General features: G+C 33.7%; 5 protein-coding genes, 1 long non-coding RNA gene and 2 pseudogenes across 9 annotated transcripts in view; 6 read left to right on the forward strand and 2 right to left on the reverse strand.

Annotated features, from left to right (window-relative positions):
• Positions 1-18303: 18303 nt before the first annotated feature.
• On the forward strand, positions 18304-33084 carry LOC120196847 (annotated as a pseudogene).
• A 4158-nt stretch (positions 33085-37242) lies between these two features.
• LOC120196752 (scarecrow-like protein 21) lies at positions 37243-40395 on the forward strand. Its single transcript, XM_039198479.1, is given in 5 exon segments — positions 37243-37417; positions 38312-39001; positions 39003-39632; positions 39634-40096; positions 40099-40395. Coding segments are annotated over 4 exon segments (1617 nt in total). The 5' UTR covers positions 37243-37417; positions 38312-38584; the 3' UTR covers positions 40206-40395.
• A 166-nt stretch (positions 40396-40561) lies between these two features.
• On the reverse strand, positions 40562-43859 carry LOC120196753 (WRKY transcription factor 1-like). The gene is made up of 5 exons (XM_039198480.1): positions 43698-43859; positions 42062-42602; positions 41815-41977; positions 41583-41741; positions 40562-41321 (listed from the first exon to the last, which is right to left on the reverse strand). The coding sequence occupies exons 2-5, from the start codon at positions 42600-42602 to the stop codon at positions 40718-40720; spliced, it is 1467 nt and encodes a 488-aa protein (XP_039054411.1). The 5' UTR covers positions 43698-43859; the 3' UTR covers positions 40562-40717.
• A 6022-nt stretch (positions 43860-49881) lies between these two features.
• Positions 49882-51552, forward strand: LOC120196884 (splicing factor ESS-2 homolog). The gene has a single exon (XM_039198575.1). It carries the CDS (start codon positions 49941-49943, stop codon positions 51480-51482), a length of 1542 nt encoding a protein of 513 aa, XP_039054506.1. The 5' UTR covers positions 49882-49940; the 3' UTR covers positions 51483-51552.
• Positions 51553-53335: 1783 nt separating this feature from the next.
• Positions 53336-56799, forward strand: LOC120196885 (probable serine/threonine-protein kinase WNK11). Its single transcript, XM_039198576.1, has 3 exons — positions 53336-53426; positions 54957-55460; positions 56190-56799. The coding sequence occupies exons 2-3, from the start codon at positions 54957-54959 to the stop codon at positions 56577-56579; spliced, it is 894 nt and encodes a 297-aa protein (XP_039054507.1). The 5' UTR covers positions 53336-53426; the 3' UTR covers positions 56580-56799.
• Positions 56800-59394: 2595 nt separating this feature from the next.
• LOC120196883 (protein MAIN-LIKE 2-like) lies at positions 59395-66005 on the reverse strand. 4 transcript variants are annotated; one of them, XM_039198573.1, is made up of 6 exons: positions 62756-62951; positions 61745-62389; positions 61182-61349; positions 60639-61028; positions 59659-60559; positions 59395-59549 (listed from the first exon to the last, which is right to left on the reverse strand). In XM_039198573.1, exons 1-5 carry the CDS (start codon positions 62861-62863, stop codon positions 59690-59692), a joined length of 2181 nt encoding a protein of 726 aa, XP_039054504.1. In that variant the 5' UTR covers positions 62864-62951; the 3' UTR covers positions 59395-59549; positions 59659-59689. The 4 variants fall into 4 exon arrangements, with proteins under 4 accessions (XP_039054504.1, XP_039054505.1, XP_039054503.1 ...); XM_039198574.1 differs by lacking the exon at positions 59395-59549 and adding an exon at positions 65971-66005 and having other exon boundaries at positions 59563-60559; positions 62756-62890; XM_039198572.1 differs by lacking the exon at positions 59395-59549 and adding an exon at positions 63280-63370 and having other exon boundaries at positions 59563-60559; positions 62756-62903.
• A 177-nt stretch (positions 66006-66182) lies between these two features.
• On the forward strand, positions 66183-68951 carry LOC120196947 (annotated as a pseudogene).
• A 2169-nt stretch (positions 68952-71120) lies between these two features.
• Positions 71121-72089, forward strand: part of LOC120196948 — a 1391-nt gene continuing 422 nt past the window's right edge. The window contains exons 1-3 of the long non-coding RNA XR_005523226.1: positions 71121-71198; positions 71265-71873; positions 71914-72089. The exon at positions 71914-72089 is cut by the window's right edge and continues 422 nt beyond it. This is a non-coding gene — a long non-coding RNA (uncharacterized LOC120196948). The remainder of the gene's footprint in view (positions 71199-71264; positions 71874-71913) is intronic.

A 72089-nucleotide genomic window follows, 5' to 3' on the forward strand; every position in this document is an offset into this window, starting at 1 on the left:
ATCAAATTATCCACAAAAATGTTACAATTGAATAAAGTGTAGGCTTTAAACCTTAAACCCAACCCTAAACTTATACATCTAACAAAGAATTTGAAAAAACCCATAAACATATTTCGATGAAATAAAATAATCAAGCAGTTTTTTTTTTTAAAAAATAAACTCACAGTGCCTACCACTCAACCGCGTAATCGATTCGAGATGAAATGCTTCATGTGCTTTTGAAAAAGATTTAATCAAGGACAAATCCTAAAATTAGGGATAAACCCTAAAATTTGGGGAATATCGGGGTAAAAGGGAGTGAGGCTGAGGAAATCGGGGTAAAAGAGTTGAGGAAAAAAACTAGCTTATACCTTCTGCAACACGTGTTTTTTTTTTAAATGAAATTCGGATAAAGAATGCATGTTAAATACCATTTGTTCATAAGTTACTCGAGCAAATAGCCTAGCCTGGTGGCAAAACACAGTAAATGTACTGAGGGACTCAGGTTCGAATCTACAAAGTGTATTTCACCATTTTAACTTTGCACCAATCATAATTTTTAATATAAAAAATATAATCATAATTTTAAAAATTTGACGTGGCAATGTCACATCAGCGATATGACATGGGCGTCCACGTCACCTTTCTCCTCCAGTATGCACGCACGTCAGCATTCAGTTGACCGTCGTTGACTGACGGGTTTCATCCAGCGTGGGTTATATTTGACCCAAAAATAAACGTTTCCAAAAAAAAAATATACGGGTAAAGTTGACACTACTGTCAAACGTTATGGTCATTTTCCCACCCAGACCCACACCTGCACTCACGCCACACGCACGCGTACGCACACCCCCCCACACACACGCATGCACACATATATATCATTAAAAATTAATAATAATAGTTAACGGATCGCCATGAAATTTAATAAATATGAAATCTTTCCTAATAATTGATTTTTAATTATCTCAATATTTCCTATCGAAAAAATATCTCAATATTTATATATTTTTAATTAAAATATATTAAAAATAATAAATGATATCATATTTAATGGTTATATATCAATTTATATAGTGTAAACTTAAAAAATTTATACATTTTCTAAAGTTGGATTAACAAAAATTGATGGTTGCAATTAACAATAAAAAAATAGGAGATTATTAGAAGAAAATGGTTTATTCTTAATTTAAAAGTTTTAATCTTAATCTTTAAACTCAGTTCATCCATCAATAAAAATGTGTAAAACTTTCAAGTTTTACATTGAAGTGGTCTAAATGGTAAAATGGAATTGTTTTCTCTCCTGTGCCTGTATGTGTACGTTGTCAATGTAGAAAAATTCTACACTTATATTATCTTATAATCACTCATCATTATTAAAAAATAGAAAGTTTTATCAAATAATAAAGTGGTATATATTTTTGACATATTATAAATTATTCATTTTTTGATAATGTAATGTTATCACTTTTTGAATAATTTAGGGTAATATAAGGTATTATATGTAAATTTTTTACCCAATTGATAATGCACACAACTTACAAACGCAATTGATCAAATCTAGAACTTCTAAGGATAACATTCCCTTATACCACTAAAACACTTGTAAATTCAATGCCTTATCATTTTAATACTTTTTGGGGTGGATAAAATTTTGTATGGATGAATAATTATTAATTGTTGTGACACCAATTGGAGTGATTATATTACAATGTAACCCTTGGCTCAACATGTAATAGGCATTATTATTAATTATGAAGATAACAAAGACTTGATTGGGCAATGGCCAAGTTAAGTACAAAAAATAAACATAATTAAACAAGCAATTATGGCTATTCATATCAAAGCCCTAGTGCTTAGTGCTCCTTAATCATACTCATTCCCATCTAATACTTTACTTAACAACTAAAGAAATCATCACATTTAATAGATAACTCTCCCTACCCAAATTTGATTAAAACTTCAAATTTAAATTTAAATTAATGAAAGAAACTTAACTTTAGAAAATGAAGTTGTAAATCTGATCATAATTTGCTTATAAGGTGAAAATGGGTAGGCGGAAATAATTAGCTTTTGAACCACGTACTAGAAAATGAATAGTATCGTCTTGTCAGAATGAATTAAAAATGAATGATTTAATTATGACTAATTTATTAAATTGATAATAATTATATATATATATATATAAATTTTCAATTATAACTAATAAGAATTAATTTAAATTTTAAAAAAAAGTAATTTATTTAACATTTAAATTTTAAAAAGTTACATTATTATTGAATAGAATATAGAGGGACAAGATTCCTTCCGCTCATACTTGGTTTTGTCCCTGATTACAACTGAATGATTATAAAGAGAAGTCCTACATCACCACGACTCTTATGACTACAAGCTGAAGATAATTATTTAGAGGAAGTAAAGGTCATGGAATTTACTTGAAAATAAGTACGAGTATTCGATTAAGTTGAGTAGAAAATTTTGAGTTAGCTCATTTGATAAGTTTTATGTTATCATTTAAATTTTACTTAAAAATTCAAGTTGAATTTATGATATTCAAGTTGAATCAATTTTATTCTTTACTCGGATTTAATTACAATTAATTTAATATTATGATACAAATTAATTCTAATTAAAATGATTTCTTTAATTATATTTATTCATTCATTTACATTTTTTTTGAAAAAAATTATCAAATTAAATAAAATATAAAGTAATGAACTAAATAATAAATAAAAGATTGTTTGCCCACAATTATTTTTGTTGCAAATTTATAGGAGGCTTGATGGTGGTATGTTTGTTTGTTCATTAAGAGATTATTTTATGTGCTTTTATTATTTGTTTAGACAAAGTATATAAATAGTCATTAAACTGTTTTAAAATGATACTTTCAGCCCATTTAACTTTTAAAAATTAAAATTATTAAATTTGAATTATTATAAAATGGTCACTACATATTAAAATTAGTGATGAATGTTGATAAGTTTTAAGGATCATTTTGTAAATTTGATAAAATTTAACGATTATTAACCGTCTGTGAAGTTTAATGATCATTTTTAACTACTTACTATGAAAGTTTTGTTATTAATTCTTCTTTCTTTATTTTGTTTGTTTCCCCCTTTAATTTTAAGGTTTTATTTTTATTTTTATATAAATTTAGAAACATAGACAGAGATAAATGAAGGAATTTGAAACCTTCGAAAGGAAGGAATCATCGTTCCTTGTTTATGTTGTGATTTATACTCTCTATTAATCTCTCCTTAGATTCATCTTTGGATTTGTCTTTCAATTTTTTTTAAAAAAATGTCATCGAATTTTATTTTTAATATTAGTTATTGAAAATGTATGGTTTTCATTATTTTATATACTTTTTAATAAATTATTGTTGTTTTTAACTTTAAAGTTTGATTTTATTCATGTACGATTTTACATATTTTTTTATTAAATCAAAATATTTTATAATATCTAATATATTTCACATATTTATAATTTTTTAAATTTCTGTAACAATTTTTAAAATTATAAAAAATATAAATTTTTTTCTAAATCTTTAATCCTTTAGTTTCTTAAAATTAAGGGTAGTTGTTTCACCGAAAACATTTTCCGGAAAATTTTCTGTAAAATGAATACATTTCCGGAAAACGTTTTATGAAAAACGTTTTACTGTGTTTGGAAGATGATGTTTAACTCTTTTTTCGCTAGCTAATGATTTTTAAAAAATTATTTACATATTAAATACAATAAATAATTATTTATCATAAAATTTAATATTATTATTTTAAAATATTAAAATAATTTATTTATTATTAAAATATTATTTTATAATTTTATTAATAAATATTAATATGGTATATTATTGAAATAAAAATATTATAATTATATTAATTATTTATTAAAGTAATAGTGTTATATTATATTTTAAAAATATTAATTAGTATATTTTAAATATATTTATTAAATATTATATTATATTAAATATAATAATATATTCCTTATTAATAATTAATGATATTATTTCTATGAAATTAATAAATAATATAATTTTTATTAATAGTATATTATATATTATTAAAATAAAAATATAATATCTTATTATTATAATATAATTGATATTTTATTATAATATTAAAAATATAATAGTGTATTATTAAAAATATAAAATATATTTTAAATATTTTAATAATATTTTGATTAAATGATATTAAAATATTTTATTAATATTAAATTCATAAAAAAATTATTTTGAGTATTTATTCTTTAAAGTGAAAAGTTCAGAAAATGACTTACGGAAATCAGACCTTAGGGGGTGTTTGGATCAAGGAATGTGGGATTCCCATGGGAATGGAATCCACATTCCCATGTTTGATTGGCTGGGAATCTCATTCCCGGTAATATCTTATTACCAAGTAGATTTTTTTGGATATACCGAGAATGTCATTACTTCTCTTCCTCCGGTATTGTTGGATTACCAACGTTTTGGACTAAAATGCCCTTAATTTTTTTTCAAAATATATTTCTTCTTTAATTGAATAATAAAAATTCTACGAAAGTTAAATTATAAATTTTCCATAAATTATTTTAGATTTACAAAAAAATCTAATTAAAATTTTATATAAAATTTGGGGGTTAAAAAAATTTACCCTTTCATTAAACCTTTTTATATTTTAATTTTGTAAAAAAAATATAAATTTTATGAATTTAAATTTTTAAAAAAATATAAATATTTTCCTACTTGTTAAAAAATAATATATATAAGGACAATTTGGTCAAAATATACATTCCAATAATCTTTTATTCCTTTAACCAACACGTAATCTTACATTCCTGCTAAATCAACCAAACACGAAATACAACATTCCCAGTAATCCTATTCCCTGGTAATCTTACTTCGTGAACTAAAACGCACCTTTAAAGTCATTTCCAGAAAACACAAAGGAAATTATGTTGACCAGAAAAATATTTACGTTGACTAACCAATTTTCTTCCAACCAAACACTAAAAAATAAAAAAACCCTAAATACTTTGACCATTATTTGAGAAAATGTTGGAGAAAGAATACTCAAAGATGGATCCATGTCCAGCTGGATTTTGCAATAATTGATGGTAAAGATGGCCCATTCATTGAGACATTGCACTTCGAAACTTCTCATCACTGTATATAATTTGAAGGATAAAATATTTTGCATAATCTTTAATTGTTACTATTAAAATATTATTATATCAAATATCATAAGAGAAGCTATAATCGCTGGAATTCATATGGTTAACTTTTACGGCTGAAAAATATATATTTATTTAAAAATAAAGATAAATATTTATTGGTTATCTAATATTATTTATATTTTTATAGTTTGAGGTGATTACAATGTAATATATATTCACAACTTTTGTAACCATCGATAATGTATACACATCTTTCAAAGACAGTTGTTCGAACTCATTAAGAAGAAAAATTTTCTTTTACTATATAGCCACTCTAGATTCCAATTATTATTATTATAATTATTAAATATTACAAGTTTCAATACGATCATATACGCTATAAATCTTTTTAACTTGACAAACTCGAAATTATAATTGGTTAATTGTATTAATACCTGTAAATGTGATATACTCCCATTTCATTAATATAAATCAAAACCAATTATAATATTTTTTTATAGAAACGCTATTTCATTAAAAAAACCAAAATCACACATGAAAAGTTATATCCGTAAATGTAAATTAAATACATAATTAAAATATTTTATTAAACAATTGACATAAAAGTTAATCACTTGAAATTATACAACGACTAAATAAGAAAAAAGTTAAAATATATAAAATAAACTTGAATTAAATATAAAGGATCTAACATCATTGCCAAAATGAAGCGTAATATGATAATTATTAATAATATTAACATTTATATGTTAGTTTTTTTAATAATAAAGGCTTTCAAAGTACTTAATTAAAGTTCATGTTCTAGCTTGAATTAGTTTCAAGGTTGAACTTCAATCGAGCTAAGTCTATTAATTTGTTGAGTTTAAGTTTTTTCGAGCTCAGATCGAGCTTTAATTTTTATTTCAATTCGAGCATACAAATTTAAACTTGTGAATTTTTGAGTTAAACTTTAATTTTTGATTTCAAATTCGGTGGAGCTTAATCATTTAAGCTTACGACCTTCAAGTCGAATCAAACTCAATCGAAATCGACTCAATTCCCTTGCAACTCTAATGGGTTGTTGGGGAAAAGTTTTTCCAGAATTTAATATCCATGTTAGATCGGAAATATTCCAATAGGGAGTAATAACCTATTCCCAGTTACATTTGAGGTGTTTTACGTGAATGTAAATCTCACGTATTGCTTAGTATTTTTCTATTCCTATCAGTTTAGACTAAAATACCCTTAAAAATATTATTATTTCAAAATACTTCCCTTAAAATTTTAATATATTTTTTAGATAGATAATATAAAAATTAATATTAATTAAAATAAAAATAAATATTATATATTTACTCTTTTATTCTACCAATTTCTTTTAAATTTTGTAATATATATGTAAATTTTTATTAAAAATATATTTTTATGAATTTTATATAAATATTTTATTTGATATTCAAAATTCAACTTGTTAAAAACATAGCACAAGGATGATTTCGTAAAATATATGTTCCACTATCTCTTATTCATTTAATCAAACATTGTAATCTTATATTCTACCAAACAAACCAAACACGTAATAACATTTTCATAATGTATAAAATAATGTTATATTTAATAATTTTATTATCAAGTGATACTACATTTTTATGAACCAAATATCCCCTAAAAATAACCTACAAAACGTTAGTTGTCACTGTCGTCATGGTTGTCACGCTCTTACAATCTCAACATAGAGATGAATTATGATAGGAGTTTTGGCATATTGAGTACCAAAACTAAAAAGTACATCAATCCACCTTCCTCTTCGATTGGATTTCAAAATTTGTTTTGCCAAATATTCCAACACATGTTCGTATTATAATCCATTTTGTTGGTTTCTTCTTCCGCTCAATTTTACATTTTCTTTACGTGTATGTAAGGCCGGTTACATATTTATTAAAATTTGTTATATTTAAATTAAATATATTTAATGACGTGTATATATATATATATATATGTCATAATATGCTTTTAGTTTATGTATTCTTCGTACGTTTTAAAACTTAACTTTTTTTAAAAAGTTTTTTATTATTTTATAATTTAGAAATTTAAGTTCAATTGCTAGCACCATTAAAATTCGTAAATCAGATTTAGATTAAGCTTAATGTAAAATGAGTGTTTAAATTATATCCAAAGTTAATTTAGGTGTCTAAAGCATTTTTCTTTAAAAATAGGTGTATAATGTTTCCAACGTTACACATTTAAATGTTTGTCGTTAAATTTGATCGTTAAGTGACACATATAGACTTATAAAATTTTATTTTAAATAAAAATATATAATTTATTTATAAAAAAACTCAAATTATCTTAAATCTAAAAACCCAAAACTCTAAAACCCTAATTCAAACCACTTTGCTCACGTGGATCGTCGTTGATGTTGCTTTGGTTGTCAACCACTTTATCTATCCAGATTCCACACACAATGGGAGCAATCGTCCCTTGAATCACTGTAGTAATCACCCTTGGTTGGAATCAATAAGTCGCCACAATCACCCATTTTTTACTACAATTGTCGTTTGAATCATGAGAGTTCCACCATTTGGTGTTTGAGCGGTCTGACATTGTCGAGATTTCGGCCGATTGGCATTGTGGCAGTCGATGGTTGCGAGGAGATTAAAATTAGGGTTTTTGAGATTTTGAGGGTTTTTTTATAATTTCAAATTTTTTGGTTTTTTAAAATAATATTTTTTAAGTTTTTTTAAATAACAAAATTTGAAAATTATGTTTGGCATGTGTTAGATAACGACTAAATTACGACGGTTATGGTGCATGGTACTAAAAGTGTAACGTTGGAAACTTAGACATCTATTTTTAACAAAAAAACACATAAAATTAACTTTGAATATAGTCTGAGCATTTATTTTTACATTAAGAGTTTAATTTATTACAACATAATCTTTTGTTAAATGACTTTCAAGTTACTCATTTTATTTTTAAAATTTTCCAATAATAAATTTCATAAAATACTTTTAATAGATTAATAATTGGATTTAGATTTTTAAATATGAAAAGTGTAATGACTAAATTCCTGAAAATAAATGTGGGATGGTTAAATTTTAAATTTCAAAAATATTTTAGAAACTTGGAGCATATTTTATCCTAATATAGTATATCCGTATCCACTTACGCTACTATAAAACTAATGTAGTTTTACACATGTTTAAGGTTTTATAAAATTGTTATTTAATCATTAATCGTTAGATTTATTAATATAAATGAACTCGTCGTGCAGATAAAAGTTTATATCAATTCACCATCTCTACCGTATTAGCATAAAAAGTATCATCTTATTAATGTATATTTAACAATAAAAACTTTCAATTGTTAAATATTTGTTTATAATCATTTATACTAATTTTTGGTCGAAGACTCAATCAAATTAATTAATTAATAGATAATATTGGTAATTATTAAAGTTTTACATAAATAAATTATTTTTTATTAGTTTGAAGTATTAAAGTATATATGTTCATATTTTTTTAAACCAATTGTTAATACGAATGGTTTATTTTTTTTTATTAAGCTAAAACTAATTACAAAGTAGTCTTCCATACACTCTAAATTATTTGTCAATAATGCTCATATCGCTGGTGTCGAACCCGTGACCTCTAAGAAATAACAATTCTTTAATCACTAAGGTATTCAACCACTAGTTTATTAATCCTGGTTAAAATTGTGCAAAGTTCATATTTTATTAGTCATTAGGTTAAACTAATCATACATTAAAAAGATTTATTTATTTTAATCAGTGCTTCCATTATTTAAGATTCTCAAATTTTATTGTAATTATGCCATTTATTACTTGTTTATTAACGGTGGTGGTGAGGATATAGGCGACCCATATTTTTGGTTGATGCCCACATCATTCTTTAATAATAGGAATCTTCAAATGCCCCTCCTTTGGCGCATGTTAGTCCATACACCAGCAATCCCCCATTATTTTTTATATATGCCGAAGTAGTTTATATAATGTTCCTCGATCTCATTAATTTTTCTATTTTAATTTTAAAAATTATTTTATTTAAAATATTTTATAAAAAAATAATCTAATGCTTATAATTTCCTTATTTATCTAATTTTTTTATTACCATCGAAATAAATTTTCAATCTATCAATTTTTTTAAAAATTTTATCATTTTTCTCATTTTATATAATTTAACATGTGATCAAACTTATTTATTAAAATTGTGTTTTGATCAACATGAGATAAAATTATAGGACGACTAGGAGAGTAATTACTTTAACTCATATCTCTTTAAGTATTTTAATTATAATATTTTAATTATTATTAGATAAAATCGTTACTTAAAAGATCAATATATATTAACGTGATATTTTAACATGTGTTAATATTGACATGATATACACATCATATTAAAGTATATGTATATATATGTAGACACCAATTTTCGTCCATTTTTTTTATATATAATTTGAAATCATTTTGAAAATTATATAATATATGGTTTTTTTAAAATATTTCGAAAATATAATATAATTTTTGAAAACATTTTGAAAATACATTATATTGTTTGAAAACTTTTTTTTAAGTATATATAAATATAGCTTTTAAAAACATTTTGAAAAACGTATATATTTTGAAAATTAGTTCTAAATATATTATATAATTTTGAAAATTAGTTTTTAAAATATATTATATAGTTTTGAAAATTAGTTTTAAAAATATATTATATAGTTTTGAAAATTAGTTTTTAAAAAATATTATATAGTTTTGAAAATATTTTTTTAAAAGTATATATTGTATAGTTTTAAAATGTTTTAATTAATTTATTAATTTATCCATTTATTTATTTATTATTTATTTTCATATTTATTATTTGTTTCAGGTCCAGGATAGGGCCCAAGCAATCAAAAACCGGGTTTGAACTAGCCCAATAGCATATTAGGGTTTCTTGCTTAGGGGAATTGCATAGCAGCGCACATAGAGCAATGGACGGTCACACATGCCGAAACGGCCGGCCGGCATCCCGGGACTGACCCATCCCGGGATGACCGGTCATACTGCACGAAGATCGGAACAGTCCACCACGTCCGTTATTCTCGGGATTACAACGGCCGATGAAGGCTTAAAATGCTTTGCAAAGCCACGGTTACGGGGAGGAGGGAGAACCATTGAAGACAGTACACCAAACATCAACAGTTCCCAATCGAGACCAAACAGGGGCCATCATCACCGAAATAGAGAACAGTACAGAGAGGCATCAATGAAATCGATCAATCACAAAACCACAACAGTCAAAACACGACAAAGAACCAACATCAATTCATGAACCACAATAGAGCACTCAAAACACAACACAACCCACAAAAAAACCCACACAAGCTGAAACTAAACAAAAAAAACAAGATACAAAGCAAACCATTCGCACAAGAGGAAAGGCTCCGGTCGTGGTGCTCGTCGGAAGAGGAGGAGTCACCGGAAATCCGAACGGTTTTAAGGTAAAATTTCTTTTTAGATTTGCACCGAATAAGACGTTTTAGGGGGTTTTGGGTTCGGATTTCACCTTGCGAGGTTGAGAGGAACCGGGGACGCGTGTTTGATTTTTCCGGCCGCGAATGGCGGCCGGCGGGGCTATAGATGGTGGCCGACCTCCCATCGGTGGGAAGGCTAGAGAGATGAGAGAATAAAGGTCTCTCTGTGGTAGAGAGGAACGAAGTGTAAAATGAGAGAGATTTGATTTTTTCATCTCATGTGGAACTTATATAACCCCATGAAACGAGTAGTTTCAATGGGGGGGGTGCCTCGTAATTTTGCTCAGGGTTTATCGCATCATGGGTCCTTCGTCCTTGTAATGTTGCTTTTGGCCATAGATTAAACTTTTGATTTATTTATTTTGAACATAAATTTCCAGTATTTATATTTTAGCCCTGATTTTTTATGTATTGCATATTTTTGTGTTAATCGAATTTGACTCTTATATTCGCATATCTTCGATTCTGGTCACTAATTTGGCTGTATGTTTAGGGTTAACTATTTTTTTAGTCCTTCATGTTCTTACAATTTATTTTACCATATTTTCCTTGCCTTTTTTTTATTTATCTTTTAAACACATTCATTTTTATTATTTTTCTTTATTTTATTATTATATTGTTATTTCTCCTTTTGATTTGTTTTTTTTTCCTTTTATTTCTGATTTATTTAAGTAGTTTTTTTTATTTAACATTTTCGACCTATTTTTAGAAATTCCAGCCAATCAAGGTAAGCAATTCGAATCGAGTTTATTTAAAATTTCAATTTAAATTTTAATTTTCGCAATAAGACAATCAATAAATTAATGGTACCGAAAGGGCGGTTCAAGGGTGCTAATCCTTCCTTGACCGTAATCGACTCCGAGCCCACATGTCTGGTGAAACGCAGATCAGGTAAGATGGTGTTGGCCCACCTAAATTAGTTTAAAGTGGTCGGTGGCGACTCTAACCTAATTCATTCACTCGAAGCCCAATTCCGGGGCCCAACCGAAACGGTTACGACAGCTTGGCGACTCCGCTGGGGACGGTAAGTGAGTCAGGCCAGAATTAATTTTCCGTTGTCTTTTTATGCGAAAGTTGTAAATTTAAATTTTAATTTATCTATTCGATTCCAATTATTTACCTTTGATTATTTTGTTTCAAATAAATAGTTGTACTGATGTTTTTTAATGATTTCAGATTTTTTTCAAAATGTCATCTAAGCTCTAAACCCGAGCTCCGAACCTTTTAAGTGGGGGTGAAAGCGACGCATTCGTGTGAATTTATTCACCGTATGCTAGCAAGTAGCCTTGGGATTCATATACTTATGTCTTCGTGTGAATTTATTCACCGTATGGGCATAAGGAATGTGTCCTCTCGAGTTTAACTTAGTCCACACAAGCTTGTAATGAGCTTAGGACTAAGGGTCTGGCAAGCCCAAGGGGGCACCGGCAAGGAGAACTCGAGTACCTTTTTAGAACCTAAACCGGGAGAGTACAGGGAATTAGAGCCCACCTCAAAACCTCACTTCAAACCCTAGGCTGTTTTATTTCATGCTTTACTTTCTGTTCAAGGCATGCGAACTAGACAAATATGCGGTTAGGATTTGTTTGAAATTAGCATACGGGATAGAGATCATGTCCGGGTAGGAATTAAAGCATGTGGGGTAGATATCATGTGGGGTAGGATTTTTTCATTTTTGTTTTGATTTACCTCACTAACTCTTTTATTTTTGTTTTCTTTTATTTATTTTCATCATTCGCATCATTAAAACGGGGTGTTGATCCACCAAAAATGTGTTTGTTAAACATGAATAATCAATATTAATGGACAAAGGGGTTACAATACAAAGAGATAAAAAGCTCAGAAGTCCAGCCGTGGTCAGAGAATACTCAAAGGTAAAGTTGTAGGGGCAATACGAGGAAAAGGTCACTGACCCGGTCGCTCCTTTCGAAAACTACAAGAACAAGATGGTGAAACACTAGCTGAGCTGGATGCCATTACTGACAAATTCAAGAAGGAAGCTTCGGATAGTTTCCCTCGATGGAGGGCTCCAAGGACACTTTCGTTAGAAACAAGCTCGGCAGATAGTGAGAGCCGGAGATGCAGTCCTTCGAGACCTTTTGGGGGCAAGCATCTCATTATTTGCACATTTTAGCCAAAGGAGCCGAGATGGTTCGGCAGGATATTCAATAGTGGAAAGACGAATCAACTTGTCAGAAGCTGTACAGGATTCGTACCATCAAAAAGAGTTTTTTGTCTCTTCAGACGTAGCACTTTTGTCACCAATAAGGGTTATTCAGAATAACAGGCACATTTTTTGGATCAATGCCTCAGACATTTCATGCATCACATATTTAGACATTTTTCATTTCTTATTTTTTGTGCATTTTGTTTGCATTCACATTAACTAATATATACATGTCTCATCAAAAGGAGTAAATACTGGATACACCACCTCAAGTACTGGACACACCCCATCCACATAACACCCGTTTGAAGAAGAAGAGGATGGAAGCCAGAATTACACAAATCGAGGAGAATATGTTAAACTACAAAAGGAACTAGAAGACAATAAACCAGAACAGTCGAAATACTCTGGAAACAATCACAAAGAACCAAGAGTCCTTGGTTGATCAGATCGTTGCCAAGTTAGTTGGCTTACAACAGACCAGTGCGCCTGGGGCAGGTTCATCGGAAGGGGTAACTATACAACCTACCCCACAGGTGGTTATCTCACCTGAAATCTTACCAGAACTTCGAGGGGACTCATCTGCTGCAAAGCAAAGCCCTCGTCCTCTGTATTCAACCCTAAGAACAATCCGGGTTATTACCATGTACCGGATTTGGACGAAGAGGAAAAAGCGAGGAAGATTGAGGAAAAAATCAAACAATTGGAGGACCAAATGAATATAGTCAAAGGAGACCGTGATACCATGAAATTGATGCAGCAGAACTTAGTCTAGTCCGGACTTGGTTCTTCCCCCGAAATTTAAGTCCCCGGAGTTCGAGAAGTTTGACGGAAACAGTGTCCATCCGCTCACATCACCATGTTCTGCCGAAAGATGACAGGATATGGAGGAAACGACCAACTCCTGATCCACTGCTTTCAGGATAGTCTGTCGGGATCAGCCATTCGGTGGTACAACCAGCTAAGCCGATCAAATATCAAGACCTGGAAGGACCTGGCCAAGTCATTTCTGGAACAATACAAGCATATCAATGACATAAGGCCAGATCGAGTTATGCTACAAAGCATGGAAAAGAAGCATAACGAGAGTTCCAGCAGTACGCACAAAATGGAGGGCTTGGCTGTGCAAGTTCATCCACCGTTAGATGAAAAGGAACCCGGAAACTTTTCGTGCAGACTCTGAAGGCTCCATACTTCGGGATCTGGTGGCGATCACGTCAGGAAGCTTTTCAGACTTGGTTATGGCCGGAGAAATGATTGAGTCGGCATAAAGCAAGGCAAGATAAGGATGGGGAAGCCAGTAAGAAGCCTCCTATGAGGGAGAGGGATGGAGAGGTTAACAACATCAAACTCCAGCAAAGGGTTACAATCTCCAGCCCAAAATCAACTGCGGCTGTACGTTAGGTACTTCTAAACAAGATTCAGGAGGGAAAGGGAACATTTCGACCCTATCCCTGACCTACAAAGAGCTTTACCAGCAACTTCTTGACACCCATGTGGTGTCACCATATCCAGTAGAACCCCTGAAGCCCCCATACCCCAAGTGGTATGACGAGAATGCGTATTGTGAATATCACGGCGGAGTCTCAGGGCACACAATTGAGAACTGTTACGTATTTAAGAGGGTCGTACAAAGATGCGTAACCAGAACTGGATCGACTTCAACAACTTGGGGGCATCCAAGTGAGGAATATCATTTCATCATTTGAGGCATTCTGTTTGACTTTGTTTTTTCTTCCATTTTTTCAAAGTTTTTGTAAGAACATTTTAATCAAATTTATGTTACTTTAAAAGACGTTAAGCAATGGATCATATTTGCAAATTTGTAATTCTTTGCATATCATTGAATTAAGAAACTGTAACGATTCAAAGTTATGAATCTTTGACGAAGTAACATGATTAATAACAAGACTTTGACTTATCCAGAATATACCCTCAAACACCATACCCCGCTCTTGTAATTAACCAATATACCTTTTCCTTTCATAAGGTGCGGACAATGGGCATCATTTGCATATGACAATTACTATGTTTGTATTTAAGTTCAATGCGATGATGATCTTTACAAATGAAAGAGTCGAGTAGGTGAATCCAGTTTAGGTCATTTGCTTGAAAATGAACTCTAAAGATGAGATTCCTTGACTTTCAAAACACCTAGGCTATAACAGGTTCTTCTTGACAATCTTAGGAAATTAAATCCGTAAAAACTGAGCTATTCCGCTAAGGCAATTGGTTATAGAGGAAACTTGAAAGCCCTGGCCTTATGAGTAGATACGTTCAAACCATGACATTGCTCGGACACTTGGCAATTCGGTGTTTGCTCCACTGCTCTTGTCAGGCTGAAGACTCTGTGATGAGAGAACCCTTCAGTTAACTTGATAACTGTGATTATAATATTAAGCTGTCCCTCTAAAGCAATTGGTTAAACACCCGGCTTTATGGATTCAGCTAGTCAGGTAACGCCAAATTAAATCAAATTATCTAGAAATTTTCGGTAAAATGGACTAAGGGAGTTAAGGAACACCTGTTATAGTCAACTACACACGAGCACTCAAGAATTCATTTTAGACGATGTTTTTTGCACTGCCTTTGTTAGAGGAGCCTACAAAGCTTGAACAAATGGGAGATTTCAGAGGACGAGATAAAAGGTCTAGTAATTGATCATGCTAGTTGCGTCATTTTGTCCGCACCCAATTAAAGTGCCAAAGCATGTTGCGATATTTCAAAAAAAAATGACATTAGAAAGGAGGCAACTAAAACCGACTCGTCTCTTTGAACATTTGTCAAAGATTTGTAACTCTGAAAGCATTAAAAGAGCTCTTGATTCCTTTGATATTTTTGAACTCACATTACAATTTGATTCAATTGCGAACAATACTTTCCAACATTTTTATCATTTCTCTCTCCGAAAACAAGAAAAATGAAAAAACGTTTTCAAACAGAACAATCTCAGATATGAAATGTCTGTAAAACCCAAGCTCAAGAAGCAAGGGGCACGATCGATTCCAAGGACCAGATGGCAGACAAAGCACGAGACTCATCCAAGAAATAAATCATAATTCATTCATGATGCATGCATCTTAGAATACCTAGGTGCATCACATCCATCATTTTAGCATGCATAATTTTGCAGCTTTCAGAGTCAAGCTTCGACTTCAGGATGAGGCAACTCGACTTGCAGGAACCTTTAAAGAACAATGGTGTAACTCAGCAGCAAGAAGCTACACCTCAATCGACTTTACATATACAGATCTCAGAACCATTTCAGATGGGTTCGAGAGCCAATTAGATCAAATTCAGTTCAGCTCACTCAACAATGAGCAACATGTTTTCAGTTAACTCTTTCAAGCCAGATTTCAATTCCACGACGGAAGATATCCGGCTGTCAGAATTTATCAGTAGGTTTTCCCAGACCAGCTTAGGGGAGCCACCTGAAGAATCATGATCGTTTTCGACCCGTAAAGGGAAGCCATTTTTAAACAAATCATTTACAGCATAACTCAAGGCTAGAAGGGTTATCTGTCACCAAAGACCTTTGAGTTCGACTACGCTCAAAGGCATATCATTTGCAGAATATTAAGTCGAGAAGGGCTATCTGCCAAAGACCCTCGAGTTCGACTACGTTCAGCTTCGAAGGCACATCATTTGCAGTATAACTTAAGTCAAGAAGGGTTATCTGCAACTAAAGACCCTTAAGTTCGATACACTCAGCTTCAAGGGCATATCATTTACAGCATAACTCAAGGCTAGAAGGGTTATCTGTCACCAAAGACCTTTGAGTTCGACTACGCTCAGCTCCAAGGCACATCATTTGCAGAATAGCTTAAGTCGAGAAGGGCTATCTGCCAAAGACCCTCGAGTTCGACTACGTTCAGCTTCGAAGGCACATCATTTGCAGTATAACTTAAGTCAAGAAGGGTTATCTGCCAACTAAAGACCCTTAAGTTCGATTACACTCAGCTTCAAGGGCATATTATTTACAGCATAGCTCAAGGCCAGAAGGGCTATCTGCCACCAAGACCTTCGAGTTCGACTACACTCAGCTCCAAGGCACATCATTTGCAGTATAGCTTAAGTCGAGAAGAGCTATCTGCCAAAGACCCCCAAGTTCGACTACACTCAGCTCCAAGGCACATCATTTGCAGTATAGCTTAAGTCGAGAAGAGCTATCTGCCAAAGACCCCCAAGTTCGATTACACTCAGCTTCGAGGGCACATCATTTGCAGCATAGCTAAGTCGAGAAGGGCTATCTGCTAAAGACCTTCGAGTTCGATTATATCAACTTAGAGGCAAATCAAGCTTACAGAATAGCCCAAGGCAAGAAGGGCTATTGTCAATAAAACTGTCGAGTTCGATTCCAATCAGCTCGATGACACCTCAATCACACTACTGTCCGGCTGTAATCGAGGTTTTCGAGTCCAGAAGAAGACCTGGGTTAACCGTGCCTGTGATAAAAGAATCGTTTTTCAGCATAGCTTAAGTCGAGAAAAGCTATTTGTCAACGAAGACATTTCTGAGTTCGATTCCGTCAACTCAAGGACCTATCAACCATATGGTAGAGTCAATGAACTACTTTACAGTCGAATTTTTTAACCAAGGTCTTTAAACGAAAGAAGACCGAGGCTGACTACAATTGGGCAACGAGAAGCCACGTTCCAATTCAAATTCCAGACTACGGTTTCAATTCCAAATCATTCACGATGGACTCGACTTCGCGACGGAGGAGCCTCCGCAGCTCAAATTCGGCAGGAGTTATTCCTAATTCAAATCAATTCTCAAATCTATCGAATGAAATTTGTGTCCCTTTGTCTTTGCCTATTTTCGTTCCACGAAAAAGGACAAAGAGGGCAGCTGTAGACACCAATTTTCGTCCATTTTTTATATATAATTTGAAATCATTTTGAAATTATATAATATATGGTTTTTTTAAAATATTTCGAAAATATATAATATATAATTTTTGAAAACATTTTTGAAAATACATATTATATTGTTTGAAAACTTTTTTTAAGTATATATAATATATAGCTTTTAAAAACATTTTGAAAAATGTATATATAATTTGAAAATTAGTTTCTAAATATTATATATAATTTTGAAAATTAGTTTTTAAAATATATATATTATATAGTTTTGAAAATTAGTTTTTAAAAATATTTATAGTTTTGAAAATAGTTTTTAAAAATATATATATAGTTTTGAAAATTATTTTTTTAAAAGTATATATGTATAGTTTTAAAAATGTTTTAATTAATTTATTAATTTATCCATTTATTTATTTATTTATTTATTTTTTCATTTATTTATTTATTATGTTTCAGGTCCAGGATAGGGCCCAAGCAATCAAAGAACGGGTTTGACTAGCCCAATAGCATATTAGGGTTTCTTGCTTAGGGGAATTGCATAGTCAGCGCACATAGAGCAATGGACGGTCACACATGCCGAAACGGCCGGCCGGCATCCCGGGACTGACCCATCCCGGGATGACGGTCATACATGCACGAGATCTCGGAACAGTCCACCACGTCCCGTTATTCGGATTACAACGGCCGATGAAGGCTTATAAATGCTTTGCAAAGCCACGGTTACGGGGAGGAGGGAGAACCATTGAAGACAGTACACCAACATCAACAGTTCCCAATCGAGACCAAACAGGGGCCATCATCACCGAAAATAGAGAACAGTACACAGAGAGGCATCAATGAAATCGATCAATCACAAAACCACAACAGTCAAAACACGACCAAAAAGACCAACATCACATTCATGAACCACAATAGAGCCACTCAAAACACAACACAAACCACACAAAAAAACCCAACAAGCTGAAACTAAACAAAAAACAAGATACAAAGCAAACCATTCGCACAAGAGGAAAGGCTCGGTCGTGGTGCTCGTCGGAAGAGGAGGAAGTCACGGAAATCCGAACGGTTTTAAGGGTAAAAAACCGAAATTTCTTTTTAGATTTGACCGAATAAGACGTTTTTAGGGGGTTTTGGGTTCGGATTTCACCTTGCGAGGTTGAGAGGAACCGGGGACGCGTGTTTGATTTTCCGGCGGCCGCGAATGGCGGCCGGCGGGGGCTATAGATGGTGGCCGACCTCCCATCGGTGGGAAGGCTAGAGAGAGATGAGAGAATAAAGGTCTCTCTGTGGTAGAGAGAGGAACGAAAGTGTAAATGAGAGAGATTGATTTTTTCATCTCATGTGGAACTTATAACCCCATGAAACGACGTAGTTTCGATGGGGGGGGGCCTCGTAATTTTGCTCAGGGGTTTATCGCACATGGGTCCTTCGTCCCTTGTAATGTTGCTTTCTGGCTATAGATTAAACTTTTGATTATTTATTTGAACATTAAATTTCCAGTATTTATATTTTAGCCCTGATTTTTCTATTGCATATTTTGTGTTAATATTCGAATTTGACTCTTATATTCGCATATCTTCGATTTGGTCACTAATTTGGCATGTATGTTAGGGTTAACTATTTTTTTAGTCCTTCAGTTCTTACACATTTTATTTTACCATATTTTCCTTGCCTTTTTTTTATCTTTTTAAACACATTCATTTTTTATTATATTTTTCTTTATTTTTTATTATTATTGTTATTTTCTCCTTTTTGATTTGTTTTTTTCCTTTATTTGATTTATTTAAGTAGTTTTTTTTATTTAACATTTTCGACCTATTTTTTAGAAATTCCAGCCAATCAAAGGTAAGCAATCGAATCGAGTTTTATTTAAAATTTCAATTTAAATTTTAATTTTCGCATATAAAGACAATCAATAAATTAATTGGTACCGAAAGGCGGTCAAGGGTGCTAATCATTCCTTGACCGTAATCGACTCGAGCCCAACATATGTCTGGTGAAACGCAGATCAGGTAAGATGGTGTCTGGCCCACCTAAATTAGTTTAAAGTGGTCGGTGGCGACTCTAACCTAATTTTCACGTCGAAGCCCAATTCCGGGGCCCAACCGAAGACGGTACGACAATATATCATATTAATAATACATATAAAAATACCGTATCAACAATTTGAGCCAATTAGTTAACTAATGTATTTTATTCAATATGAGTTATTTTGATCAAATTAAAATATTATAAATTAATATATTCTAAAAAAGATTAACACTGAAATGATCATTTAAATAAATATAAATATTAATTTTGATATATACAATATTTTTTTTCATGCTCTATTGATAAACGGAGATATTTGTATTATCATTTCAGAATTCCATATAAAACAAATATCGAGTTAAAATCTTAAGAATAAAATTTACAGTCATTGCCATTAAAACAAAAAATGATTTATTTACATAAACAAGACAAGGGTAGTAGACTGTAGAGTTTCAAACTGGAATTTGAAATTAGAAGTGGGAAGCCATGGTTAGCTGACGTGGACTCTATATAACAGGGGATGTGAAATACCAAGTTTAGCCTTTTCACGGATTCCGACTCTCTGACTCGTTTCCTGTCACTGTGTGTCTGATTCAATCGTATATGTGAGCTGCAGCACAGCAGAGGAAACAAATTATCTCCATCTTTAAAATGGTGCAGTCTCTTTCAATGACCAAAAAGCAAAAAAGCAAAAAGCAAAAGAAAAAACCAGAAAATTAAATATGGAAGTGGTGAAAAAAGTTTACAACTCTGATGTGATATTAAGTAATAAAATATTAATAAATACGGAGGACGATGACAACACCCTTGTTCTTTTTTGTTGTTGGTGGTGTTGTTGGAAGGGTGGTTCCTTGTATAGTAGTTTGTTTGCTTTTGGGGTCTAAAACCTTCCCCATCTAGATGATGAGATAATTATGTAACCCCAAAAACCTCAGTTTCAAATGCTCGACTCAGTGAGTGTGTTAAAAAGGATAAAAAGAAGAGTTACTTGCCTCTTTTTTATCCGAAGTTTGATGATTGATTACAGTTGGGTTACCTCAAAACCAGCTGGGGTTAAAGGTAAAAAAAACTTGGGTTTCAAGGTGAGATTTTTATAAAAAGTTGCATTCTTGATACCTTCTTTTGATTTACAGGCTTTGAAGGAAGTTTGAGGGTACTTGAAATAGGAAAAAAGCCAAAAAATTTTGGTTTCATTTTTTGATTCCCTTACATGTTTCCCTAAAAGAACACTGGGTCGGGTTCAGATCGTTGGTTTAGGCATGATTGCAGATCCTGTTTTGGTGTTGTTTCAAAAGGAAAACATTGCTTTTGATGGGATGATATGAATTTTCAAGTGGATGGTATGGAGTTTGGACCACTTTGCTTTCAAGGTAAGGTGGATAATTGCAGCTTGTTTTTGTTGAGAAATGAGCTGGACTACCTGCTGCTGAATTTCGGTCTTCGGGTCAGCTTGGAGGTTTTAGTTTCATGAGTGTTCTTCTGGTACCGGGAATTTTGTGAAGATTTTAAGCTTCTTGGAGAGGAACATAAGTGTGCTTTACTCAAGATGTCTATGAACGACAAGCTATCTGGTTCTAATGGTAGATTCATCAAATTTCAGGCTGAAGAAAGCAAAGAAGACTATGCACGGCCATGGACCAATTCTTTCAGGAAATGGAAGAGAAACTTTCTCTTTCTCTGGTTTATAGGCTTTGTTTCCTATGGAATTATTTGGTTCTTCTGAGTTTAAACAGTTTAGCTTTGGAGAGAAATCAGAGGACTCTGATTTATGTGAGGAGAAGGCAAGAATCTTGCTCCAACAATTCAATGTTAGCAGGAACCAATTTCATGCTCTAGCTTCTTTCTTATATGAATCAGATCAGGCAAGCTTTAAACTTCACCTATTTTGGTTTAGTTTGTATATGCAATTTGCTATATACTGACAAAACTATGCTTTTAAGGTCCTTTTCTGGTTATGAGGACTGAATTGGCCAATAGAATATGATAAGACAAATGTGTAGCTTTGTTACTTCTATCTGATTTTTCCTTCGTGGAATTTATGTTAGAATGAAGATATTTCTTTCTGGTTTTTCCAGTGTTTCAATTGTATTTGTGCTAGAATCGTACAAGATAAGAATCTGGAAATGGGGTTCTGATATGATTTGGTTATCTGTTTTCATATCTTGTTATCGTGTTCTTCGGTCCTTTATAGTTGAATAAATGATTGCTAAGAAATTGCAGTCCTCATGATGTTGATATATAGTGAATCGATCCATCACCCATTCTCATAAGTTGAACACTTTGAAAGAGTAGAATCATATGAACATGTCATATCATGTATTAGCGGTTAAGGACAGGGGAAAACATCAGATATTTTTCTTAATAGGAATGATTTATGACAACATTGAACGGTGAATAGCATTTAAGGTCTAGAATTCTTGATAGGTTGTAATGTCAAATTTTTGAAAATTATGAACTTATGATGCTTAGTTCCTGCATGGGATGAGTTTTCAACACCTCGTTTCAAATGATGTATGTGTAGAAGAATTGTTTGTTGAGAGGTTGCATGATCACCGTCTTTGCCACTACAATATAGTTTGCCAAAATGTATTCCTAGATTTTCTATATGAAATTTATATCATTCTCTCATTACTTTGCATATTGCAGATAGCATTCTTGATGTGTTAAACATCAGGACCTAAAAGCCATCGAGTGATGATGTTGCTTGTGCCCTGAAGGTAATGGTTCAGAAAGCAAGGCTTAAAAGTGCAGCAGATGGGTTGTAAAAACTATGGAACTAAGGATCAATGCCCGGTCCAAGTTGATAACATACCAGAGAGCATGACTGTCGTTGCTGGATCACCATGCTTCTGTCTCGCAAAGTTCTGTTTCATTAGTATCACGGGAGCATCACAATGGCGAGAAGGTAACATCTTGATTTTAGAAACATCTGATAGAAGTGAATATTCAACCATTTAACTTCGAAAAGCTTTTAATGCTTTACAATGAATTTTTCCTACTGAAGGGTTAAAAATGAAAAAAAAAGACTACATGATGGTATATATGTAACTTATGGTCTCAATGTGAAACAGTAACCGTCAGGATTAAACATATGCACCATACAGTGAAGAATGTGCATGTGAATTAACCATGATGTAAAGTGGAGTTAATCCAAAAAAAGCAAAAAATGACCCTTTCCTTAGATACTTTGAGCGTCATATATGTATATATATATATCTTACTAAACTTGCTTGCCTAATAACAGTCTTTATGTTGTTTTGGCATGAAAGAACATCTTGCGAGGAAGTGAACTAGGAACCCAACCAAAAGACAATTTGAAACCTCATCTTTCTGTATGGGGAAAGAATGTTGGTTGCTTCTTTTTGGAGTCATACTTTGCTGTAAGATTTCAGGAGTTTGTTTGAAGCTCGGTGGAAGAGAAAGAATGAACAACTCCGTTGCAGCCTGTACCTCAGCAACTACAGCTGCTACTGCTACAGAAGCAGCAGCAGCTAGACCAGAGCCCTCCAAAAGGTGCGGGAAGTGGAGAAAGAAACTTCTAATAGTTTTCGTACTAGGGGATCCTTACATCCATTGGCTGTTTGGAATTTAAACCAAAAGATCATTTTGAGGAGGGAACAAACTCTTGCTAACATGTGCGATGAGAGAGCTCGGATGTTGCAAGATCAGTTCAATGTTAGCTGAATCATGTTCATGCCTTGGCAATCCTTGTATCCACTTTTCACCATGGGAAACATCCATCCGCCATTGATCAGGTCATATCCTATGTGATTTATATCTGAAAATCAAAATGTGTTCCTAATTTGACTTACATAGACTAGTTATGCCAACGACTGCTGATGGCAAGTCTTCTGTCTCAATTATGCCTATAGCTTGCATCACTCGACTTGATGGTCAACCACTATGGAACCGTAGTTCTTGGCTTGAAATTGTATATGGAATTCAAGTGCTTGCAGTGTAAACAATCTCGCTCTCCTTAAATATCATCTGAATTGTTATTTCATGCTTTGCAGAAAACATTTGGTGAATATACTGAGAGAACAGCTTTTGAGAGGCCACTTACCAGTGGTGTTGCTTATGCATTGAAAGTTCTTCACTCGGAAAGGGAGCGTTGAGAAAAGCACGGATGGACAATAAAGAAAATGGAAACTGAGGACCAGACTTTAGTCCAAGATTGCTTTGACGGAAATTTGGACCCTGCGCCAATTAAAGATGAATATGCACCTGTAATATTTCACAAGAAACGTGGCTATATTGTCTCTATTGACATGATGTCTGGAAAGGTATGTTTTACTTATCTTAGGCCAACCCATCAACCCCACCATAAAGAACAACATAAAAAGAGGTCAAATTCTATCTTTTCTTTTTCCTTGTGTTCGAGCACGTTTGTGTCTGGATGCTGGTCACATGGATGCACAATCATTTCCTATTCCTAAAATTGCTCTCCTGGTTTTTGGAAAACAGTCCTATAAATAAACCCAGTAGAAGTCTCGCAAATTATCCCATTTCAGGAGGAAGAATTAAATTCTCAGTTAAATACCAGCACAAGAACTATAAACTAGAGCAGGAACTGTTTATGTAACTCGGTATATATGCTACCTATTGAAAGCAGATCTAACATTTAAAGAGTAGGAAAGTCGTGCAGATTTGCTCAAAGTTCAAACTTTTTAATGATGAGCAATGGTTTCATTGGTTATAGCATGCAATTTCTTCAACTGATTCAGCAAACATTGAGGATGAGTTTGTACTGTTAGAATTGCTTAAAATTGGATTGCTTAGCAACAAGTCTATAATCCGCATTCTTAGAAATTCTGTTTATTCTTAAACGCTAAAACACACCTTAGAAGCGTGTCTGCTTGTATCTTCTTACTTTCTCGTCTTCATTTAGCCAATAACGCTATGTTAGCAATCCCAAAGTTTTTTTTTTCAAAAAATAAAGAAAGAAAAAAGTCTTTTTTTCCGTACTCACTTGCTTTTTTACTGTTCACAGCAAGACCTTGAGAACATCCTCCGAGCAAGGGTAACCGAAAGGGAGTATTGACATCACCTTTTAAGCTGTTAAAATCCAATCACCTCGGTGTTGTGCTCACGTTTGCAGTTTATAACAAGGATTTGCCTCCAGATGCTACACCAGAGCAACGTACTGAAGCAACCGTGGGGTAATTATCTCTTAAAATGTTGTTTGGTTTTCTATATAGTAATCTGACAAGTGCTACTGTTATTGTTGTTGTCAATTAGTTTAATTTTACGTTTGTAACAAAACATTTGAATACTCTTTCAATTACAGGTATCTGGGTGCATCTTATGATGTCCCCTCCTTGGTGGAGAAGCTCTTGCACCAACTTGCCAGCAAGCAACAATTGTTGTCAACGTTTACAAACCAATGCATCTAATCCGATCAGCATGTTGGTACTGATAATCGATACTGGCCTGCTGCATGTCAGCAACCTTGATTTTGGGACCCGTTACGAAGCATGAGATGCACTGCAGTTAGTAGTCTGCTTCTTTTCTTTTCAAGAAAATAAAAAGAAATTAATATGGCTAAAAGAAATGGGATGGTGTTTCCTCAAAACTGCAATGCTTTTGCAGGTTCAAGCAAAACCTCCGTTGCCTTGGACAGCAATAAATGCATCCATTGGAGTCCTAGTTATCACCTTGCTTGTTGGTCATATCTTCCATGCAGCTATATGTCGAATTGCAAAAGTTGAGAATGACTGCCGTAAGATGATGGAGCTCAAAGCTCGTGCTGAAGCTGCAGATGTAGCCAAATCTCAGGTTTTTTTGTTGCTACTAGAAAACAAGTTTGCTGTCCTTTATAAAAAAAGCTGGGCTCAATGCTATAGTGTTTATAACTTAATGGTTCTCTTTTGTAGTTTCTAGCTACTGTTTCCCATGAGATCCGAACTCCAATGAATGGTGTTTTAGGTGATTAGAAAGCCCTTCAACTCTTTTCCAGCTTGAGTAATTAAACAATGGTACTTATATTCCGTTCCTATAATATTCACAGGTATGCTTAAAATGCTGATGGACACCGACCTTGATGCGATCCAAAGGGACTATGCCGAGACTGCTCATGCCAGTGGGAAAGATCTTATCTCACTGATAAATGAAGTCCTCGATCAGGCTAAGATAGAATCAGGCAGGCTTGAACTTGAGGATGTGCCCTTTGATACACTCTCTTCTCGATAATGTTCTCTCACTCTCCTCTGACAAATCTAATGATAAGGGATTGAGGTAAAACCAAGTTGCTTCTTTGGTTACTCATCTAATTTACTTCTGTTTTTCTTCACGTTATTACCTAATCTTGTTTGTTTTTGTTCTCTGAACGTGAGAAGTTGGCGGTTTTTGTATCCAGTCGGGTTCCTGAAATTGTTGTTGGTGACCCTGGGCGGTTTCGACAAATAATTACTAATCTTGTTGGAAATTCAATTAAGGTTAGCTATGTTTGAAATTTATATGTTCCTTTCCGTTGCATTATACAACTAAAATTTAATATAGAAAATCAGATGAATATTTAAGTTACATCTGTTAACACTCGAATCTGCAGTTCACGCAGGATAAGGGACATATATTTGTCTCAGTGCATCTGGTAGATGAAGTGAAAGATGCATCCGATGCTGGAGACAAGGTGCTACAACAAGGCATGAACTTGGTTCAGGACATGTCAAGCAAAACTTATAATACTTTAAGTGGTTTTCGGGTGGTAGACAGATGGAGAAGCTGGGAGAAATTTGAAATAATAAAAGGAAAAGATACGATGAATGATCCCGAAAAGATAAGATTACTAGTTACTGTTGAGGATACAGGTGTCGGGATTCGTTTTGATGCGCAAGGTGAGATTTTCACTCCTTTTGTACAAGCGGATAGTTCCACTTCACGACATTATGGTGGGACTGGAATAGGATTGAGCATCAGCAAACATCTGGTGGGACTCATGCATGGGGAGATTGGGTTCGTGAGTGAGCCTGGTGTTGGTAGTACTTTCTCATTTACTGGAGTTTTTGGAAAGGGCGAAGTGAGTTCTCTTGATTCAAAGTGGAAGCAATATGATCCAGTGGTTTCAGAGTTCCGAGGATTGGGAGCTCTCATTATTGATAATAGAAACATCCGCGCGGAGGTCACAAGATACCATCTACGGAGATTAGGAATATCTGTCACTATAACTTCCAGTTTGGAGTCAGCATGCACCTATGTGTCGAGTGTTTTTGGGACAAGGTAGCTATAGATACATACACACACACACATTCTTTTCCAAACCTGCATCAATATTTATAAGTTATATTGCTGACTTATGAAAAATAAGAATTTGAAGATGACTCGTTTTTTACTACACCGTTCAACTCACATTGGTTTTACTGGTGCATTGTTATTCATTAATTCTGCAGTACATTTGCACATTTGGCCATGATTCTTATTGACAAAGACGTTTGGAATCAAGAAGCAGTTATTCAGTTACGGTCTATGCATGAAGAACATAGGCGAAACTGCAAGCTAAATGTTTCTACAAAACTTCCGAAGATTTTTCTCTTGGGTACCTCCATGAGCCCCATTGAACGCTCCAAGCTTAAGACTGCAGGGTTTGTAGATAACGTGCTGATGAAACCTCTTCGGTTGAGTGTCTTAATTGCCTGTTTCCAAGAAGCCCTTGGAAATGGTAGGAAGGGCCAAGTACATAGGAAGAAAATATCTACACTCGGGAGCTTTCTTAGAGAAAAGAGGATTTTAGTTGTCGATGACAATAAGGTTAACCGAAGAGTGGCAGAAGGTGCTTTAAAGAAATACGGAGCAATTGTTTCCTGTGTCGAAAGAGGCCATGATGCACTCAAAAAGCTTAAGCCGCCCCATAATTTCGATGCCTGCTTCATGGATCTCCAGATGCCTGAAATGGATGGGTAATCAATCCGTAACCTCTTTGTTTAGCATTTACTCAGTTAATGCATCAATAATATAAGGCAATACTACTACTATGTCAATCCAGAACCAGGTTTGATATTATGTAGTAAAATGAATGCTGATTAGTTTGATAGATCTTGGTCTGGTCATCTTCAAAGATATATAATTATGCAGATTTGAAGCAACTAGGCAAATCCGCAGCACCGAGAAAGAGGTGAATGAAAAACTTGCTTCTGGAGAAGCATTAATCGAGATGTATGGAAATGTGTCTCACTGGCACATTCCAATATTAGCAATGACAGCTGATGTGATCCAGGCTACATATGAGATGCCTGAAATGTGGGATGGACGACTACGTATCGAAGCCTTTCGAGGAAGAGCAACTGTATACAGCCGTTGCACGGTTTTTGATCCCGGCTCATAGGGGAAGGTAGTTTCAACAGTCTTTCAGTTCTCTTAACAAGCGACAAGCCTTAACCTCCATGAGTCTGCACCAACCTGCATCACGCCTCGTAACGACGGACGTCTAAATTATGGTAATCTTGGCATCACTATTTATATATCATGAATACAAACCATTTGATGAAACACCGAAGCGAAAATATGATTGTCGGATGTTCACGGTGTCGGTTCTTTTGATCGGCAGGAAATTCCAAGCTTGCATGCGTAAAAGTACGTTGAAGTTGTGATGAATGTTGAAGGGACAAAGCGGTGGCGTTTCGTGTACATAGCAAATTTGATTTAATTTGTAATTAAGGTGCTTTCAATTCTTTTTGGCTTCTCACATCATATGTTTTCATCCAAACAATAAAAAGCTATGTAGAGTTGTGCATGTTTGAAGATCTTTGTAAGAAAAGTTCATAATCCTAAGACCTTGTCCGGAATGGACAGAAGAGGATGGCTGAGACAATCATTTCTAAAAATTTCAAGTTATCGTACATTTTATATTTTTTTAATTTTTATTTTTAATCTATTTTAACCATTGAATGAAAAGAACAAGATTCATTTAATCACTAGGTTATTCGATAAGTTACTGATGAGGTCTTATTTTAAAGATAAGGTTTGTAAAATTTTAAGATTTAGATTCAAGTATTATTACATGTTATTTTCATTTTATAAATTAAAAAAGTAATATAATTCACTCATTTATAAAATAATATTTTATAAGAAATAGTTAAAAAATATTTTAAAAAAATAAATAATACAAACAAATATTATTATTAATTGTGAACGATAAATATCTTTAATAATAACATAATAATATAATAATTCGTTGATAATTAATTTTATTACAATTTATATTTATCAATAAGAAATTAGTTCAAAGATTAATATAATATGTATCAATAAGAAATTCATAAAATTAATTCAAAGATTCAAAATAATAATTCAAAGATTACAATTATGTATCAATACGAAATTTATACAATTAATTTTATTACAATTATGTATCAATACGAAATTTATACAATTAATTTTATTACAATTATGTATCAATAAGAAACTAATTCAAAGATTCAAATAAGAATAATATTAAGATAATAAAATGGTTGGAACAAACATGCAAACACGAATTGCGAAGTTTAGACTTTACATGCAATTGTGGGAAGTTGACAAAAAGAAGTGAAGTTTTCACCTATTTGTCTCTTTTCTTCGTCAAACTTAGCCATTATGTATTCATAACTTAGTCTTTATTATATTGCAAGTGGAAATCTGTTTATCATCTTTCATTAATACGTGTTGCTATTTGTCCTTAAATTTGTTTAAACTTTGTCCAAAGTACAAGAAATTGAAATGGGTGTACGCAAGACCCATATTGAAATGGGTGCGAGTCTTCTGTTTGATATTAAGTTAGCACTATGGTACATTTGGGCCTACGAGTTTGTTCATCCTTGAAATATGCAAATAGCATTACAACTAAAGAAACTTCATTCGATACCTCATACTGATCGAATACAAGGTATATATATACAACTCTACAACCTCCAGCTTTCATTATGGTATAACCAGCTAACCAACTAACTGCCTTAACAAACTCTTCTAGAACCAATACTCTAAGTGCACATCTAATACACAGTTGATTCTTCTAGACTCAACATTCTAAAATACTACAATATTCTCCCTACTCTTTCTTTTCTCAACTTCATCAATCACGAAAACCCCAAGCTTCTACATAAATCGAGCAAAATAATTCTTTTTTTAATGTCTTTGTCAACCCATCTGCTACCTGGTGTTCAGAAGGAACATAATTCACTTAAAGTTTTCCTGCAGCAACACGTTCTCTGACAAAATGAACGTCTAACTCCACGTTCTTGGTTTTGGAGTGATACACAGGGTTGGCACTCATGGCAATGGCCCTAGTGTTATCCCTCCAAACCACTGATGTAGCTTGAACTTGAATCTTCATATCATTTAGCAGCGCTTCAAGCCAAACAACATTAGACGTAGCATCAACTAAACTTCTATATTCAGCCTCTGAGGTGGACCGAGATAATGTCTTCTGCTTCTTTAAGTATTCTAGAATGTTGAGTCTAGAAGAATCAGCTGTGCACTTAGAGTATTGGTTCTAGAAGAGTTTGTTAAGGCAATTAGTTGGTTATACCAGAATGAAAGCTTGTGGTTGTAGAGTTGTATATATACCTTGTATTCGATCAGTATGAGGTAATGAATGAAGTTTCTTTAGTTATAATGCTATATGCATATTTCAACATGGTATCAGAGCTTCATATTTAACAAGAACAATAGCCTTCCACAACGGATTCTTGATGTCTTCATGAACACTTAGAGGTTCAACCTCGTTTATGGATTCACCTTCATTATTACTTTCCTCGTGCATGGATTCATTTCCATATTCATTGTGAGTGGAAAAGTATAATTTGGATTTAAATATTACATTCTTGCTACGTGTCACCATGTGATGACCTATCACTGGTATTGAAGCACTATTATAACCAGCACTTCTTTGACTACTATTGCTTGTCTCTACACCATCTCTAGTAGGTAGAGTAGCAGATGCATCCCTCGAACTTTCAATACTTTGTTGCACAACAATATTTCCACCTTGCTTCACAACATCATCCTCAACACTATTTCCTCACATTATAAGCATAGGCACAACATCATCTGACTCATGAACATTCTCCAGCTAGATCCATATTATTAAATGAGTTTAAAACTAACTCATTCGTACTCGACATCACATTATCATTTCAACGTGATCTATCACCTTCCATGCAAACACGCTAAGCACCATCCACTACAAATATCATCAATGCTACTTCGACGTGAAGCACAATTACACCAAGTTTTGTTTTTCAACACTGTAAACGGAAAAAACTCTTCATCAAAAACTACACGGCGTGAAATATAAACACGTCCATCTGAATCCATGCACTAATAAACACGTCCATCCGAATCTATGCACTAATAACCTTTATGCTAAGTGTTATACCCTAAGAACACACACAGAGAAGACCGATAGCTTAGCTTATGAGCTTGATAAGGTTGTAAATGAGGAAAGCAATGACACCCAAAATTTTAAGGTAACTATAATATGGCTTCTTAGGATACAATGCCTCATAAGGTGATCTACCTTGAAGAACACATATAGGCAGTCGATTGATAAGGTGCACAACAATACATAATGCATAGGACCAAAACTTGAATGGAAGAGATGCTTGAGCCATCAGAACTAGAGCTAGTTCAATAATGTATATGTGTTTGCGTTAAACCACACCATTCTGCTTAGACGTGTGGACAAGCCAAACGATGCACTACACTCAATGACTTTAGCCAGATTGAAACCGATCGATACTTACCTCCCCAATCAGTCTGAACTTCTTTTATCGTAGCATTAAACTGAGTTTGCACTATGTTAAAAAATAACTGAAACGTTGACAGCACTTGATCTTTAGTTTTGAGTAAGTAAACCCAGCTATGCCTTGTACAGGCATAAACAAAAGAGATATAGTACTTGAACCCATTGGAAGCTATATGAGACGGTCCCCATACATCACTGAACACCAGATGAATCGGTGTGGCATACAGAGATGTAGAATTACTAAATGGCATTTTATGACTCTTACCCAATCGACATGCAACACATAATGAACTATCAATTTTATTATTTTGAGAGGGAAACATTACACCAGCTTGTTTACAAGCCTACACAAGAACATAATGAGCAGGATGCCCAAGCCTCTTGTGCCACAAATCATAACTTTTACTAGTATTACTAGGATCTTCTACCACCGTGACATGACAAGCTTTCAAGCAATCTGCATCTGTGGTAAACTGATAGAGTCCAACACTCTTGTCCTTTAGCATCATTTCTATAGTTACTTCATCCTTAACTAAGCAAGACCCCATGAATCAAAGTAAACTTTGTTATTTCTAGAAAACTTTGACATGGAGAGAAGATTTTTTGTTACTGAGGGCGCATGTAACAGATTATTAAGAAACAAAATGCGAGAGTTAATAGCCATAATAGAAGTACTAGCTAGAGCTATATTCAAGCTATGACCATTACCAACAATCACTTTACCTGGTCCAGTATAATCTGAGCTTGTAGCAAGCTTCGAGGCATCATGGGTGATGTGATGAGCCACTCCCGAGTCCACAATCCAACGACCAGAACTTGTAGATGCAATATGTGCTTGGGAATGAACACCATTGTTGCACGACTTACACTCATTTAGCACAGTGTGATGTGCCTTAGTGTCTTTATTTTTATCAGCCAATACTCCTGGAAATGTTTGATCGAAGTGATGCCAGTAACGATCAACCTTATGCCCATTTTCCCACACAACTGACATTGTCGAGGGCGACCACGACCACGACTTCCAGACTTACCACCCCCTATTATAACCACCAGCTCCATTGCCACTATACAACTGAGTTGTAGACCTGCCACTCTCACGATTACTACCACACTAGCTATATTCACACTCATAGGAAGAGACTGCTGAAGTTAAAACCATTCACTGAGACTCAATATCCATCAAGACTATTTTTAATTATCAACTGAAAATATGTGTTTGCTGGTTGTGATCACCGTCACAAATGATTGATATTCAATCGAGAGACTATTGAGAATAGTAACGATTTGTTCAAGATCAGAGATTGCACTCCCATACGTTGCAAGTGCATCACAAACGTATTTACTTGTAAGATAAGATCTTATACTATCATTACCTTTCTTGATGGATCTAAGTTTGCAATGCAAACTCATGACACTCGTGGTTGAGCGGTTAACAAAAATATTTGAACCGTTCGCCAAACATCAGCCGTCGTTTTAACACCTACAAACTGTGGCAAAAGAGGATCGCTAATTGTAGACAGCAGCCAGGACGCAAGAGCAATGTCCTGAGCAACAAAGCTTTCATAGTCGTCATTGACAACAAGTGCACCTGATTAATCAACAATTCACACTGGCAGTGGTAACAACTCTCCATTGAGTAGTTTTTCCCGCCTATGACTGCGAACCATGAGCAGCACTTGTTGTTTCCATAACAAGAAATTCGTCTCATCAAGCAAGATGTTGATCTTTTTATGCGTGAAATACTTGCCATTACGAACAGATTCACCAAGCTCAAAGGCAATGTTACCACAATCACCCATGGAAACTGCAGACTCCAGGATCAAATGGTGAAAGATACCATGTTGAAATATGCAGATAACATTACAACTAAAGAAACTTCATTCATTACCTCATATTGATCGAATACAAGGTATGTATACAACTCTACAACCACCAGCTTTCATTCTGGTATAACCAACTAACTGCCTCAACAAACTCTTCTAGAACCAATACTCTAAGTGCACAGCTGATTCTTCTAGACTCAACATTCTAGAATACTTCAATAATCCTTATATGATAGATTTTGTATCGTTGTTAAGTTCATAACATCTACGTTGATATTATGACTTGCGTAATCTAGATAGACCCCTTTTACAGTTTACTTCTGTCTCATTCTCTTAATAATGTTAATGATAAATTATTAAGCCAAACGTGATAGCTTAATAATTTCATGATACTTATAAAGCCACATTATCATTATGAAGTACGTGCATGCTAGACCTTACAAAGCATTGAAGTTTATAGTGTGCTTTACAATTGCCATGTTCAAAATATACCTATGATTTCTTTATGCCTCACTAATATTTGAAGTTTAGAATGTGTGTATTGTTCTTTCATTGCTTGATATATATAGGTGGTTTGAGTTAATTATGAATGATCAAATTGTTACATCAAAAGAAGGGTCACTGGATTAATTATAAATCGAAATTGTTACACCACGAAGAAGGATTATTGAATTACTCATAAATTGATCAAATTGTTACATCATAAGGATGGTCACCACAAGTATTAATGTAAAGACCATTTTTATTGTTGAGGTTAGTATGTGTGTGTTAGACATGTTCAATAGTCACCCATTTACTTATAAAGACATACGATGGTAATGATCTTATATGATTTTTTTGTGGCTTTTTAAGACATCCAGCAGTTATAATTCGAGACTTTTGTCTTTGGAATGTTTTTTTTGAATAATTGTCTTTGAAATGTCAAATGTATGGAATAGGACAAAAAACCATTGAATTGTCGTTTTTTGAAAAACAAATATTTAATTTGATTTTCAGCTAATTTGTCAAATAATATATATAAATGATGTTGTTTAATGAATGTTCCACATGCACACATATTTTGGATTTTGTAGGCACCCAATTGTCTACGGGGTGCAGTCAATCTAAAGACAAAGGCCATGACTTTATTGTTCATAATATTAATTAATCAAATAAATTATTAATGGTTACTTGTAATATAACATTGGATGAATCCCAAGTCCTCAAACATATATTACTATAATTCCTTAATAGACAAATCTAACCCATAAAAGAAGAGATCAATAGTTTATTAACAAAATTCTTTTATTTCCAAGGTTGTCATTTTATCAATGTATATATCTCATAAAACTTTATATTCATTGATAGATGACAATGACAAATATATTTTTATTTTTTTTTTGGAAAATTTATTATAATGATTAGTGTAAATTATGTGTTTAGTATTTAAAACTATCAGTTTTGGTTCGTTTAGTACCTAAACTTTTAATTTTTTCTTCAAATTATATTTAACTTTTAATTTTTGTTTCACTTTAGTATCAGCTATTAAAAACTTAAGGGACGAGCTCACCGGCCGTGTGTCTATAGTCGTTAGCGTTCGCATCTATCTGTCGGTGAAGTCCAAACTTTCAACCCTCACTTTCTCGACCCACTTAACGCGATTCCGATCTCCCAAATAGACGATGGACTCTTCGATTCCCTATCCTCCGATCTATGGTCTAGCGTCCGATGGGCTTGAAACTGGACTATGTGATCGGCTCGTTATTCTCTCATGGTCCACCGGAGCTATATCATGTCAGTTCGTCCGTTAAGTTTTTAACAATGAGGTACTAAATAAAACAAAAACTAAACATTATGTATGATTTTTTTTTAAAAAATTTTAAATACTAAAATATCAAAACTGATAATTTAAATATTAACACGTAATTTATCTAATCATTATTGTGGTTGATAAGTCAGGATCTGGATACATGATTACCGATGGTGATTATTAAACTAAAAAAATAGAATATTAGGGATAGATTGAGTGGGATGTTGAAAGAGAGTCGCTTTCGAAAATTTTAAATTCTTATATAATTTAATTATTATTTTTATATTAATAATAATTTTACACATTTAAAATTTTATAATTTTGTACCTCTAAATTTTTTATATAATATTTTTAAAGATCCACACTCATTATATAAAATCTACATCAATCTTTGAAAACACCGCTTGTATCAATAATGTAAGCCCAATAGTATCCTCCAAACAATGGATCAAAATCTAATGATTTTTGGAGGTCACTTTAGCTTAGACTTAAAGCCACATTAACTTAGAAGCTCCCTTTCTTTATCTTAAATATACATTAATATTTATTTAAAAACAAAGAGAATTTTCCAAATTTTATATATATGGCATAGGGAAGGGGTGATTATTGGTAGAGATAAGGTGTGTTTGTAGGGACACTAACTTTGGGGAGGGGACAAAGAAGAAACAATATACTTTCTTTCTTAATCTTTCTTTTGTCATTTGCATGAATTGGATTCCTTACAAAACTTATTTTTTTACGGTTGGAATCACTTGCTTCATTACATCAATCAATGTTGTATTTTCTTTTCCTAAAGTAACATTAAGGAATGATTTGGATGGTTAGGATTCACTTACGTCTGGTGTAAAACTTTAATTTTTAGGATCGTTAGATGAGGAGAAATCAAAGACTGAGATTACTCATTGTTTTTTTTATATCTTCTCATTTCTACTGTTAATCTCAACATTAGATCTCCTTATCCAATGATCCTAAAAAGATGTAAAACTTTTAAATTTTATATATAATTGGATCTTAACCATATATATATATATATATATACCCTTTTATTTATTTATTGGATCTTTATTATTTTAGCGTTTGAATTTAATATTTTATACAATTCATTTAAAAAAACATAGAATATTAAAGTTTCGGACAGATGAAGAGAAGATAGAATCAGGAGATCATGGTTTAGACTAAAAATTGATATTTTTATTATAATTAATCATTATTTTCGATCCACCAGCGACATCTCTAGATTTAGCCTTATCTTCTGAAATTTTAATGACTTCCACCATACACCATGCGGCCAAATAGGTCATATTTTATATGATAGTATACACATATTCATCAACTTAAGTTTTAAATACTATTTTAGGATTAGGTAACCACTGATGCAATTGATATCATATGAAATTTAAAAATAAATATTTTATATTTTAAATAATTATAAAATAATATATTTTAGAATCTTCAGTTTGAAAATATTTTTACTAATGAAAAGTGATTTTCCACCCATAAACAAGGTTAAACACTCAAAATTAGATTAAAATCATGATTGTAAAAGTGATTTTCAACCTAAACCATTAGCTCAAATTTTTAACTTTTGTGGTAGAAAACATTTTTGATGAAATTGTATTTTTTATTCTCAAATACTATATTTTCATGTTTAAAATCATATATATATCACTAAAATCACTTAATTAGTCAATATTTCATATTCAAACTAATCCAAATCATATATATATATATATATATATTATATTACAAGGTATTTTTTTGGGTAAACTATGTATTTAATCACTTATATGTTTCTATATTTCATTTAGTCGCTCAACTTTTTCTTTAAAATCATGCTTAATATTATATTTTTTGTTTCATTTTGATCACCACAATTTGATAAAGATAAAAAATTTTTATGTATATATTAAAATTTTAAATTTTTAATAATCAAATTAACACAAAGACTATAATTATCGGTGGGAAAGAAAAGATAGCAATTAGCAGGATGGATGGGTTTGACCAAATGTAATCAAGAAGGGTATTATAGTACTTTGAAAATTCCAATAATAGCATAAGTAACTTGCAAGACAACTCACAATGTTCTTTATTTGATGTTAAGGCCTAAGGGCATTAATAATTCAACACTTTTTTTATTATTTTAATCAATAAAATGATGCAGATGTTGATGTGACTCTTTACACAAAAGAATTAAATCAATTCATTGCTGTCTCATTTCCAATCGTCTTTTTATCTCAAAACTGGAACGTCTGTTTTTCTTTGTTTTTTTTATTTATTTTTAAAGTTGAATTTCCACCAGAGCTGAAGATTCCTTACAACAAGGTGACCCCATTGCTTTGACGTTGCAAGTGAATTTATTCTCGAATTGAATTTAAGGTCTGTTTTCTCTTGGCTGAATTTTCTGGAGCGGGGGGTTCTTGAATTTTGGTCTTTTGCTGGTTTAGCTTTCTTTTGGGTTGGAATTTTACTTGTTTTTTTTAATCCAAGTATGTATTCTTTCTGATGTTCAAAGTTCTGGGGTTTTTTTAATCTTCAAATTGGCTCTCATTTCTCTATCTGCCATGTTTATGGTTGATGTTTTATTCTGTTTGGTAGAAGGAATTATTGCAGACATTTGGTTGCTTACTGGGTTGTTCGTACTTGCAGAAATCCTGTTGGAAATGACAGAATTAGAGAAAAAGACAATGTTTTCATGAAGAAATCAATGAGCTTTTTCTCTCTCTTTCATTTAAAAAAACTTTAATAGTTTTGGATCAGTAAAAAGGAAAACTGATATTTCAATGTTAAAGCTCCTTCAGCTCTGCAAGAACCGGATGCCTGATGAAATGTTCAGTTTCTGGAAATGTGTTGCTAAATATCTCCAACTCTGACCTGAAATTGAAGCTTTTAATTGCAGTAAAAGTCATTTATGTGTAGACTGGAATTGAAGTTTTTAATTGTCATTGTAGATATTTTAAGCTAAATGTTGTTTGAATATCTAATTAATGTACTTATTTAGTCTCCTTCTGCTTCAAAAGATGTGTTCAATAGGTCAATGTGAGAAAAGAGTACAGCGGGTTAGATTATTTGAGGTGTAGTTTTCTGACTCTAAGGGAAATATTAGAGTAAGAAAAACTTCGTTTTGTTAACTTAAAACCTTCCAGATTGTGATTCCTCCATTTTTTAATCCGTATTCACGATATGTTTTGTATAAATTTTAGAGAAGAAGAAACTTCTGTTACAAACTAGGTGCTGCCATTATATCTGCTGAACTTGTTTCACATTTTGCAGATCATATTGAGATAGATGGAAAGAATCTTGATAGGGGTGAAGGATAATGGTAATGTTGATTTGTCTCTCATCTGTTTGCAGCCAGCGTGTAGCATGTAGAGAGAATCCATGGTTTTTAAAGTTATTGCTATTACGATCACGATGAAAATGCTGAATGCTGGAGTCAGACTGGAATTTTCATTTTAGTTCGAAACAATCCCGCCCCGCTCGAATCCATTGATCGCTCCAACCCTCACAAGGGGACAGAAACTGTTCCAAGTAAACTGTCCATCCATGCAAACATTCCAGCAACACAGAAGCTCAGTCATGGCAAGCAGATTGTACCGAAATATAAAGCAAGAAGTCAAACCTGTTCCCTATTGCTTTCCTCAACTCCCACCTATTGATCAATCTTTCTGCTATAGTGACAGCAGCCACGGATCCCACTTTTCTGTTAAGAATTCCCACGAACATTATTGCACTTTGGAGTCATCTTCTGCAATCATCAGTTATCCTGCGTACGACTCTTCATTAATTGTCGGTTTCTCACCAAATGGAAGCCCAATGTCACAGCAAGATTCTCAGTCATACCGATCCGATTTACATTACTCTCCTGATAATACCAATGGCTCTCCTATTAGTTGTTCCTGCATAACTGATGATGTAAGCGACTTGAGGGATAAGCTGAGAGAGCTGGAGACTGCGATGTTGGGGGCCTGATTCTGATGTTATTGACAGCACAACCTCACCAGAGATGGCCAGCTGGAGACTTGTAATGGATGCAATCTCCAGAGGGGACTTAAAGCAAGTCCTTGTCTCTTGTGCAAAAGCAATGTCGGATAATGATCTCTTGGTGGCACAGTGGTTAATGGATGAACTACGTCGAATGGTGTCGGTTTCTGGTGAGCCAATTCAGAGGTTGGGAGCATACATGTTGGAAGGGCTTGTGGCACGACTAACCTCCTCAGGGAGCTCAATCTATAAGGCTTTGCGATGCAAAGAACCAGAGAGTGCTGATCTACTATCTTACATGCACATTCTTTACGAGGTTTGCCCTTACTTAAAGTTCGGCTACATGTCTGCAAATGGAGCCATTGCAGAGGCCATGAAAGATGAAGATAGAGTTCATATTATCGATTTCCAAATAGCTCAGGGGAGTCAATGGATCACTCTCATCCAAGCATTTGCGGCTAGGCCTGGTGGACCACCCCACATCCGTATAACTGGTATTGATGATTCCACATCTGCACATGCACGCGGAGGAGGCCTAAACATCTTGGGGAAGAGGCTGTCCAAGCTTGCGAAGTACTTTAATGTGCCATTTGAATTCCATGCTGCTGCCCATGTCTGGTTGTGAGGTTCAGCGGGAACACCTTCAAGTTCAACCAGGAGAGGCTCTAGCCGTAAATTTTGCTTTCATGCTTCACCACATGCCCGATGAGAGCGTCAGCACTGAGAATCACCGTGACCGACTCTTGAGGCTGGTTAAGAGCCTGTCTCCAAAGGTTGTAACCCTAGTTGAGCAGGAATCAAACACAAATACTGCTCCATTCTTCCCAAGGTTCCTGGAGACATTGAACTATTACACAGCCATGTTTGAATCAATTGATGTAACTCTCGCCCGGGAACACAAAGAGCGGATCAATGTTGAACAGCAATGCCTGGCGAGGGATGTTGTTAACATAATAGCTTGTGAGGGAGGCGAGAGAGTGGAACGGCATGAACTCATGGGAAAATGGAGGTCAAGGTTCAGAATGGCAGGGTTCACTCCTTATCCTTTAAGCTCATTAGTTAATGCCACCATAAAACACTTCTTGAGAACTACTCTTATAGATATAGGCTTGAAGAGAGAGAGGGGGCTCTGTACCTTGGTTGGATGAACAGGGATTTGGTTGCTTCCTGTGCATGGAAGTGATTTACATTTTTGTCTTCTTTGCACTCTTTAATGTTGTCCTCACACACTTGAGAACAAGGGACTTCAATTAGTGTTAATTTTAGGAGCCTGGGACACTTTGGTACGAAGTCCTATAGCTCATAAATGGGGTTTTCTTTTACCATGTACTTCCTTGCAAAATCATAAGTTAGCCACCACCTTTGCAATCATCTATTTCCATTGTTTTCTTCAGTCTGCAAAGCTGTGCATTAGAAGGCCTATGGACAACGGAGATAGAAGATTAGAGCCATAAAACCTGTTCATAACCAATGAGAAAAATAACTGCAAGGATGCCATCGATAAAGATTAGCAATAACACATTCTATATCAAATCTTACTGTCAAATAAAATTGCTGCATTATTTAACAGGTTAATAAATTTTACACACATAGTTTGCTAAGATGGATATGAAGTTCAGCATCAACTTCAACACCCCAAATAGATCAATTTTAATACACTGCAATTTGCGACTATAACTAACCATCTGCCACATCTCAGCTTTGAACGGGCTCTGCATTTGGTTGCCGTTGCTTGTCAAAATCACACTCTGAATGTGGAGTGGTATGCACCATCTTATCAATGCAAACATCATTTTCTGATTTGGTTTCTGAATTGCTAACTGGTTGCTTGTTTAATGTACTTTGAGAACTTGATGTACCATGAACGATGATACAATGGTCAACTGCATCATTTTCCTTATTAGGATCAAGCTTCCCACTCTGTTGCTCGTTTGATCCACTTTCAAGTCGTAATATAGGTGTATCCATTGTACCAACACAAACAGTATCCCTTACTTCCGACTTAGTTCTTGACTCACCAGTCAATTTTTCACTTGATTTATTCTCAACTTTAAAATTAGGATGAACAATAATGTCAAGGCAGACGGTCTGACTTTCTTCCACCTTGGTGCTCGGTTTGTCATGATGAGATACTGAATGAACATTTACCCCCTCATAAGTAGTTATAACTGTCCTACTTGGGGGCAAATCATGGCCATGGCTTCCGTCGTAAGTAGTTATAACCAATTTAGCATCATGAGAAGCCCTCTCAACATGTTTCTTGACGGGGCATCCAGGAGTTGAGCACCTATAATAGCTCCTACACCACAAGAGAATAGCATGCCAAATTAATGCCAGAAGCCTCATTATGGATATATAGGTAAAACAAAGACAACTTTCTAAGATCATAAAAGTATTTACTATGCATCGACTACAATCTCAGCATTAGAGATGCAAAGACAGACATCTACAGCTGGGATAATACTGCTAATTACCATAGCAAATGAACAGAGATAAAATGTAAATTAGATAATTTTAGGTGTTTCAAATATGCATAAACAAAAATGAACTTAATACACACCTCGGATTTGGATTGCCTTTAACTAGTTTTTGCCCATATTTGCGCCAGCGGTACCCATCATTTACAATATCAACCTCACTCAGAGTCTTGATAACCGTATGTGATTCACTGGCTGGGTTCTCCACTGGAGATGCATCAGCATTTCGATTCTCTTTCTTCCTGTTTATATTTGATGACTGTTAACCAAAGCTTAAGAGGATATAGTACACACATGAGAAATAAACTAAGCTACCTTCGTTTTGAGATAAGATGATCATCATCACTGTCAGCAACATTTTGTATCCTATTTGATTTTGAAGATGTACTTTTAACATCTTCACTGACAGCACTAGCTAAAGGTTGAGAACCACCTGCTGGCTCTATTTGGGGAGGTGTTTGTGCATCCAATGACTCATCTTCAAATATGAGGTCAGTTATAAAAACGCAGTTTATCTTTATCACATCATACTAGTCATAAATGAATAATATGTTCTCCTTACCTTTGACAACAATTGCAGATGAATTATCTGGTCGTTCCTCAACAACAGATACACCAAAATCTACAGCTAGAGGAAGGTTCAGTGGCATTGGATGATCATGCTGACCAAAATAGACAATGTCAACCATTTTCCCATTGTGTGAATGTTCCAATTGCTTTTTCACTAGGCAGTTTGGATGTGTACATCTGTAATAACTTCGAATGAATTCATTTCCTTTAACAAGTTTCTGCCCGTATTTACGCCAATTATACCCATCCTCCGATGGTTTCTCACGTACTACAAGACTTCTCGCCTCCATACCAGGCAATGGAGAGGGAGTCAGTGACGTCATCTTGGTCATCATAGAGGGAGCATTTCCTAGTTTCTCCGATTGCGAAAGCAGGTTTTTCTCTGATTTAATTGAGAGGGCATCTCCTCCTTGATCAGATTGTGGTGAGGGAACTTTACTATCAGAATGTTGCAATGCCTTCTTTCCAGCATCCGGGCTCTGTAATTTATCTTTATCAATTTCATCTGGTACACAATGCTCTGAAGAAACCATCTGAAGTAAAGAGCCTCTTATCAGTTAAAGGTATTTCAACAAAACCCTAGGTTCCATTAAATTACGCCCTGTTGCTAGCCCGCACGTGGAAAAAGGCATTTGAAAAACAATAAAGTGTACATTACTTATGTAAAGGTATGTTAGTATACTATGTTGTTCTATTTCTTAATGTGTGCATAGAAAGTTCTAGGGTCTTGTAATTGCACCATTGTTGTTAGGATCAGTTGGAAACGGTTTGGAAGCAGTTAGGAAGTCTGTTAGTACACTGTTTTCTAAACCATCTCTAACTGATATCTCTCTTGTATAAATATGCTGGTCTCTTTATGAGATTTACAGCTTTCTATCAATAAAATCTTCTAGTCTTCTTAGCTTGAGATATTCTTCCTCTATTCTTGTCTAATCTCTAATATTTCTATCTTGAAATCCTATCAACTTAATGGCGATTTGATAATTCTGAAATGAACCAACTAAAGTGGAACAATCGTTAGTATTGAATTGCACATGAATTTAGAGAATACTAATCGTATCATATTGCGGCAGCTGATGATATCATGCTTAACTAAGATATAAGAACTTCAAAATCAACAAAATCTTCGGAAAAATGATGCATTCATAACCGTTTAAAAAAAACGTTGAGCACGACAGGAAATTCTTCAAAACGCCAAACAAACAGCTCCTAATTCAAATAGTAATAGAAGTATGGAATTTAAGAGTTTAAATTAAGAAAAACAAATAAAAATAATGTTCGTCCTTTTCTTCAACTAAAACAAACAACCAACAAATCACCAGGAAAATCTCACTATCAGAACGAAACTTGAATTTTTTTTTCACCTATGAGAATTTAGCTCAAGTACTATGGTTTTCCAAACTCCGTCACTCCTTTTCTTCGAATTTCTCAGCAACCAAAGAGAGTGCAAACAAATCAAGAACCACAATTTCAAGAGATACGCAGGGAAATGGTAAAGTCAATTCAATTCACACGAGAACAAACAAATTAGGTACATAAATTAAAAAGAAAAAAAACTGAACCAAGTAAATACAGTAGAAAAGGAAGAGCGAAAAAAAAGTATATCTATGCAAGTGTTTGCAGGAAACCTGGCAGTAGATCAAGCTATAAGAGTGGATCAGAGACGTAGATCAGGCGGGTTAATGGCGATTAGATAGAGGAAGTGAAAGTTGGTTAGATGAATGGTGGAAGTAGAATGGGGAAAGAGCGTTTCAGGTTTGTTATTCTGACGAAAGAAAAACAAAAAAAGGTCAGGCAAGGAAGAATAGCGTTGAGACAACTATAGTATACGGTCGGTAACACTCGAGTATTTGTGCGTTCTTTTGTCTTCATACGCTATCCAATTGTTATTAGGGTTAAATACCAATTCATCCACAAAACTATACCTTATTTAATAATGTGATCATTTAAGAAGCTTTTTTTCCTTAATTTATTCACTTAATTTTTTAGCATCGGTCACATCACCTAATAGATAATTTTTTTATTAGCGTGGACTGATTATAAGATAATATATGTTTGAAATACTATTAACTATTTGGTAATGAACGCTCAAACATCTATATAGACGACGTGTTCAAACTTGATACCTCTAAGAATAATAAATATTCCTTTAATCACTGAGGTTACTTGATTCATACTATAAGATAATTTTTCAAATAAACAAAAGGTTAATTCTTTTATTAGTTTTAGGGTAAACTACTTATTTAGTTATCTATCTATTTTTGTAGTTTCATTTTGGTCATTTAACTATTTTTATAAAATTATATCTAACGTTATATTTTGATTATTTGTCGTTAAAAAATAAACAGAACAATTAACGTGCTAATTTTCTTATTTTTTTTCAATGATGATGTGACATTATCTTATGGTGACATGTCAGAATTACCATTAATTTTTTAACGACGTATGACCAAAATAGAACTAAACAACGTTGTGTATGATTTTGAAAAAATAGAGTGATCAAAATGAAATCTTGAGAAAAAAGTGACAAAATATGTAATTTACCCTTATTTTTAATGGTGGGTTGTTCTGGTAAGCTGTAATCGGTATTGGGGGCTAATGAACGGCTGGAAAAGGCCCAGGCCCGCTTACGGAAAGTAGAAATGGAGGCGGATCAGTTTCGAGTGAATGGATACTCTGCGATAGAACGAGAAAAATTGAATTTGATTAATTCAACTTATAATATTTTTAAACAATTAAAACAAAAATAAAATCATTTATTTTGAACAACAAAGAGCGATTAAACAAGTCCGACAACGGGTTTTACAATAAGCTTGTTATTTGATTTTCATTATGCAGGGAGACAGCGGTGAAAAGGAGAGCAGCTTGCTGGTAATGGTATTATGGACAAGTTAAATATTGACTTTAATATTTGTGTTTTAAGGGTTTTTATTTCAGATTATTTTGTTTTTTTATTGATAAAATTTTATTTAGCTGGCGAAAAAAATATGAAATTGAATGAAAGAATATAATATTGGTGAGAAAATGTGGTAGGTTTTAAAAATATTTGAATATTTGATATTTTAAATATTTTTTAAAATTTATTCAAGCCAAGTTGAAAGTGGGTTTTTATATTTAAAATCAGGACGAGTGAAACACTACCAAAAATTAGAGTAGATAAAAGTCAGGTGAATATTTCTAATGTTTGGGTTAGAGTCGAGACGACAGAAAATCTAACCTATTATACTCGTCCTTAATTCTTCTCCATGTGTGATTGAATTAATAAATTTTTTTTGAACTTTTTTATATTAATTTTAGTTTAATAGAAGTATCTTTTGATTTGGTTTAAAATTTAGTTGGATCTTGAAAGTTTAATGGGTCTAGTGTGATTAAAAAATAATTGAGTCATAATTTTTAACGGGTTTGAACTTAATATATATATTAAATAATTAATATTTTTGGTTGATTTGATTAATTAACTGATTTTGAATCGAATAACCATTAATCAAATTCTAAAAAAGTTATTCATTCTCCGACCAAACTAATTTCGATTGTCGATCGTTTAATCGTACTAATTTGATTCGGCGGTTAATTCAATTAAAATGGAGAAGTGAACACCCCTAGCTATATCTATGAGGTGTATGTATATTATCAATAAGTTAAGAAATATTCTAAACAAATACTCTTTTATAATCATTTCATACTAATAAAAGAAAATACATCTTGCATCATCTTTTAGTGAATTATTTAGGCTTAATATAAAAAATACTCAAATTATACCTATTTTCTCATTTAATTGTATTCGGTCAATGTAAGTGTCTAGTGTTATTAATGTTACATTTTAAGTGTATGACCCGTCACAGTTGCTAAAAAAAATTGTCATCTAACATGTGTCGTGTTTATAAAATTTTGAAAATTTTATTTAAAATAAAAAACTAAAAATTATATTTTTGAAAAAAATATCTCAAAATTTGCTCAAATCTTAATTTTTTTAAACTTTGAAAATCGTCGACCGTCGTCCTTTACCACCGTTGTCATCAACGAACAACCTTAATTGAGCCTCCAACATCGTTTCCATTGTCGTCGGCTGAACCTCCATTCATGAAAAAAAAAATTAAATTTTAAATCCCTAAATCCACCATCTCCTTTGTGGTCGACGACAAAGATAATGACTGTCAAGGAAGAAGGTAAGGACGACGTCGACAACAACAACCGAAAAATTGATGGTAAGTGAGAATATAATTAAAGTTATAAATTTTAGGTATGATTTTAAGGATTTTGAGTTTTTTTTTTTGAAAATATTTTTTTAAAATATAATAATATTTTAAAGATTATTTTAAAATATTCAAAAAAATATAAACAAAACACGTGTAAAATAAAATATATTTTTAATGATTATTACAACATAAACACTTAAAATATAAACTCAAAAACTTTAAATACCTACGTTGACATAACACTTAAGAAAAGAGTATAATTTGAGGTTTTTTATATTAAGTTTTTTTATTATTATTACGTCCTTAATAGATTATTTTAAAGATAAATTATACAAATAATCATTAAAATTTAAGTAAATTTTTGTTTTCTTACTGAAATTTTAAAATAACAAATTAATTGTTAAAGTTACGATTTATAATAAATTATCAATATTAATATCAATTAGCATGAGTAATAGAATATTAATGTGACATGGCACAATAACGTTGAGCAATTTTTGAATAAAAAAATGATTTTTTTTATAACAATAAGTCAATAACCCCCGTCTCTTTTTTTTTTCCACCTTTCCTTCTTGTCCTTAATCCTTTTCCCATATGACTATATTTCTTGTCCTTCATCCTCTTTCCATATGACTCTATATTACATCCATGAAAGACACTTCATCAATATGTCTCATCAATACCACCGCTGTTACCATCTCACGGTCGAGTGTGTGGCCAACACTACCAACAGTAAAAATCAAACGATTTGAATTCTTATCAACGTTGTTGTTTTGCTGGGATTTTTTCTCCCTCATTGTTTCAGTCTCTGCTCCATAACCATCTTTAGTAGTTCTCGGGGTGACTTACAGCACCGAAAACTCTAACAATGAACTGGAAATTATGGTGGAATCGAGTTTCTCTGATTTCGACATCATATTTGGCCTGTCGTTGAAACTCATGTTTCTTATCTGAATGCCGAACAATGATTCGTTGGAAGCGGTACTCCATTCCGCCTGTGAAGTACCGCTCGCCGTAGCAATTACGTGAGTTAAGATCCTACTTGCTGTTTGATGAGAAACTTGATCACTGAAGAAAAAACTCTACAATTTCATTACCGTCATTAAAAATAAACTATTATCTATATCAATCTTTCCACCATTAAATTCTTAACAGATGTTAACATGATATTTCACCAAAGTAAAACTTATTTAACAACTTTTCAACCTTACCCACCAACTCTCTTCAACCGTGACTCATCCCAGCTGGACCAGACCTGCACTTCACACCAGCGCAGCTTGAAGAACCACAGGTTCCTTTTGAAGGGAACTAACTATAAGAAAGTTTATGGTTCTTTCTAGCGACATATAGTCAAGGGTCGTAAATTGTAATCTCGTCCCAACATCACATGCAAAGAAAAAACTCTGGAGTTGGATCTTTCTAGGTATTCGTCGAATTTGGATGAGCATTGGATATTAGAATATAAATAATATTTAGATATATGTTGAATATGAATTCTTTGAAATAACATAGGAAAGACGTTAGAAAAATGCATTTTAGAAATGGGAAGTCTGATATTGTTTACGATACAGCATGAATTCCTGGGACATGAGATGCTATATAAATAGAGAAAACCTCAGTCATGGAATCAAGGCCAAGTGTTTGTGAAAGATAATCAAGTTTCTCATCAAAGTTCAAACCGCAAGTAGGATCCCAACTCACGTATTTGCTCTTGCGAGCGGCGCTTCGCAGGTTGAATTAGTACCGCTTCCAATGAATCAGAGGAACTCGATTCCACCATAATTTCCAGTCCACTGTTTGAATTTTCGTTCCTGTCAGCCACTCCAAGAACAACTAAAGATGATTATGGAGCAGGGGCTGAAACAATGAGGGAGAAAGAATCCCAGCAAAACAACAATGTTAACAAGGATTCAAATAATTTGATTTTTACTGTGTAGTCTGTTGATGGTGTTGGCCTCGTACTCGACCGTGAGATGGTGGTAGTGTGTTACTGGTTGTAAGGTTTCTTGCATGGCTGTAATATAGTCAAATGAGAAGAGGATGAAGGATAAGAATAAGAAAAGGCGGAAAAAGGAAATATGAGCTATTGTTATAAAAAAAACAATGTAACATGCCATATAAACATTCCATCACCCATGTTAACTATAATAAGGTGGTGTTTGGTTCGTTGGAATCCCTTGGAATTAGAGGGAATTAGAATTCAATTCCACCGCTTTCCCATGTTTGATTCAAGTTTTCAAAGGAGAATTAGAATTACATCCATAACATGATGAAATTGAAATCCTTTGGAGGAGGGAATGTGAAATTTGATCATACTACCCTCATCAATCTTTTGGTATTCGGGTTGGATTTTTCTTTAAAAATTTCGGGTTCGGGTTGGATTTTTTTAAGTGTGATATTCGGGTCGGGGTTTTTTAAAAAATTTCGGGTTCGGGTCGGGTCAGGTTTTTTAAAGTTTGATATTCGGGTCGGGTCGGGTTTTTTAAGTGTGATATTCGGGTCGGGTTCAAGTTGGGTTTTTTAAGTGTGATATTCGGGTCGAGTTCTGGTCGGGTTTTTTTAAGTATAATATTCGGGTCGGGTCGGGTTTTTTTAAGTGAGGGTGAAAAATACCCGACCCGACCCGAAAAAATATATAATTTTACCTTATATATTTAAAAATAATTACAATAATACCCCTCTATAAATAATTTTTTTCAATTAAGTCACTGCTTTTATTAAATAAAAATAATTTTTTTTATTTCGGGTCAGGTCGGGTCGGGTTTTTTTTAAGTGTGATATTCGGGTCGGGTTTTTTTAAGTGAGGGTGAAAAATACCCGACCCGACCCGAAAAAATATATAATTTTACCTTATATATTTAGGAATAATTACAATAATACCCCTCTATAAATAATTTTTTTCAATTAAGTCACTGCTTTTATTAAATAAAATTAATTTTTTTATTATTTCGGGTCGGGTCAGATTTTAAATTCATATATTCGGGTCGGGTGAAACTTTATTTTGGTCGGGTCGGGTCGGGTCTCAGGTGGAGGTTCTCTTGTTCTCGGGTCGAGTCGGGTGGACCAAAAACCCGACCCATGACAATCCCAAATTAGGATGATTTTAACTTATGATGTTTATTAGTATGATTTTTATAATTTATTGAAATGAATAATCAATCAATAAAATGAAAATTTAATATTTTTTAAAATTTTAAAATATATTGCTACATGTAAGTTATAAAACAAAGTAAAATTAAGCAAAAAAATAAGAAGGACAATTCTGTCATTTTACATTATTGAAATCGAATTCATCTGACATGTCTGCGAACCAAACATAATATGAAATTGTATTCCAATTCAATTTCCTACCAACCAAACATGTTTCAGATTCAGATTCCAATTCCTTCACAAATTCTAATTCCCTCATAAACATTCCAACGAACCAAACGCCATCTAAGTGATGTTAACTATACTGATTTATAAGTGACTGATTTATTATAAATTAGTAATATTAATAATTAATTTATTAATTTTAAAAATTTAGTAAAGAAAATAAAAATTTAATCAAAGTGATACCCTTATTTTAATATACAAGGTATCTTGCTCAATATATAGATAGATAGATATCGACAAACGCATAAAAATCGATAAAATCGAATTTCCTTCTCTGAAAACCCTGATTTCTGAGACACCATGCTTCAATCTCCCGGCCACTCTCCCCGCCACGTTTCGTCACCGTTTCCGTCTCCATATTCCGGGAATTCTTTTCAAACTCCTGGCTCTTCTTCCTCAATCACCCCAAGTAATCTTAGCAAAAAACGCCCCCGGGTCCTCGACGAAGACTGCTATGTGGCTGCCATCGAGAGGATCATCGAGCGCGATTTCTTCCCAGATATCTCCAAGCTTCGAGACCGGCTCGATTGGCTCGAAGCCATCAAGACCGGCGATCCGATTCAAATCCGTGATGCCCAATTGAAGATCATCGAACGCCGTGGCAAAAAGGTAAATAATGCAAATTCTGAGGGTAGAGGTCAAACTCAAACCCCTGGTTCCACGTTTATGAGGAATTTTACTCCTTTTGACGAGTTTGATGGTAATACACCTCAAACCCCTAGTGTTTTAGGTAGGGGATTATGCGGTGAGGGTGATTGTAGGGAAAGCGAGGATGAGGTTGATACGAATTTGTCCTTAGACGAGTTTTTTAGGAGGTATACGAGTGAGGATAACGAAAGCTTTTCAAAGATTTTAGACAAGGTTAACATGAAGAAGAAAGAGAAGTATGCGTTTTTAACGCAAAACGAAAATGGAGAGAAGGATGCTAAATCAATCGAGGATGTAAAGAGGGATAGGATCACAGATGGATATGGAACGTCTGATCAGCCAACTGCTACATTGGAAGGGTGGAATTATACGGCCAAGAATTTATTGATGTATCATCCCGCTGATCTGGGTGAGGCCCCATTGACCGAGGAGGAACGAGCAATAAGATTGAAGGGTTTGACAAAGGAGATCAATCGTGGGAACACTCGTTTTCATGGTAAACTGATGGATTCTAGGCCAAAAGATGATGGATCCGTGGAAGTGCTATATACTCCTGTTGCCGGTGCTACTCCAATGCCTATGTCAGGTAGGGATCAGGATAAAGGCAAAAGGTATGATCTGGAGGATTTGAGGAAGACCCCGAATCAGTTTTATGTGCAATCTGGGAAGAAAGCAGAGAATGGTTATAGTTTTGTAAGGACACCTTCACCTGCACCAGGTATTGATGAATCTCCCTTTATTACTTGGGGTGAAATTGAAGGGACACCTTTGAGGTTGGAACCTGAGGATACACCTATTGATATCGGTGGTAGCGGTGATGGGCCTCATTTTAAGATCCCTTGTCCCCCTGCCAGAGATGTGAAGGCACACTCCTTATCAAGGGAAGCAGCTCGGAAATTGAGAGAGAGGTCAAAGATGTTTAAGAAGCCACCGTTGCCATCACCTTATAGAGGCGGCAGTGCTAGTCCAAGTGTACGCACACTTTCCCCTGCTGCCCAGAAGTTTGTAAGAAGTGCAATTGCAAAGTCGTCTTCTTCTTCAGTGGATGAAACTCTTCGTGCCAGTTATCGAGGTGCAAGCCCTGTGGTGTCTACTCCTAAAAGTGTACGAAGTGTTTCAAGGTTTGGAAGGGATGGCAGCATGAATTCCAGGTCACCTTCTGTAAGGGAGGGTTCTAATCCTCCATGGCAATAGTTGTCTTAAAATATCAATGGTATTATGGTTTAATACTACTGTGTTGTTTGGACTCTAGTAGTACTTGAGATTTGAGATAACCCGTTTGTGTTTAATGGGTAACTGTACAATTTCAGATTTTTCTTCTTCTTTAACTTAGCTTTGTTTCTTTAATGAAAACATATGACAGATTCAAATATAAAATATGTTCTATTTTGTTTCATAATTCTTATCCATTTGACGTTGTCTTTGATGATGATGTTTTCATACCCTTAAACTTTTTGTAGGAAATAGAATTAGGATGGTCTTGGTTCTATTAAGTATTAATAACTATGGCATAGGGCATAGGGATGAGAGTGCCTATTCTCTGCATAATTTTCTTCTGTAAGATTAGAATAGCATCTCATCTGATGAACTGATAATGATATAAATTTATTTGAGAATCTGAAAAAATTGCCATATATCACTTGACCCAAGTTTTGCACAGCTGTGTAACTGTTTATAGCTACTTTTAATAGTGTTGATTGATGTCAAGGATGGGATTCAGTGAGAACTTGGTTTTAGGCTTCTAATCCTCTGTAAGGAACCACTGCTCTGTTCAGGCTGATGCAGAATTGGAAAGCGAATGAATGAGAGTCACTTACTCTATCCCTGCTTAGAGAGCGAAAGGAAAGGAAATCGGAGCAAATAGAGGAAGGGGGTGAGATGCCTGTGCAGGAACTACCAATGGTTGCAAAGAGAAAGAAAGAAGTGAACTAGTGGTGGATATTGGAATGGCAGACTAGTATATGAGAGGTGCCTATGAAATAAATCATTGCACCTACAGTCCAACCATTCAAGAGATAATAATGGATATAAGTAAGCAGTAGATATTGGAATGGCTGGCTGGTATAGTTGATAAGTTTACACCTAACAGAAGATATTTCAACTTTTATCCCGTGAAGTACTTGGCTGTAATTGTACCAACATCTAAAGTTAATCAACAATGTGATCTTGGCTGTCCCAATTGTCGGAGGCCAAAGGAAAAGGATCTCATGTATACCTTGACGTAACACAAAGTTCCAGAATCATAGCCGATGTATGTACAAAATAAAAATTAATTCTAGCAGTAGCAGTTGGCATTTCCCATGACGTTGAGATTCAGGCACGGGATTTTCATGAAACTAAAAGATTTTCTCTCTTTGCTTTTGTAGATGATTCCATGCTTTGTTTTGGTGACCAATCTTTTTGCTTCACGAGTGAAGCCAGCTTTAGACTGTTCTTCTCTTCTCTTCTGTGTAATATGGGTGGAGCTTTACTTTGATATAAATTCATTATATGAATTATTAACATGTGAAAGTTGAATTGAGTTTTTAACATATTATGATCAGTCACTTTCTGTTTTTCTTCTTCACTTTTTGCATTATTCACAGGATTAATTTCTAGAACCATGGAAAGCAATGGTTATATTTGCTTTTTCAGAAGCTTGTTTTCCTGTATATTTTATGGGTTTGTGACCTTGTTTGAACTGCTTGATTTTATTTTACTAGGGTCAAAAAAATAAAATAATTTTATTAACATATACTTAAAAATTGAACTATTAATTCATTAAATTATTAATATATTTAATATAAATATGGTTTTCCAGGTGTATGCTTTTACTGCTTTGTTTTTTATTTTGATATAAATACATTGAAATATCTAAGATTATCGTAACCAAAAGATCTCCAAGTATTGACTAAGGAAGCCATAACAGAAAAAGATTCGAAAAGCAGCCCACTTCGTGATTTTACCCCCACGTGTTCCTTTTTCCCTTCTTCTGAAACGTCATCGTTCTGCTGGATTTTAAAAAGTATTTTTTATTGTAAAACGCGGGCAACTCTGAATACCCGTCTCCCTCCTCAGAGCAAAGCTAAGCTAAACTATTTCTCTCAGCGAACACGCCTTTGCCTTCTCTTTGTATACTTTTTTGCTCTCTTGTCCAAGGTAATCTTCTCTCATTTTTCTTTCTCTTTTACGCATTTCAATTTTCTTTGTCTGGCAGCCAAATTTATGTGTGATCAATCGGAAAAAATGTATTGCAAATTATTGGAGATACTTCCATGGTCTGGATCAGTTGTGGATGATAATTCCTAAACCACGAATCGAAACTATTCCAATCTTTGAATCTTTTAAACCTCTTTCTTTTCGTCTTTCGATTTTCACTCTTTAGTCGAATGTTTCAATCTTGCTCTTTTTATTCATTACACTATGCGTTGCGGATCTAGAAATTTAAGAATTGAGTTCAAAATTTTAATTTTCTTATCTTAAAAATAATGGGTATGCAAAAATTTTAATTTTTTTTCTTTTTTACTTATCTCATTAAGTTAAACTTAACAACTTTTCAAAATAATGGGATGCACTTGGCCCTATGGGGCTTGGTGCGCTTCTAGTGACGCCGTATGGATTTAGGTCTAGGATGTTTTATCTTGCAGAAAATCTTTAATTGCTACAAAATTATGGATATTGAATTGAAGTAGTAATGCTATTTTAGCTCTTTCCTTTTTCTTTCAAGCTCTTGCCATTTTTATTTTTCGAATCATATTGATTTGGGTTGATCAATCGGGAAAAAGAAATATGTATTCGAAATTACTAATGATACTTCCATGACGTGGATCAGCTGTGGATGATATGTTATAAACCACGAATTGAGACTATTCTAACCTTTGGATTCTTTAAGCCTTTTTTTTGTTTACTTCCTCACGTTTCTTGTTTATTTTTTGACATCATTCTTTATATATAATTATAAATTAAATTTCGAATTCCGTTTCCAAGTCTGATTGCTTGATTTGATACTCTTTTGATAATCTTTGTTTCTCCATTTGACTTTGCATTCTCCTTTTTTTGTTTTAATTTTCACTCTTTAACTGATTATTTCAATTTTTATTCAACATACTACGTATGCTTCTAATAACGCCTTACGAATTTAGGTTTATATTAGGATGTTATTTTGCAGAAAATCTTTAATTGCTGCAAAATTCTTGATATTGAGTTGAAGTAGTATAATGGTACTGATGCTCAATTATGTCTTTTTGTTCAAGCTCTAGTCATTTTCTATTTTTCATTTTATGAATCACAATGATTTTGTGACGAAGACAATTTAATTGCTTATTTTTTACTAATATTTCAATAGAAGACTACCTTCCTTCCTATTCATACAGTACGTTTTGATAATACAATCTCAGTTCTGAATCAAACTACACATTTCACCGCTTGGATAATTTTGGTATGGTCAATGCCTTAATCTTCGACATGTCCCTGACAATCAACTATTGTTCCAGCTAATTATATTTGTTGTTGCTGATTTGCATTTTGCCCTTTATTTTACTACCAATATTGGATTTTGTTTCTATTTGATCAGGCTTTCTCGCGTTATGTTTTGTCAAGATTGAACTGTTTCTAGAAAAAAAATTGTTTGGATAATAATTTTTGCAGGTATATTCTGTAAATGTTATCTCTTGTTTCTAATCTTTGAAGATGCCGGCTGCTAGTACCAATATGTCTGACCGAGAGGGAGAATCATTTGTTGAGGTTGATCCCACTGGACGCTTTGGGCGCTACAATGATTTGCTTGGTGCTGGTGCAGTGAAGAAGGTTTACAGGGCATTTGATCAGGAGGAAGGTATAGAGGTGGCTTGGAATCAAGTGAAATTGTCTAACTTTAGTGAAGACCCTGTGCTTATCAATAGGCTTCAATCCGAGGTACAGTTGCTGAGAACATTGAAAAACAAGTATATCATTGTTTGCTACAGTGTTTGGAGGGATCGAGAGCATAACACGTTAAATTTTATCACTGAGGTCTGCACATCGGGAAATTTGAGAACTTACAGGAAGACGCATCGCCATGTGTCCATTAAAGCCTTGAAAAAGTGGTCAAAACAAGTACTTGAGGGGTTGGAATATCTTCATACATATGACCCTTGCATCATTCATAGAGATCTAAATTGCAGCAACATCTTCATCAATGGGAACATTGGCCAAGTAAGTGGGTTTATTCCCATTACTATGCAAAACTCGTTTCCAACTTTATGAGACATAACCTGCGCTCTTATGTTATTTCCTTATAACAATAACTTCATAGACGACTAGTTAGGTGGCTAAGTTATTCTTCTTTTCCAAGACTTGAATTGAATACACAAAAGGCAGTAAAATTATCTATACTCTATAGCCAAATATATTTAGTAGCTGATGACAGCCTTTTGGCCATATATCTAATGTTAGATAAATGTGGTTCTTTGATTGAGAAAGGAAGTGTTGCAAACAAGTGAAACGAAATGTAGTAAGAAACGAGGGAGAGGAAGATTGGTGTAGACCCTTTGTGTAGAGGACAGTAGTAGGTGCCTAGGTGGTGTTTAATCAGGTGTAGAATAGGTGAAATAAACTAAGTTTGGCTGAGAATAAGGATGAATAAAGGAATAGACCGAGAGAACTTTAGAGAAGAGTTTGGGAACATGAAGCAGCTTGCTGAGTCACTGAATGGTCAGTTCAATGTAGTTGAGCAGGCTTTATGTTTTAGGTTCTTGTTGTGAGGGAATGAGAGATTACATGCAGGCGATATGTTTGGATCCATATTATTTCATCTGGTCATTTGAGGAAGCTGGATTTTTCTTCCTCATTTACGGGTTAAGCATAGTAGCTTTAAGCAAAATATTTTTAGTGATAAGACCAACAAACAATTAATATTCACATTTGTTTTAATTTTATCTGCAGGTGAAAATTGGCGATCTGGGACTTGCTGCAATAGTTGGGAGAAGCCATGCAGCACATTCCATATTAGGGACACCGGAATATATGGCACCGGAGCTGTACGAGGAAGATTACACTGAGATGGTTGACATATACTCTTTCGGAATGTGCCTGCTTGAGATGGTTACAATGGAAATACCTTATAGTGAATGTGATAGTGTTGTCAAAATATACAAGAAGGTCACCTCTGGCGTGAGACCCCTAGCCTTGAACACGGTTCCAGATCCAGAAGTGAAGGCATTTATTGAGAAATGCATAGCACAGCCAAGGGCACGACCTTCCGCTTCCGAGCTTCTCAAGGACCCTTTCTTTTCTGACCTCAAAGATGACGAGAATGACTCAGTTTCCACTTGACGGCCTTTCGAGTGAAGTTTCTGCTGAAACACTGGGGAGTAAATTTTCTTTCCTGAATTGACAGAAAGAGTAATCTAGTTTTAAGTGAAATCATATGCCTTATGCTAATTTTTAACACTTTCCCATTTGAGATCCATAAATGCTAATGTGCATATTGGTAGGGTGAACAATGCTAATAGTGCACTGCTTTCTTTAATGCCAGTTGATATGTTGTTGTGGGCAATCTACTATTTACACTGTCAAAAAAATCCAAAGTTGACTACCTTTAGCCGTAGTAATATCCTTTATGAATTGTCTAATGTCGTTTGGTGTAAATGGTTGCAATGATTGATTATATTTTATAGGTTAATAATAAGTAAGGCTTCCTTTATTGAGGAAGCCTAGTTGCTGCCTGTACATATTTTTAAGCTCCCGTAACGGCGCTATTTTCTTTATTATGCAACTCAATAATACATTAGCTAAAATCATTCCATTATGAAAAATTAAATGATCTTATCTTAAAAATATAAAAATTGTCAAAATTTATTTAAAACAAACTATTAATGTTTAGAAAATATATAAACTTTTATTCAAAAAGAAAATTTATAAACTTGTCAACAATTTCTAGAACACGTGGTTAAAATTTCCGTTCCACCTCCCCTAGTTGAGATTTGTAACATTTGTTCAAATATATATATTATAAAAATGATAAAAAATATTTTATTTTTTAGAAAAAGAATTACTATAACAAATTATGTAAAATATAATACCAATTTTTTTTTATCAAAAACAAATACTAGCAATCTAAACACAAAACGAATTAATAAAACAAGTTATTCTTTAAAACCAATGAACTATAAATTAATTTTCATGTCTCTATTCTATGTTATGTCAGTCAATCTCCATGTAATGTTTCTCATCGTGACATTCATTAAATTTTTTCAGTAAATAACACTCTTAATTAATTTCCACAATTGTTCTTAAAATTAAAATATTTGGTATTTATGAAGTGACAAGAACACGACTTCAAATTTCTAAATTTTGCCCTCTCATTATTTTCAGAGACTGGTTTTATTGGAACTAAATCGATTTTTAAACTAATTATGCTAATTGAATGATTTAAGTATACAAAAGGGACTAACCTATGCCCGTTTTTCCAGTTTAATGCCTAACGTTTATTTCGTTTCAGCTTGGTGCCTAACATTTCATTTCGTTACTCAAAATGGGTTAAGTTGTGACGGACCATTAGTTTTCTCCGTTAAGTGACATGTGTCACAGTATGATAATTTTAAATTTTTTTATATAAAATTAAAAAAATAAAATTATATATATTTTAAAAAAGAAAACACAAATTTTGAAATAACCCCAAAACTTTAAAAACCTTCATTTCAACCCCTAAACCCACACCGACCATCGCTCTTTGCCGTCGACGAAGCTCCACCTGACCTCACCCCCGGCGACCAAAACCCCTATGAAATCGAACTGATCGACGGTGAATACCCCGCGAACCCTAGGATGGAAATCGCAAACCCAAGCGACTTCGACGACTAATCGACGACAACTACATCGACTTATAACTAGGATGATAGCAAGGGCCACGTCGACAACGGTGGTCGTGGCCGGGAAGGAGGGCGACGGTGGGTTAGTGTTAGGATTTGGGGATTTTAGGGGTTTTGAGACTTTTTTTTGTAATTAAAAGGGTTTTTTTTTATAAATACAATAATATTTTTAATATTTTTTAAAAAGATAAATTTCAAAATTACGAGATTGTGACATGTGTCACTTAACGGAGAAAACTAATGGTCCGTCATGGCTTGACCCATTTCGAGTAACGAAAAGAAACGTTAGGCACCAAATTGGAATGAAATAAATATTAGGCACTAAACTGAAAAGAGGGGCATAGGTTGGACATCTTTGTATATTTAAGCCTAATTGATTTAAAGTTTTAAATAAAATTTTCTAATTAAGTTAATGATAAAAGTTAATTTGATATCAATTCAATTTTTATTAATTACAATTAATACATTTAGTTATTGTGACAGTTTAAATATCAATCCTTAATCACTTTCATCTTTTCTATCTCTCTAGAATTAACTTTGAAAATCTAATTTGCATATTTGAGTTTTTCGTTTAACAAAATTTTACATTTTCTTGTGAAAATTATGCATGTTTTTGTTTGTCCTTGTCGTATATTTTAATCGTACTTCTATTATTTTCTTTTTCAAGATTAAATTTATCGTCGTCGTTCCAATCGGTCATTAATTGGGTTACAATCCAACTTTGAGAAAAAGGATGGGTTTCAAAACTACAATGTTGATTTCAGAATTCACAAACTCAACTTTGTAAAAATATATTTTAACCCCTTTTGAAATGTCATAGAATTCTCATACATGATTTAGTTAATAATATAATGTGTTTGAATGCTTATTTATTCGGTTTTATTTCAATTCGATTTCCAGTAACTTTAATCAATTAATGTGATATACCCCATCTAATGTTCAACTCAGTCAGTTTGAGATGTTACACTTATGACCTTTGGATTGGTGCTCTCATTCTTGATAGGTATTCGTGATCATCCCAGATATACTGCTTAAACTATGATAAAATCATATTCTATTGAAGGCCAGGAGCTAATAGTAATGGCCTATGGGTTAACAGATCATCCACTCAATACACTTTCATATATGCATATGCCATAAAAGAAATACTTCCATTACACATCAAACATCATCCTTGCCATACCTACGGAAGAAATGGAAGAATACTCGAGACAAAAATGAACTCGATTCGGATTAAGCCGCTTGAAAACGACATAATTTCCTAACAAAACATGATCTTAAAATGGAAAACAAATTGTTTTTCTATTAATCAGAGCTAATTCTACAAGCCACAGAATGTCATTAGAACAAACTAGGCACTTTGACCTATTGTGCTTTGAATAATAAATTTTGCTTCTAAAAGAAGGCCAGAGACCAGTTCGTTTTTGGCAGCCTGTCAAGAAAGAATATGCATCAAAATAGCAGACAGGAGTGCAAGGCACATATCAAAACTTATACATTTTTCTAGCAAAAAAACATTTGGTCCATTGTCAGAGGATTACCTTCAGAAAATCACAAGATAATGCTTCGACTTTATTGTACAACGCTGGTCTCACCCTGCTGCGGAAGATCCTCGGTGTTTTCATGAGGTAACTGCAGAACAGTCTCTGCTTCCGCTTTTACCGTTTCCTGATCACTATGAATGGAAACATAAGAGGGTTCCAACTCACCGATATTCTCAGTTGCATGATGAGTTTCTGATTCATTAACATCAGTAGCCACTTGAGTTTGGGGGTCATTGACGCCATCAGTAGCATTACATAATTGTGAGTCATCAGGGATCTTGTTTGTGTTATGAATTTCTGAACCATTGGTATCATTGGTCGCATTAGGTAGATTAGACGACTGCAGAATAACATTTTCCGCTGTTTCGGTATTTTGCAAATCAATTTCACTGATAGCGTGAGGGATATTTGAGTCGTCAACATCATTACTCTCGTCACAAAAATGTGAGGCATCAATCCCGTCAGTTGTATCACGAAATTGCATTTCATCAACTTTATTAGGTTCATCCAATTGCAGTCCATTTTCACCCTCGACAACTGTAGTACAAAATGGCAGAAGATGCACGTCATTGTCTTCGTGCTGTAGATGTAAGTGATCTACCTCGACAACCATGCCACAATACGGAGACTCGTCCTCACTAACTCCATGACCTTCCATGGGATCATTACTACGCTTCCGTTTCCCAGTAACCTTTCTTCTTACCCTCTCCTTCCCCCTACTCCTCTTGCCAAGATCAGTTCCCCCAATGGGTGACACTACAATCTGGCCTCCAACTTGGTCTCTCAAGCATTCTTGTGCAATAGCTCTAATCCTGGAAATTGATTCAAATTGTTCAGGCTGCAGTCCTTTCAGAGGGAAAGTGTCGGCTAAGTAAGAAATTTCCCGCACACCACCAATCTGTTCAAGAAAAGAGTGTTACATGAAATTAACAAGGAATAGGACAGGACATTAGTTAACTAGTTAAGTATAGGCTTACTGTTCTTTGAAACTCCGAAGAGAGAGAAATAGGTCTCCCTACAACTTTACGAGTAATTCTCATGTACCACACCATGTACTCGTTTTCATCTGCATCATCATCACCTTTCACAATATGGAGTGCACGATCTTCCCATTCACTAAGTTCTGATTCCATTTTCCCAGACAAGTCCACCCCACCGTCAACTCCACGGCTCTTTCTTACCCATTGTGCTACATCTTCAGGGATCAGTTGAAGCATGCCATATTGCCTTAGGACACGATTAGGGAGGTGCCTTTCTGCTTTGTCAAAGCATATTAACATTGTTTTAGACCTCCCCAATGCCAAAGTATTCCTAATTTCCACTGGGATTACTGTACTATCCATGTATTTGTAAGGAAGCCACTCTACCTATTTTTCAACAAAATATAACTGTATCATTCTTTCTCTTTCATTTCTTTTGGACAGAAGTTGGTTCTTTCACATATGGAAAGTGCGAATATAATTTCTATTTCTAAAAAAACCACAAACAAAGAAAAATAGAAAGAAAAACAAAGAACTTACATCACATGGTTCTAGGGAGTCTAGTGCCTTACGATAGAAAACTACATCACGGTTTGTTGTTGGACCACTCTGCTTTCCCTTCCACCTAAGTACAAAAGGGAAATGGTCGTGGATAGGGTCCCTGTTGAGCTTTGGTCGACCGATATTTAGATGATAGTAATTCCAGCACTAAGAAAGAATATTAATTATCAACAGCAGGATATTAACTAAAGGCTATTCAGCAACAGCATTAAAAAAAACTTCATTTACAATTTTTTTGAAATCCTAACTGCTCCCTTTTGTCAAGAAAAACCGAACCCAGGGTTTCAAATCGCGGTCGCGATCGCGTTTTTGGTTATTTCGGATTTACCTTGATTGCGGCTGTCGCGGGCGCTATTGCGGGGGCGCTATTGCGGCTGTCGCGGGTAACTGGGACGGCGGCGAAACCGCTATATCGCAGCCAAAATCGCGGTCGCGGACCGTTTTTTAAAACCCTGACCGAACCGCACCAGGTCCTTCATCAAAAGACTTACAGAAGAAACAAAATGAAGTTGGAAAAAATGAACAAAAGAGAAGCTAATAACCTGAAGTAGTGTCAAACATCCACAAATGGTGCTTTGAGATTTAACTGAGGCATTCCCAAGTGCCCTATACAAGAATGCTAATGCAGCTGCACCCCATGCATACCTCCCAGCTTCTTCAAAATTCTCAAACAAAGGAAGGTACATGACAGGGACCTTATTCCCTGTAGTAGTTGAAAAAATAGTGCTTCCAACAAGATATAAAAGGTAAGCACGTGTGTGGTATTCGATCTCTTCAATCGGTGCATCTTCAGGGCATTGAGAAAAGAACTCTTTCAACCAACTTAGCTTCACCATCCCACCACTCGCATAGGTAGAATCTGGCGCTTTCCCTAGATACTTTTCACACACCGTGCCACAAGTGGTATACGTTATTCCAATCACAGGCTTCCCATTGATTGCCAGTCCCAGTAAGAAGGCAACATCTTGTAGAGTCACAGTCATTTCTCCAACAGTGAAATGAAATGTATTCGTCTCTCTCCTCCACCTCTCAACTAAAGCTGAAATAAGCGGATTATCTAAACTAATGGCAGGTATCTTCCTCAAGTACCCAAATCCTGCTTTCTCAACCAAATCGATCTGTTTTGGGGTCAGCCGCCACTCACCCAACTTCGATGTATGCTCATGACATCTAAGTGCACCACGCTCCTGCAACATGTATGTTTTAACAAAAACCCGCCACATTGATGATCACAACTATTCTTAGAATCAGAGAGATGAATCTATTAACAACCAAACAACCGCTAATTATGGATCCAGTGTCTAGCCAGAGAAAATACAACACAAGATACATGTTTTGCTTAACTAGACATAAAAATAAATACAAATTACTACATATTAGCTTAACTATTCTTAGTATTTCAACAAGTATTTGCTTAACTAGACATAAGAATCTCTAATCCTACAACTGCACAGATGAATTCTACACATTTTGCTCATCCAAGAAATACAAATTACTTCATATTTGCAAATAAATAAAAATAAGGGGAAACACTGGTGTGATGAGAAATGAACCTGGCCATCCCAAACAGCTGAAGATACATGCTTTTCTTGATCATACAGTACTGAAGGATCAATGGGTCCAGGATTTGCTGCACATGGGTCTATCCCAATTTCTTCCATTGATTTTATATTCTAAACCCTAAACCCCAAATGAACAATTCTGAAAAGACGGCCAAAACTGGCAAGTTCAGTCCCATGAAGTAAACATTACAGAAATACCATCCATCACCATTAATATGAATAAACTTTACATTTTGAGGACTTAATTGCAATTAAAAGAAAAAAAAAGCTCAAGCTTTCATGGCTCAGGAAAAAAATCCATATGTATAGCTCAAAAAAGTAATTGGGTCCTGTAATTCCCAAACCCTAGTTTCCATTAGGAAAAAAAGAAAGAAAGAGAAAACCGTTTTGAAGGTTTCGTCGTATTAAATAGGTTCGTTAAACTGTGGGAAAATTAAATAAGAATGTGAAATGGGAATCAGAAACGAAACGACGACGGAGTAAAGAAGAAATATGAGAAAACACGCAGAGCTAACCTGCTTGATTTTTAACCAAAACGACGCACCACCCTCGACGCAACCCTTCAAAATTTTTTTTCTTTTCTTTTTCAGTTGAAATGAAAAGGGAAATTAAAACCCTCAAAACGAGTCGTTGCGACGCTTTCTTTATCTCCCTCTTTGTACTGTATGGTGTGGCCTCTAAAATTGGGATGGGTTTATTCAACTTTTTCTTATCCTTTTACGAGCTGAGGATATTCCACGTGGCATATTTTCAGATTATTTTCCCTTTTTATGATTAACTTGTTTCAACTGAATTGTTTTTTTATTAAAGGTAAACATAAATTTAGATTTAAAAATTAGATTTTTTTATAATTTTTAATTAAAAATTATTAACAAATAATAAGTACTAAAAATAGATATAATGCAATAGGTTATAATGTATCATTAATAGGGATCTAAATGTCATGAATCTCGTGGAAGATCCGATTCTTGTTGAATTGAAGTATGTAGGTATAAGGTAACATAAATTCATGATGATGTTGATAAAAATAAAATATAAAGAGATTGTTTGTTTTTTCTTAAATAGTTGTCGACTATTGGTTGCATTAGAATCAGCTTATTGGTTGCACTGACTTCTAGGTATAGAGTTATTGAGTGTAAGCTGCATGCTAAAGTGGCTTTGCATCTTATAGAAGTTGACGATGTTAATATACATCTTATGGAGACAATTATCGCAGACATACGAAGTTCGAGAGCTCGTCGTTAGGGGAAAAAAATCAGTATACACTTCGTGAATGAAATTTTTGTGATAGACATTCTCTTGAAAGTTGATTGTAACATTGATGAGGAGCTTGTGATCTTTGATTCACCGCCTGCAGAGATTCTTCACTGTCTGGACACTGATGCTGCAAGGGAAATTTCCTTCCCCGCAAGATTTAAAATGCTTTAGGTACCTTTGTTTCACTGTAAACGTTTTTTCGAAAATATTTTTCGTAAAATGAATTATATTTTTTGAAAAACGCTTTACGATGTTTGGAAGATATTGTTTAAACCTTTTTTCTACTAATTGATGATTTTTTTTGAAAAAATATTTATTATAAATATTAAATACAATAAATAATATTATTGATCATAAAACTTAATATTATTACTTTTAAAATATTAAAATAATTTATTTATTATTAAAAATTATTTTTATAATTTTATTAATAAAAATATTAAAATTGGTATATTTTATTGAAATAAAAATATTATAAATTATATTAATAATTTATTAAAGTAATAGTGTTATATTATATTTTAAAAATATTAATTAGTATATTTTAAATATCTTTATTAAAATAATATTAGATTATTATATTACTATTAAATATATAAATAATATTATTCATTATTAATAATTTAATAATATTATTTATATGAAATTAATAAATAATATAAAATTTATTAATAATTTATTATATATTATTAAAATATAATATAATATAATATCTTATATTATATTATTATAATATAATTGATTGTTTTATTATAATATTAAAAATATAATATTATATTATTAGAAGTATTAATAAATATATTTTCAATATTTTAATAATTAATATTTTGATTAAAATGATATTAAATATTGTATTAATATTAAATTAATAAAATAAAATTATTTTGACTATTTATTCTTAGAAGTGAAAAGTTCGGAAAATGACTTACGGAAAATTAGACTGTAAGTCATTTTCCAAAAGACACAAAGAAAATTCTATTGATCAGGAAAATATTTTGCATTAACCAATCAGTTTTTTCCAACCAAACACTTGAAAAATGAGGAAAATATTTTCCGAAAAACGTTTTACGTTCTTTTTCAATTTTTCATCTTCTTTACAACCAAAAAAGAAAATTTGTTGTCGACTATAATTAATAAAATTTATTAATGTTGATCCATAAAAGAAATTTTGGATAAAAGAAAAAATAAACTAATCCTTAAGGTGAAAGATGGATTTGAGATAACATTGAATGGAGGGAGAATAAGGAATGGTCCCTTTCATAGAAGTATATAAGTTTTCATTTATCATTATAACTACAATAAATAATAGGGTAAATTACTAGTTTAATACTTACACGATTACTTTTATTCTTTTTAGTATCTAAACTTTATTTTTTTTTCAAAATCATATCTAACGTTTAGTTTACGTTTCATTTTGATATTCCATCGTTAAAATTTAATAGTGATATTGACATATCACCATAAAATAATTCCACATCATCATTGAAAAAATAAAAAAGTGTCAAATCAATAATTTGCTACTTTTTTTAATGATTAGGTATCAAATTAAAACTTAAATTAAATGTTAGATATGATTTAAAAAAAATAAAATTTAAATACCAAAACAAAAAATAAAAATAATAATTTAAATACTAAACACATATTCTAACCTAAATAATAAAACAGTCACTAAGGACTGATTCAGCACCAAAATTAGAGTCAACCAAGTATATCAAAGTTCTCTGCTACATAATCATCTTGGTTCTCTACCCCAAAACATATAATGAAAACAGACCGTCGGATTCAATTAAAAATGACCCACACAATAACTCGGTGAAATTGCGTGGCATTGAAACATTCATGCATGCAAAGCATCATTAAGGCGTATGAAGACGCGACGTAGAGTAAATTATCGCCAATAAGTATAGGAGGAGGAGGACAAGCAAATCTCCTACCAAATTTATTAGATCAAATAACTCAATATTTTATTTTTCCAAAAAAAAAGACATTTTAGTTTTCAGAGAATAAAAATTCATACAAAATTTGTAAAAATATATAAAATAAATAAAAAAAGAAAATGAAGCTGCGTTGCAGAGACTTTCTCTATATATATATTCGTCGCATGAGTCTTTGTAAAGCTTCCTTTTTTCCTCTTTATAATCTCTCTTTTTTTATGTTTTTTTTATAGGTTTTATTTGTTGCATTTATTGAATATAAATTTATATAAATACTAAATTTGAATTTTGGATTGCAAAGTAAAAGGAAAGCAGGATTGAGATTATTTTGTAAGAAAGAACACCATTGACAGGAGGAAAATATTGTTATTTGAAGGGGGCAAGGAAAATAGAAGAGAAGAAAGAGGATGAAACTAACCTCCTCTATTCTTTTTCTAATTGTGCCTCTTCTCAGATCTTAGATTTCTGCAAAATTTGGTACTTGGGTTTCATTTGATTGGTGGGTTTTTATTCCTTTTTGACGAATCTGGATTTGGGTTTTCGATCTTTTGCTTAAATTTCCAATAAATATTTGCAGCTATATCCAGCTTCTGATTGACCATTTATCTGGGTATTTTATTTTGTTTTGTTTTTTGCCTTCTCATTTCTGGATTCCAGTTGAAGTTAAATTATGGATTGGTCGGTTGATTGATCGTCGAAGGATCTGCATTATCGAATTACACTTTTTTGTTAGAATAAAAGGTATCGAATGTATCTGCATTATCCCGATTGGATTGGTTTAGTAAAAAAAAAACGTTATTTTGATTCTTTATCATTAATTTAATTCTATGCTATTGATTTTTTATTGGTCTTTGTCGTTGTAAAGGATTTTTTATGGCTTGCATTGGATTCAGCTATGAATTTTGCCTTTTATCTTAAAGTGAGTATTTGGTTTCCTTTTGCCGATAGTTTGGACTTTGTAATGACAAAACTAGTTTTTCTTTAATGTAGAAAAAGATGTCTGGGAATGGTAAGCTGTTTATTGGTGGGATATCTTGGGACACCGATGAAGAGCGTCTCAAGGAGTATTTCAGTAGTTTCGGCGAAGTGGTAGAGGCAGTGATCATGAAGGACCGGACACAGGACGTGCTCGTGGTTTTGGTTTTGTTGTTTTCTGTGTCCCGGCTGTCGCTGAGAGAGTTATCTTGGAGAAACACAAAATAGATGGCCGGATGGTATGTTTTTGATCTTTAAGCACTACTTTATAGATTAATGTTGTGCAATCTACTATTCATTGATGCTATTAGCTTATTGAAGCAAGAGGTGTAGATTTGATTCCTTTTATCGGAGTTATGAACCTTATATTGTAATTGCAGGAATTCTTAAATTCCAGTTCTGAGTCCAACTAAATTTCAAAATTGTGCCAAGAGTGATCGTGCTTCCTCTTTTTATCTTTTTCTTTGCAATTGGTATTGGTTGTGTTTTTAATTCTCTTTATTTAGTGTAATTACATTATATTGTGCTGAAACAACTTGTGGTGTTTAAGATTTATTTTCATCATTGAGTTACCTGTGCGCAGGTGGAGGCAAAAAAGGAAGTTCCCAGGGATGATCAGAACATTATGAGTAGAAGCACTAGTAGCATCCATTGTTCACCTGGTCCAGGTCGCACACGAAAGATCTTTGTAGGTGGTTTAGCATCTACAGTCACAGAGAGCGACTTTAAGAAGTATTTTGATCAGTTTGGGAATATCACAGATGTTGTAGTGATGTATGATCACAACACCAAAAGGCCTAGAGGTTTCGGATTTATCACTTATGATTCAGAAGAGGCAGTGGATAAAGTCTTGCTAAAAAATTTCCATGAACTGAATGGCAAAATGGTCGAGGTCAAACGAGCTGTTCCCAAAGAGTTTCTCCTTGTCCCAGCCGTAGCCCTCTTGGTGGACATAACTATGGTCTTAATAGGGTTAATGACTTTCTTGATTGCTACACTCAGGGATATACACCAAGCAGTGTTGGTGGCTATGGACTTAGGATGGATGGTAGATTCAGTCCAGTGGCAGGTGGTCAAAGCGGGCTGCCTCCTTTTGGTTCTGGTTATGGAATGGGCATGAATTTTGAGCCAGGCTTGAACCCAAGTTTTGCAAATAGTGCAAATTTTAGTGCTAATATGAACTATGGACGAGGTTTGTGCCCTTACTATATTGGTAATGCAAATAGGTTTGGTAATCCTAGTGGGTTTGATGGGGCTACTGGAGGTAATACTTCCTTTTTCAGCTCAGTGACCCGGAATCTTTGGGGAAATGGGGGGCTTAACTATAACACAAATGCTGCTAGTTCTGGTGCATTATGGGATCTGGAAGTGGTAGTATGGGAGGAAGTTCCTTCGGAAATAGCGGAATTAATTGGGGTTCTTCTGCAATTTCCAGTCAAGTTGGAGGGAATAATGTTTCTAGCAATAGTGTGAATTTTGCCTATGGAAGTGGTGATAACAGCTTTGGGTTGGGGACAGCAGGGTATGGGAGAAACAATGGGACCAATGTGGTGTCCAGCACCAAACGGTGGTTACGATGGAGCCTTTGCAGATCTTTATGGTGGTGCTTCAGTTTATGGGGATACCACTTGGCGATCTTCAACATCTGAGCGAGATGGTTCTGGTTCCTTTGGTTATGTACTCGGTAGTGCCACTTCTGATTCTTAGGGTAAAAGTTCTCCTGGTTATGTTGGTGGTTATAGCGTTAATAGGAGACAATCAAATAGAGGTAAGACTTCTTATTTAGAATCTAAAATCTCCCCGTAAAGGATTTTCTTCTTGAGAAAAATTTATGTTAAATGTTTTTACGAATTCTTATTGATGTTCATAGGAGTTTAGTAGCACAATCTTTTTTTAGTGCTGTTGAAGTGTAATGAAAGAAAAAACCTTCAACTTTCATATGACTCTACTATCTATTTTGTATGCTAGGTCTTAAATTTGGCAACACATTCCTCTTTGTAGTATGATCTTTCATTTCCTAATTGCTGCATGACAGGCATGCTAGTTTTGGAAGAATTATGTCTGGCAAGATTGATAGGCAACTTTTGCATATAATCCATATAATTCTTTTATTAACTAAATTTGGTTTATATGAAATGAGTATATTATTTACATTTGACAGTTTCTATAACCTTTTTGAAATTGGTTGTATAATTTAGTAGCATTTAATAAATCTTTGAATGACCTAAGAGAACAAGAGAAAAGTAGTTAATGAAGTTTTCTGTTGAGTTATTAATGCCACACAGATTTAAGGTACAATATGTTCTGTGAAAATAATTGTTCAACTTTTACAAAGATACATATAATAAAGAAACAAGAGCACAAACAAAATAAAACATTTTGCACCTATCGTTTTGTTTAGCACTTCTGTTTTTAATGATTTTGTCCTCATACAAGTTGAATTGGTTACTTTTGGCTGCTTATGACCTAGTTTTTCCCTAGTTTAAGCCCCAATCAGAAGGTTTCGAATGCACTTATTTTGTTTCCTTCTTAATTTGTGCCACATCATTTATTGTGTTTTCAGCATCTTATTGGTGATCTTATGTTTTTCTAATCTTCAAGGCCAAGCATTACTTGAATTGTGATCAATCGTTCATTCCTTGATATATCATCTTCAGTCTTATTAAGGTTTAAAGCGTAGTTGTGATTTACTAACCTCTTCACTAGGCTTCTTCAATCTGAGATATTTTTTTATGTAGAGAATTATGCGTCTTATAAGGACATATTTCTTCTGCCCCGCCTTCTATAGTTTAGCTTTTAGTCTTTTGATTTAGACGTTTTGTTCCTTTTTTGGGTTAGCTATGTATGAAGCATCTGCTTTTGAGTTCTCTTCTTGTATTTTCCCCTTAAACTTTATTTTTCCTTCCATATTAACCGTGTTTGGTGGTCTAATGCACACTTGACAATATTTTCTTTTGATCATGGTGTTTTTGGGTTTAAAGCTTAAAATTGATTTAGTTCTCAGAGCAGAAGGATGCCAGAAATTGAAACGGAAAACAAATGAGATAAATTTTGGCCTTGCATTGGTGTAGTTTAGCATTGTATTTTCGGATATGACATTGATCATGAACTTCTACCCATTTTCTCTTGATATTACAGAGGGCTACCTACATCACTATGTTTTCCTGATTTGTAGATAATTTGGACCAGAGAAGAGAATGTATTCTCTTTTATTTTTCTCATCGAAAATGACATGTTAGGTCTTATATAGGCAGATTTACAATAGGTATACAACTCTAACTTTGAGTCCTATTAGAAGTTAATCTAATTAATATTCTATCTAATTTTATCTTATCTGATCTCTTAATTAGATAAGATGCAGAGTACAAAAAGAAAAAATATAAATAAAACTCTTATAAGTAATTTACAATCAAACTCTAATTTATTTGGTTACAATCTACACTCCCCTTAAGCTGGTGAGTATGTAGATTGTAGATTCCCATCTTGGATATGAGCTCATCAAAGTTTTCTCTTTGAAGGGCCTTGGTGAGGATATATGCAAACTATTTGTGTAGGTAAATAGTTTAATTTAACTGATCCATTATTGACCTTCTCTGAAATGAAATGCCTATCGATTTTCACATATTTGGCTCTATAATGATGGACAGGATTCTTGGCAATGCTGATGGTAAATTGGTTGTCGTTTTGTACCCCGAACTGTCCATCAAAGTCCAATTCCAATTCTTTCAACAATCTTTGCATCCACATTCCTTCACCAATTCCAAGTGCTAGTGCTTGAAATTCTTCTCCAGCACTGCTTCTTGACACCACATTTTGTTTCTTATGTGGTGTTTCTTACTTCTCCGTGTAATCAAATTTCCCTAGACAAGTGAGCAGTAACCACTCGTGGATCTTGTATTGGTTAACTCTCCAACCCAGTTAGCATTAGAAAAAAATTTCTATCTTGCGGTTCTCATTCTTCCTGAAAATCAGTCTGTGTCCTGGTGTCAAAATACCTTAAAATCCTGTTGACTACTTCAAGGTGCTCTTCTCTAAGGTCATTCATATGTTGACTCACGATGCTTACTGAAAAAGCAATGTCTGGTCTGGTTAGGGATAAATAAATTAACTTACCAACAAGCCTTTGGTATTGATCTTTGTTTACTGGAATTCCCATGTCATCCTTCCTTTCACATCTTGATTGTGAAATTTGTATCAACAAAAGTAGAATGAAAAATGGTTAGGTTGTTAGTTGAAGTAGGACATAAATGCTTATTTGCTAACCTGTAGTTTACTTTGCATGGAAATTTAAATGAGTAGATTGATATTTTAGGTGATCATTGGAGGAGCCAAAGTTTAAACCCTACTTGCACAGGGATGGCGTGTTCTAAAATTTAACTTCTGGCTTTCATCAACAATTGAAGATTTATAGGTTTGAAGGATTTCACTCCTATCATCCAATCACACACTGGATTCAAAAGAAGGGAAAAGAAGAGAAAGTGAACATTCTTTATTGATCATCTATGGAAGAAACTACTCGAGAATCTTATCCAGGACTATAATCAAGCAGAATATTGTAAAAGTGGCATGTTTTATTTTAGAATTGGATTTCTTTAATGAGAAGAAATTCTTTTAATGCTAAATGGCCTGAGGCAAAGACAGTAGCATATGATAGAATAAATTCTTCGAGAATCTGCTTGTTGACTAATGAAAAAGGTCATAGGCTCAAAGTCTATATTAATGATTTATCTTTCATGATTCCTCTTTTCTGCCTTTCATAATTTGATTGCCTGCTGATGGAATAAATTTGCTGATTGTCTTCTGATGTGCATCCTTCATATGAATATGCTTCACCAACTGACAACTGTTAGTTTCATTATAATTTAAGTTTGAAATCTCTGATGCCCTTGTAATTGCTCTAATACTATATTGTTCCTTTGAATGAACAAAACATGCTTCTCAACGTCGTTTCTAAAACATTTTTATAAATTCAGCATTCTTGAGTTAGTTTCTTTATGCTTACACTCTTTGATTTTCTATTGGTTCCAGGAATTGCTACCTAGAAGATCCTTTTGGTTATTGCAAATATTGTAGGTGAAGATAATCTTGTGAGGCAGGTGATCTGTGAATTTTTGCACATTTCCCTCATTAATATGTTTCAGTCAAAACAAAGTTGGTTA

The sequence above is a fragment of the Hibiscus syriacus genome, unplaced genomic scaffold, assembly GCF_006381635.1.
Source record: "Hibiscus syriacus cultivar Baekdansim isolate YM2019G1 unplaced genomic scaffold, ASM638163v2 tig00117034_pilon, whole genome shotgun sequence".
NCBI lineage: Eukaryota > Viridiplantae > Streptophyta > Magnoliopsida > Malvales > Malvaceae > Hibiscus > Hibiscus syriacus.

Bases quoted from the DNA above. Each gene is read 5' to 3' on its own strand.
- LOC120196753 (XM_039198480.1), bottom strand. From the start codon at position 42,602: ATGGTTTCTTCAGAGCATTGTGTACCAGATGAAATTGATAAAGATAAA. The intron at 41,742-41,814 runs GTAGCTTAGTTT...AAATATAAACAG, and splicing joins CATCTTATCTCAAAACGAAG to GAAGAAAGAGAATCGAAATG. The intron at 41,322-41,582 runs GTGTGTATTAAG...CTTGTGGTGTAG, and splicing joins AAAGGCAATCCAAATCCGAG to GAGCTATTATAGGTGCTCAA.
- LOC120196884 (XM_039198575.1), top strand. From the start codon at position 49,941: ATGCTTCAATCTCCCGGCCACTCTCCCCGCCACGTTTCGTCACCGTTT.
- LOC120196885 (XM_039198576.1), top strand. From the start codon at position 54,957: ATGCCGGCTGCTAGTACCAATATGTCTGACCGAGAGGGAGAATCATTT. The intron at 55,461-56,189 runs GTAAGTGGGTTT...TTTTATCTGCAG, and splicing joins TCAATGGGAACATTGGCCAA to GTGAAAATTGGCGATCTGGG.
- LOC120196883 (XM_039198573.1), bottom strand. From the start codon at position 62,863: ATGGAAGAAATTGGGATAGACCCATGTGCAGCAAATCCTGGACCCATT. The intron at 62,390-62,755 runs GTTCATTTCTCA...TACATGTTGCAG, and splicing joins CAGCTGTTTGGGATGGCCAG to GAGCGTGGTGCACTTAGATG. The intron at 61,350-61,744 runs GTTATTAGCTTC...ATTCTTTCTTAG, and splicing joins GATGTTTGACACTACTTCAG to TGCTGGAATTACTATCATCT.